Raw genomic sequence first — 72,089 nt, 5'->3', positions numbered from 1 at the left:
TCCAACTTTGCATCCATGAGTATCTTCCCTCGGCCAACGTTTGCCTCAAAGTTTGAGGTCAAACGTTGGCTCCAACGTTGGCCTCCAGGGTCTCTTTTTGAGCCTCTTGCACCCTTCTTCCAAGCCTTGTTTCACCTATCATCAATCAATCAAAATCATCAAAGCTATGCTTCAAATCATGAGAATATTTCCATTCTAAAATGTATGACAATTATAACACAATATCTCATGAAAAGGCATCATTTTATACATGATTGATTGAGTCAAAGATAACTTGAATTTCAACCCTATTGGTTTACTTATGGCTTAAGAAAGTGCATAAAACTAATAAAAAACAAAGAAAAAGACTAGTAAAACTAGGCTAAGATGACTTGTCATCACCATCCGCTTTCCTATTAAATCGAACATCCAGTTTATAGTACTTTTAACGAATCACACACTACACCTAAACTATTCAAAATAACCATCTGGGTAACAATAGAAATAAACATCCGCTATCCTATTAAATCGAATATCCAATTTAACATAATTGTAACTAATTATACACACCACACCAAAGCTATTATAAAATAACCATCTGGGTACCAAATAACTATCCGCTACGTGATGAGCGGATGATTTGTATACTTTTTGGCATTGTTTTTAGTATGTTTTTGATATGATCTAGTTAGTTTTTAGCATATTTTTATTAGTTTTTAGTTAAAATTCACTTTTCTGGACTTTACTATGAGTTTGTGTGTTTTTCTGTGATTTCAGGTATTTTCTGGCTGAAATTGAGGGACCTGAGCAAAAATCTGATCCAGAGACTCAAAAGGACTGCAGATGCTGTTGGATTCTGACCTCCCTGCACTCGAAGCGGATTTTCTGGAGCTACAGAAGCCCAATTGGCGCGCTCTCAACGGCGTTGGAAAGTAGACATCCTGGGCTTTCCAGCAATATATAATAGTCCATACTTTGCCCAAGATTTGATGGCCCAAACCGGCGTTCAAAGTCACCTCAAGGAATCCCAGCGTTAAACGCTGGAACTGGCACCCAAATGGGAGTTAAACGCCCAAACTGGCACTAAAACTGGCGTTTAACTCCAAGAAGAGTCTCTACACGAAATTTCTTCATTGCTCAGCCCAAACACACACCAAGTGGGCCCGGAAGTGGATTTTTATGTCATTTACTCATCTATGTACTAAGTTTTCTATAAGTAGGACCTTTTACTATTGTATTTTCATCTTTTGATCTTTGGAGCTTTTGGACATCTAGTTCTTAGACCTTTGAGAGGCTGGCCATTCGGCCATGCCTAGACCTTGTTCTTATGTATTTTCAACGGTGGAGTTTCTACACACCATAGATTAAGGTGTGGAGCTCTGCTGTACCTCGAGTATTAATGCAATTACTATTGTTCTTCCATTCAATTCCACTTGTTCTTTTACCAAGATATCACTTGTTCTTCAATATGATGAAGGTGATGATTGACGCCCATCACCATTCTCACTCATGAACAAGGTGACTGACAACCATTCTTGTTCTACAAGCATCTGAGGCTTAGTGAATATCTCTTGGATTTCTGATTGCACGATGCATGGTTGATCGCCTGACAACCGAGTGCTCGCCTGACAAACGAGCCAGCCATTCCGTGAGATCAGAGTCTTCGTGGTATAGGCAAGAACTGATGGCGGCATTCAAGAGGATCCGGAAGGTCTAACCTTGTCTGTGGTATTCTGAGTAGGATTCAATGATTGAATGACTGTGACGTGCTTCAAACCTGCAACCTACTGGGCGTTAGTGACAGACGCAAAAGAGTTATTCTATTCCGGTAGGGGAGGGAACCAAACCGGTGACTGGCAGCACTGTGACAGAGTGTGTGCATTAGCTTTTACTGCGCGGATGGGAGGTAGCTGCTGACAACAGTGAGACCCTACACAAGTTTGCCATGGAAAGGAGTAAGAAAGGATTGGATGAAGGCTGTAGGAAAGCAGAGAGACGGAAGGGAAGGCATCTTCATACACTTGTCTGAAGCTCCTACACCAATGATATACATAAGTATCACTATCTCTATCTTCTATATTATTTTCGTTCATCATCATATACATTTGAGTTTGCCTGACTAAGATTTACAAGATGACCATAGCTTGCTTCAATACTAACAATCTCCGTGGGATCGACCCTTACTCACGTAAGGTATTACTTGGACGACCCAGTGCACTTGCTGGTTAGTTGTGCGAAGTTGTGTAATGCCATGGTATTGAGCGCACCAAGTTCTTGGAGCCATTACCAGGGATTATGAGAGTTGTGAAAAAGTATAGTTCACAATTTCGCCCACCAAGTTTTTGGCGCCGTTGCCGGGGATTGTTCAAGTTTTGAGCAAGCTTTTGGTAACAATGCCTGGGATTGTTCTAGTTTGGACAACTGACGGTTCATCTTGTTGCTTAGATTAGGTATTTATTTTTTTTCGAAATTCTTGAAGATGAATTCTAGAGTTTCATGATGATTTGTTGAAATCTGGCTGGCTGAGAAACCATGTCTAATCTGATTGGACCGAAGTTTCAACTTATCACCACAAGAGCTTGTTGATTTTCATCAATTTTGCTTTTGGAGCAGTGATCCGCTAAGGCTTGGCTGACCTTTGGTCATGTCTAGTGTTTTGGACCGAAGCTTTCTTTGAAAGCTTGGCTGGCTGTGAAGCCATGTCTAATTCCTGGACCGGAGTCTTAGACTAGCATTGCACTGATTCCTGGAATTCTCATTAAGAATTTTGATGCCTTTTCTCATTTAATTTTCGAAAAACACAAAAAAAAAAATTTTACAAAATCATAAAAAGACCAAAAATATTTGATGTTTCTTGCTTAAGTCTAGTGTCTCATCTTAAGTTTGGTGTCTTATGCATGTTTTTGTTATATTTTTCGAATCCATGCATATATTTCTTTGTTTTGATCTTTGAATTCTATTGACTTGAAGTATTTTGTGTGTCTCATATGCATTCTCATATTATTAGTGTCAGTAGTATACAAACTGCTAAGTTTGGTGTCTTGCATGCATTGTTAATTGATTCTTTTTGCATTTTGATTATTAAAAATCCAAAAATATTTTTAATTTGTGTCTTTTCAAGTCAATGATACAAAGAATTGAAGATTCAGAACATACAGCAGAGGAATTATACAGAAAAAGCTGAGCATTCAAAAATGCCCAGTGAAGAAGGCAGACTGGCGTTTAAACGCCAGCCAGGGTACCTGGTTGGGCGTTTAACGCCCAAAAAGGGTGCATTTTGGGCGTTAAACGCCAGAATGTATACCATTCTGGGCGTTTAACGCCAGGATGGTGCTAGGGGGAAGATTTTGTTTTCAAATCAATTTTTTTTTTCAAGTTTTCAAAGTTTTTCAAAATCAAATCTTTTTCAAATCATATCTTTTCAATCAAATGTTTTCAAAATCAATTTCTTTCCTTTTTAAAAGATACTTACTAACAATTAATGATTTGATTGAACATCACAAGATTGTTACCTTTTCTGTTGAGAAAGGTTTAAATGTTTCAATCATATCTTTTCTTGTTAGGCAAGTCATTAATTTTTAAGATCATATCTTTTCAAAGTGTTTTCAAATCATATCTTTTAAAATTGTTTTCAAATCATATCTTCTCAATCACATCTTTTTAAAACCATAACTTCTCAAGTAAATCTTTTTAACCACATCTTTTTAAAAATAGTTTTCAATCAAATCTTTTTAATTTCTAATTTCAAAATCTTTTTCAAAAATCACTTGATTTCCTTTTTCACTTTGAATTCTCGAAAATTATCAATCAAATTTTCAAAATGTTTTCAAAATCTTTTAATTGAATTTTCGAAAATTCTCTTCCCTCCTTCCCACATCCTTCTATTTATGGAGTACCACTCCTTCTAAATGCACAATTCGAACCTTATCTAACTAAAGTTCGAATTCTTCTTCTCCTTCTTCTTTCTATTTCTCTTTTCCTCTGACATTTCAAGGAATCTCTATACTGTGACATAGAGGATTCCACACTTTCTTTTTCTCTTCTCTTTCATATGAGCAGGAGCAGAGACAAAGGCATTCTTGTTGAAGCTGACCCTGAACCTGAGAGGACCTTGAAGAGAAAGCTAAGAGAAGCCAAAGCACAACTCTCTTTAGAGGACCTGACCGAATTCTTCAAAGAAGAAGAACCCATGGCAGCCGAAAACAACAACATTGCCAACAATGCAAGGAAGGTGCTGGGTGACTTTACTGCACCTACTCCCGACTTCTATGGGAGAAGCATCTCTATCCCTGCCATTGGAGCAAACAACTTTGAGCTTAAGCCTCAATTAGTTTCTCTAATGCAACAGAATTGCAAGTTCCATGGACTTTCAATGGAAGATCCTCATCAGTTTTTAGCTGAATTCTTGCAAATCTGTGACACAGTCAAGACTAATGGGGTTGACCCTGAGGTCTACAGACTGATGCTATTCCCTTTTGCTGTAAGAGACAGAGCTAGAATATGGTTGGATTCTCAACCTAAAGAAAGCCTGGACTCTTGGGAAAAGCTAGTCAATGCCTTCTTGGCAAAGTTCTTTCCACCACAAAGATGGAGTAAGCTTAGAGTGGAAGTCCAAACCTTCAGATAGAAGGATGGAGAATCCCTCTATGAAGCTTGGGAAAGATACAAACAATTAATCAGAAGATGTCCTTCAGACATGCTTTCTGAATGGAGCATCATAGGTATTTTCTATGATGGTCTCTCTGAACTATCTAAGATGTCCTTGGATAGCTCTGCTGGAGGATCTCTTCATCTGAAGAAGACGCCCGCAGAAGCTCAAGAATTAATTGAAATGGTTGCAAATAACCAATTCATGTACACTTCTGAAAGGAATCCTGTGAACAATGGGACTAGTCAGAAGAAAGGAGTTCTTGAGATTGACACTCTGAACGCCATTTTGGCTCAGAACAAGATATTGACTCAACAAGTCAATTTGATTTCTCAAAGTCTGTCTGGAATGCAAAATGCACCAAACAGTACTAAGGATGCTTCATCTGAGGAAGAAGCTTATGATCCTGAGAACCCTTCCATGGAAGAGGTGAATTACCTAGGAGAACCCTATGAAAATACCTATAATTCTTCATGGAGTAATCACCCAAATCTCTCATGGAAGAATCAAGAGAGACCTCAACAAGGTTTCAATAACAATAATGGTGGAAGAAACAGGTTTAGCAATGGCAAGCCTTTTCCATCATCTTCTCAGCAACAGACAGAGAGTTCTAAGCAGAATACTTCTGACTTAGCAACAATGGTCTCTGATCTAATAAAGACCACTCAAAGTTTCATGAATGAAACAAGGTCCTCCATCAGAAATTTGGAAGGACAAGTGGGTCAGCTGAGCAAGAAAGTTACTGAACTCCCTCCTAGTACTCTCCCAAGTAACACTGAAGAAAATCCAAAAGGAGAGTGCAAGGCCATAGACATGGCCGAATATGGGGAGGAAAGAGAGGAGGAGGACGCCACTGAGGAAGACCTCAGTAGGCGTGTACCAATCTCCTCTGAGTTTCTCAATGAGGAACAATGGGAATCTGAGGCTCAGAATGAGACCATAGAGATTCCATTGGACTTACTTTTGCCATTCATGAGCTCTGATGAGTATTCTTCCTCTGAAGAGGATGAGTATGTCACTGAAGAGCAAGTTGCTAAATACCTTGGAGCAATCATGAAGCTAAATAACAAGTTATTTGGAAATGAGACTTGGGAGGATGAACCTCCCTTGCTCACCAAAGAACTGTATGACTTGTCTAGGCAGAAACTGCCTCAAAAGAGGCAGGATCCTGGGAAGTTTTCTATACCTTGTACCATAGGCACCATGACCTTCAAGAAGGCCTTGTGTGACTTAGGGTCAAGTGTAAACCTCATGCCCCTCTCTGTAATGGAGAAATTAGGGATCTTTGAGGTGCAAGCTGCAAGAATCTCATTAGAGATGGCAGACAATTCAAGAAAACAAGCTCATGGACTTGTAGAGAATGTTTTGGTGAAGATTGAAGACCATTACATCCCTACTGATTTCATAGTCCTAGAGACTGGGAAGTGCATGGATGAATCCATCATCCTTGGCAGACCCTTCCTAGCCACAGCAAAGGCTGTGATTGATGTTGATAGAGGAGAGTTGATCATTCAAGTGAATGATGAATCCTTGGTGTTTAAGGCCCAAGGATATCCCTCTGTCATCGTGGAGAAGAAGCATGAAAAGCTTCTCTCAAAACAGAGCCAAGCAGAGCCCCCACAGTCAAACTCTAAGTTTGGAGTTGGGAGGCCACAACCAAACTCTAAGTTTGGTGTTGAACCCCCACATTCAAACTCTAAGTTTGGTGTTGGGAGGTTCCAACACGGTTCTGAGCATTTCTGAGGCTCCATGAGAGTCCTCTGTCAAGCTAATGACATTAAAGAAGCGCTTGTTGGGAGGCAACCCAATGTTTTATAATTAATTATTTCCTTTTGTTATTTTATCTTTTTTGTAGGTTGATGATCATAAGAAGTCACAAAAACAATGAAAAAAGCAAAAACAGAATGAAAAACAGGAAGAAAAACAGCACACCCTGGAGGAAGATGCTGCTGGCGTTTAAACGCCAGTCAGCCTAGCAGTTGGGCGTTTAACGCCCAGTCTGGCACCTTTCTGGGCGTTTAACGCCAGAAAGGGGCACCAGACTGGCGTTAAACGCCAGTAAAGGGTAAAAACCTGGCGTTAAACGCCAGGAATGGGCACCAGCCCGGCGTTTAACGCCAGAAAAGGCTCAAAACGTGGATTTTGATGCCATTTGGTGCAAGGATGCCTTTTCCTTGACACTACAGGATCTGTGGACCCCACAGGACCCTACCATCACTCTCTCTCTTCTTCCCCCATTCACCAATCACCTCAAACACCTCTTCCCCAAAAAACCCCTCACCTATCAAAAATCCATCTTTCTCTTCACCACTCACATCCATCCTTCATAAATCCCCACCAACCTCACCCTTCAAATTCAAACCACTTTCCCTCCCAAACCCCCCCCCCAAAGGCCGAACCATCATCCCCCTTTCCTATATAAACCCCTCTTTACCCCTTCATTTTCACACAACCTAAACACCCTTTCTTACCCTTCTTGGCCGAACACACTACCATCTCCCTCTTCCTCCATTTCTTCTTCTTCTACTCTCTTCTTTCTTCTTTTGCTCGAGGACGAGCAAACATTTTAAGTTTGGTGTGGTAAAAGCGTTGCTTTTTCATAACCATTTATGGCATCCAAGGCCGGAGAAACCTCTAAAAAGAGGAAAGGGAAGGCAAAGGCTTCCACCTCCGAGTCATGGGAGATGGATAGATTCCTCTCAAGGGTGCATCAAGACCACTTCTATGAAGTTGTGGCCTTAAAGAAGGTGATCCCCGAAGTCCCCTTTTCACTCAAAAAGGGTGAATATCCGGAGATCCGCCATGAGATCCGAAGAAGAGGTTGGGAAGTACTTACCAACCCCATTCAACAAGTCGGAATCTTGATGGTTCAAGAGTTCTATGCCAATGCATGGATCACCAAGAACCATGACCGAAGTGTGAACCCGGATCCAAAGAATTATCTTACTATGGTTCGGGGGAAATACTTGGATTTTAGTCCGGAAAGTGTGAGGGTGGCGTTCAACTTGCCTATGATGCAAGGAGATGAACATCCTTACACTAGAAGGGTCAACTTTGATCAAAGGTTGGACCAAGTCCTCACAACCATATGTGAAGAGGGCGCACAATGGAAGCAAGATTCAAGAGGAAAGCCGGTCCAATTGAGAAGGCATGACCTCAAACCCGTGGCTAGAGGATGGTTAGAGTTCATACAACGCTCAATCATTCCCACTAGCAACCGGTCCGAAGTTACCATAGACCGGGCCATCATGATCCATAGCATCATGATTGGAGAAGAAATAGAAGTTCATGAGGTTATAGCCCAAGAACTCTACAAGGTGGCGGACAAGACCTCCACTTTGGCAAGGTTAGCCTTTCCTCATCTCATTTGTCACCTCTGTTATTCAGTGGGAGTTGACATAGAGGGAGACATCACCATTGATGAGGACAAGCCCATCACTAAGAAAAGGATGGAGTACACAAGAGACCCCTCTCATCATGAGATCCCTGAGATACCTCAAGGGATGCACTTTCCTCCACAAAACTATTGGGAGCAAGTAAACACCTCCCTAGGAGAGTTGAGTTCCAATATGGGACAACTAAGGGTGGAGCACCAAGAACACTCCATTCTCCTCCATGAAATTAGAGAAGAACAAAGAATCATGAGAGAGGAGCAACAAAGGCAAGGAAGAGACATTGAGGAGCTCAAGCACTCCATAGGATCTTCAAGAGCAAGAAAGAGCCGCCATCACTAAGGTGGACCCGTTCCTTGATTTTCTTGTTCTTTATTCTTCTGTTTTTCGATTTTTAGTGCTTTATGTTATCCATGCTTGTGTCTTATGATCATTAGTGTCTTAGTGTCTATGCCTTAAAGTTATGAATGTCCTATGAATCCATCACCTGTCTTGAATAAAAATGTGCTTAATTGAAAAAGGAAGAATTGCATGAATTTTGAATTTTATAATAGTTTAATTATTTTGATGTGGTGGCAATATTTTTGTTCTCTGAATGTATGCTTAAACAGTGCATATGTATCTTGAATTTGTGGTTCATGAATGTTGGCTCTTGAAAGAATGATGAAAAAGGAGACATGTTATTGAGGATCTGAAAAATCAATAAAATGATTCTTGAAGCAAGAAAAAGCAGTGAATACAAAAAAAAAAAAAAAACGAAAAAAAGGAAAGAAAAAGGAAAGAAAAAAAGGAAGAAAAAGAAAGAAATAAAGTTGTGATCCAAGGCAATAAGAGTGTGCTTAAGAACCCTGGACACCTCTAATTGGGGACTTTAGCAAAGCTAAGTCACAATCTGAAAAGGTTCACCCAATTATGTGTCTGTGGCATGTATGTATCCGGTGGTAATACTGGAAAGACAGAGTGCTTTGGGCCACAGCCAAGACTCAATAAAGTAGCTGTGTTCAAGAATCATCATACTTAACTAGGAGAATCAATAACACTATCTGGACTCTGAGTTCCTAAAGAAGCCAACCATTCTGAATTTCAAAGGATAGATTGAGATGCCAAAACTGTTCGGAGGCAAAAAGTTAAAAGCCCCGCTCATCTAATTAATACTGATCTTCACAGATGTTTTTGGAATTCATTGCATATTCTCTTCTTTTTATCTTACTTGATTTTCAAGTTGCTTGGGGACAAGCAACAATTTAAGTTTGGTGTTGTGATGAGCGGATGATTTGTATACTTTTTGGCATTGTTTTTAGTATGTTTTTGATATGATCTAGTTAGTTTTTAGCATATTTTTATTAGTTTTTAGTTAAAATTCACTTTTCTGGACTTTACTATGAGTTTGTGTGTTTTTCTGTGATTTCAGGTATTTTCTGACTGAAATTGAGGGACCTGAGCAAAAATCTGATCCAGAGACTCAAAAGGACTGCAGATGCTGTTGGATTCTGACCTCCCTGCACTCGAAGCGGATTTTCTGGAGCTACAAAAGCCCAATTGGCGCGCTCTCAACGGCGTTGGAAAGTAGACATCCTGGGCTTTCCAGCAATATATAATAGTCCATACTTTGCCCAAGATTTGATGGCCCAAACCGGCGTTCAAAGTCACCTCAAGGAATCCCAGCGTTAAACGCTGGAACTGGCACCCAAATGGGAGTTAAACGCCCAAACTGGCACTAAAACTGGCGTTTAACTCCAAGAAGAGTCTCTACACGAAATTTCTTTATTGCTCAGCCCAAACACACACCAAGTGGGCCCGGAAGTGGATTTTTATGTCATTTACTCATCTATGTACTAAGTTTTCTATAAGTAGGACATTTTACTATTGTATTTTCATCTTTTGATCTTTGGAGCTTTTGGACATCTAGTTCTTAGACCTTTGAGAGGCTGGCCATTCGGCCATGCCTAGACCTTGTTCTTATGTATTTTCAACGGTGGAGTTTCTACACACCATAGATTAAGGTGTGGAGCTCTGCTGTACCTCGAGTATTAATGCAATTACTATTGTTCTTCCATTCAATTCCACTTGTTCTTTTACCAAGATATCACTTGTTCTTCAATATGATGAAGGTGATGATTGACGCCCATCACCATTCTCACCCATGAACAAGGTGACTGACAACCATTCTTGTTCTACAAGCATCTGAGGCTTAGTGAATATCTCTTGGATTTCTGATTGCACGATGCATGGTTGATCGCCTGACAACCGAGTGCTCGCCTGACAAACGAGCCAGCCATTCCGTGAGATCAGAGTCTTCGTGGTATAGGCAAGAACTGATGGCGGCATTCAAGAGGATCCGGAAGGTCTAACCTTGTCTGTGGTATTCTGAGTAGGATTCAATGATTGAATGACTGTGACGTGCTTCAAACCTGCAACCTACTGGGCGTTAGTGACAGACGCAAAAGAGTTATTCTATTCCGGTAGGGGAGGGAACCAAACCGGTGACTGGCAGCACTGTGACAGAGTGTGTGCATTAGCTTTCACTGCGCGGATGGGAGGTAGCTGCTGACAACAGTGAGACCCTACACAAGTTTGCCATGGAAAGGAGTAAGAAAGGATTGGATGAAGGCTGTAGGAAAGCAGAGAGACGGAAGGGAAGGCATCTTCATACACTTGTCTGAAGCTCCTACACCAATGATATACATAAGTATCACTATCTCTATCTTCTATATTATTTTCGTTCATCATCATATACATTTGAGTTTGCCTGACTAAGATTTACAAGATGACCATAGCTTGCTTCAATACTAACAATCTCCGTGGGATCGACCCTTACTCACGTAAGGTATTACTTGGACGACCCAGTGCACTTGCTGGTTAGTTGTGCGAAGTTGTGTAATGCCATGGTATTGAGCGCACCAAGTTCTTGGAGCCATTACCAGGGATTATGAGAGTTGTGAAAAAGTATAGTTCACAATTTCGCCCACCACTACGCTATTGAATCGAAACCGAATTTCTTTGTATATGTTGCATAAAAATCCTAAGCCAGCTTCAAATGCTCAAACCACATCCCAACTCTTGGTATCTCATCTTCGGCAAGGCAACTATGATCCGGTAACTGCGAATCAGTTCAAAACATACATCATTCGATGAACATGAGGATTAATGGTCAATTCAAATATGCAGTTCACGAAAAAACATCAATATACTAGAGACCAAATCTCATCAACAAGATCCGTGTCATCACTTCCAGTAATGTCCGTACATTCTATGACCTACAATCAAACATACACAAACTAATTAGATACTGTACTATTAAACAAGTTTCAACTAAAAATATTTTATTAATACTTTTTCAAAAATATCATTAAAAATTTATTACTATACATAACTACAAAAAATAATAACAATAAAAAGTGTACTCATAAAAAATTTCACCTAATTAGTTAGGCTTATATTAAGTATTTATAAAGAGCATGCATGGATTGCTACATCTAAATCACACCTACACAATCTAAAATCAAGTCCATTTTTATTCTTTGAAAAGTCAAAAAAATAATTATTTTTTCTTGGATGTGAGTGATACATTCCCATTCTCCATTTTGTTTCTTCAATTCCTTCCTTGTCAATTCTCTCTTATTTCTTATTCTCCTTATTTGTTTATTTATTAATTTATTTTTTTATAGTAGTAATCAGTGTTGTATGTATTATGGACTTGCTAATTAGAATTTTTGGACCTTTGAGTACTATATTGTATCTTATGCATAACTGTACATATATTTTCTAGCAATATTATATAGCGTAAAAAAATAAAAAAGAATATAAAAACAAAAAAAAAACACATTTAGTGAGCATCCAAAATAAACAGCATCTCCACTTAGAGCATATATTTCCATCTGTAAAGTGAGTTGTGATCAAATTTTTTTGTGCACGCATAGCATGGAAGCATAAGGATGAGAATTTAAAATAATCTAATGGCAATCATGTGGAATGTTTAAAACATACCTGAATTGGTAGTTTCATTCAATTCACTTAACTAAACATGATATGCATTTCTTAAATTACACTAATCAAATGACTAAATTTAAAATTTTAAACCAATTTGGTGTTTAAACAAAACTAATAATCAAGTGCCATGTCAAAATTCAATCTAAACATCATTAAAAATAGCATAACATTACACAATTTTGAATTATAATGCTTAAAGATAACAAAATTTAAGATAAATACTGGCCAAACATAAGAATTATACAAAAAGTTTCACTCAGGCATTTCATCAAGCATATGGTGTGCACAATATGTAAACAAGAATTTTAAACTCAATTTAAGCAGCAATCAATCCAGAAAAATCAGCCATCAAACATTTTGGAATACAAAAAGTATCAATCCATTAATCTAAGCCTAATCTAAACACTAAAAGCAGAATTAAAAATTAGTTAAAATAAATAAACGAAATAAGACGAGCAGGAGGACGCATGGAACCTGCGTTGGTGAAAAGGAAAGAATGGAAAGAGAGGGGTAGCAGAGGCGGTGTTGCAGCGGCAAAGAGCTCAGCTGCTGCTGGGTTACACTGAAATTTCTCACCGGGGGTTGGACTTTGCACAGAGACCAGGGGTAGCATACAGGGGATTGAGGAGAAATGGAGAAAGAAGGAAGAAAAAGAGAAGAGAGGGAAGAGAGAGGAGGTAGGCGACGGTGGTCGCCGGTGGTAATGGCGGTGGTGCCAAATAGAGGGTTGGGGCTGGGTTGAGAGTGCAGAAGAGAAAAAAGTTCACCGAGAGAGGGAAGAGATAAGGTGTGAAAGGATAAGAAACGTGTAACTGTTTCCTACTAAAAAATCTGATATTTTAAATTTTGAAAAATGGTTGTTATTATTATAATTAAATTAATTACATCATTAATTAAATTTATGAGTAATTTACATTTGTAACCCTATTGTTCATATTGTTCACTAAGATTATTGTTCACCTATACTTTTTCATAATTATATCAGTATTGTAGAAGTATACAATAATACATAGATTTCAATTTTTACAACTCTTTTTTCAATTCAATTTTATTCTCTTTCTCTCTATCTTTCTTTAAGACTTCAGCTACTGAAGATAGCTTCCTTTCATACCCCTCCCTCACCTTTAATGTTGTCTCCATCTCCTATGACCGCCAAAGCCAATTCCCCCATGAAACTTCAACTTCTTCTATGCCCAACGATACTCCTTCCTTCTCTTATGATTCCTCTTCCCTATTGTCAAACTCATCACAATCTTCATCACCATCAAAACTCACCCCCCACCATTAGTCAAAGAAAACCCACTAGCCCCACCTCTGATTTTTCTCTCTCCCGCACAAATTCCTTTTTTTCCAAGCGTCATTATCCTTTATCTTTTATCGTGTCTTTTTCTTCTCTTTCACATTCATATAACCAATATATTATGACTCTACATTCTGAGGTTGAGCCTAGATACTTTAAGGAACCTGATCTCCATTCTAATTGGCGTAGTGTCATGAGAGATGAACTGACCGCTCTTAAGTTGAACAAGACTTGGTGTCTGGTTGATATGTTAAGCCAATTGGTTGTAGGTGAGTGTATTATATCAAAAGAAAACCAGATGATTCAATTGATCGATACAAAGTACGTCCTATGACAAAGGAGTTTACTCAAACTGAAGGAATTGATTTCTTAAAAACTTTTACTCTGGTGGTCAAGCCTGCCACACTATCAAACTGTTTTTTGCTTTGGCATCAATCAAATATTAGCATATCCATCAATTGGATATAAACAATGCATTCTTACATTGGGACCTTTGAAAAAATATTTACATGACTTTATCTCCTGAAATTAGACTTACTCGACAGAATCAGTGTTGCAAGTTATTGAAGTTATTATATGGTTTACGACAATCCAATCATATGCGCTATGAAAAACTCTATAAACTCTTACTTTCTCATGGATACCATTAGACCATATCTGATTATAGTCTATTTGTTAAGTGCATAGGTGCTGAAATTTTTATTCTTCTAGTTTATGTTAATGATATAATTCTCACTGAGAATTCTATTTCTAAGCTTGTTGTCATTAAATATATTTTGCATCAACATTTCAAAATTAAGGACTTAGGATCTTTAAAGTATTTTTTGGGTATTAAGATTGCTCAATCAACCAGAGAAATTTATTTATCCTAACGGAAGTATTTTATTGATCTTTTAGAGGATTCTCGTTAATTAGGTGTTAAACTCACTTTTGTTCCCATGAATAGTGCCACAAGACTTTATTAGGAGAGCAGTTCCCTTCTCTCTGACTGGTGGACGAAATTGTGATCCTCAAAGTTGGTCTCTTTGTACTTGTATGAAGTTTAAACATTGACTCTATCAAAAATACCCCAAAGAGATCATGGTATGATGAATTGGGATCTTAATAATCCCTGGTAATGGCACCAACAGCTTAGTGTTGTTGTTGGACCAAAAGAGTTACAGGCACTGTTAGAGAATCTCACAGTCATCCAAGTAATACCTTACGTGAGTAAGGGTCGATCCCACAGAGATTGTTGGCATGAAGCAAGCTATGGTCATCTTGTAAATCTCAGTCAGGCGGATTATAATTGATTATGGAAAGTTCGAAAATAAATAATAAACAGGAAATAAAATAGTAAATAGTTACTCATATAATTCCATGGTGGGAATTTCAGATAGGCATATGGAGATGCTGTGCTCCTCTCGAATCTCTACTTTCTTATTACATTCATCCAATCCTTCTTACTCCTTTCCATGGCAAGCTGTATGTAGGGCATCACCGTTGTCAATGGCTACATCCCATCCTCTCAGTGAAAATGGTCCTATACTCTGTCACAGCACGGCTAATCATCTGTCAGTTCTCAATCAGGTTGGAATAGAATCCCTTGATTCTTTTGCGTCTGTCACTAACGCCCAGCCTTCAGGAGTTTGAAGCTCGTCACAGTCATTCAATCCCAGAATCCTACTCGGAATACCACAGACAAGGTTAGACTTTCCGGATTCCCGGAATCCTACTCGGAATACCACAGACAAGGTTAGACTTTCCGGATTCTCATGAATGCCGCCATCTATCTAGCTTATACCACGAAGATTCTGTTGGGAATCTAAGAGATATGCGCCCGGCCTAAAGTAGAACGGAAGTGGTTGTCAGTCACGCGCGTTCATAGGTGAGAATGATGATGAGTGTCACGAATCATCACATTCATCAAGTTAAAGTGCAACGAATATCTTAGAACAGGAATAAAGAGAATTGAATAGGAAATAATAGTAATTGCATTGAAACTTGAGGTACAGCAGAGCTCCACACCCTTAATCTATGGTGTGTAGAAACTCCACCGTTAAAAATACATAAGTGAAAGGTTCAGGCATGGCCGAATGGCCAGCCCCCATGAAGGTCTAAGGACTAGGCGTCCAGAGATGTCTAATACACTAGTAAAAAGTCCTATTTATAATAAACTAGCTACTAGGGTTTACAGGAGTAAGTAATTGATGCATAAATCCACTTCTAGGGCCCACTTGGTGTATGTTTGGGCTGAGCTTGATCTATCCATGAGCTGAGGCTTTTATTGGAGTTGAACGCCGAGTTATAGCGTGTTTCTGGCGTTCAACTCCGGGTCGTGACGTGTTTCTCGCGTTTGACTCCAGACAGCAGCATGTACTTGGCGTTGAGCGCCACTTTACGTCATCAATTCCCGAATAAAGTATGGACTATTATATATTTCTGGAAAGCCCTGGATGTCTAATTTCCAACGCCGTTGAGAGCACGCCATTTGGAGTTCTGTAGCTCCAGAAAATTCATTTTGAGTGCAGGGAGGTCAGAATCCAACAGCATCAGCAGTCCTTTTGTCAACCTTTTTCAGAGTTTTGCTCAAGTCCCTCAATTTCAGCCAGAAAATACCTGAAATTACGGAAAAACACACAAACTCATAGTAAAGTCCAGAAATGTGAATTTAGCATAAAAACTAATGAAAACATCCCTAAAAGTAGCTTGAACTTACTAAAAACTACCTAAAAACAATGCCAAAAAGCGTATAAATTATCCGCTCATCACAACACCAAACTTAAATTGTTGCTTGTCCCGAAGCAACTGAAAATCAAATAGGATAAAAAAAGAGAATATACTATAAATTCGGAATATCAATGAATATTAGTTCTAATTAGATGAGCGGGACTTGTAGCTTTTTGCCTCTGAACAGTTTTGGCATCTCACTTTTTCCTTTGAAGCTTAGAATGATTGGCTTCTCTAGGAACTTAGAAGTTTAGATAGTGTTATTGATTCTCTTAGTTAAGCATGTTGATTCTTGAACACAGCTACTTTTATGAGTCTTGGCCGTGGCCCTAAGCATTTTGTTTTCCAGTATTACCACCGGATACATAAATGCCACAGACACATAATTGGGTGAACCTTTTCAGATTGTGACTCAGCTTTGCTAGAGTCCCCAGTTAGTGGTGTCCAGAGCTCTTAAGCACACTCTTTTTGCTTTGGATCACGACTTTAACCACTCAGTCTTAAGCTTTTCACTTGGACCTGCATGCCACAAGCACATGGTTAGGGACAGCTTGATGTAGCCGCTTAGGTTTGGATTTTATTTCCTTGGGCCCTCCTATCCATTGATGCTCAAAGCCTTGGATCCTTTTTACCCTTGCCTTTTGGTTTTAAGGGCTATTGGCTTTTTCTGCTTGCTTTTTCTTTTTCTTTCTATTTTTTTTCGCCACTTTTTTTTTCGCAAGCTTTTGCTATTCACTGCTTTTTCTTGCTTCAAGAATCAATTTCATGATTTTTCAGATTGTCAATAACATTTCTCCTTGTTCATCATTCTTTCAAGAGCCAACAATTTTAACATTCATAAACAACAAGATCAAAAGACATATGCACTGTTCAAGCATTCATTCAGAAAACAAAAGTATTGTCACCACATCAATATAATTAAACTAAATTCAAGGATAAATTCGAAATTCATGTACTTCTTATTCTTTTGAATTAAAACATTTTTCTTTTAAGAGAGGTGAAGGATTAATGGAATTTATTCATAGCTTTAAGACATAGTTACTACATACTAATGATCATGAAGTAGAGACACAAAACATAAATAAACATATAACATAAAAAACCAAAAAACAGAGAAATAAGAACAAGGAATGAGTCCACCTTAGTGGCATCTTCTTCTTGAAAGACCAATGATGTTCTTAAGCTCTTCTATGTCCCTTCCTTGCCTTTGTTGCTCCTCCCTCATTGCTTTTTGATCTTCTCTTATTTCATGGAGAATGATGGAGTGCTTTTGTCCTTATTCCTGCTCATATGAAAGAGAAGAAAACAAGAAAAGAAAGAGGAATCCTCTATGTCACAGTATAGAGATTCCTTTATGTTAGTAGAAGAAGAAAGGGGAGGAGAGTGAAGAAGAATGGGTTCGGATATTTAGATGAAGAGAGGTGAAGAGAAGTGTTAGTAAATAATTAAATAAATAGAAGAGGAGAAGGGATAGTGAATTTCGAAAATAATTTTTTTTTTTAAAAAAAAAGGAGTTAGTAATTTCGAAAATTGGATAAGAAATAAGATTAAATTTAAATTAAAAATAATTAAATTAATTAAAAAGAATTTTGAAAAAGGATGAGATATTTTCGAAATTGGAGAGGGAGAAGTAGTTAGTTGGTTTTGAAAAAGATAAGAAGCAAACAAAAAGTTAGTTAGTTGATTGAAAAAGATTTGAAATTTTAATTTTAAAAAGATAAGAAGATAAGAAGATAGATAAGATATTTTTGGAATCAAATTTTTGAAAAAGATAAAATTTTGAAAAAGATAAGATAAAAAGATAAGATTTTTAAGAAAAAGATATTTTGAAAAAGATTTAATTTTTAAAATGACTTAACTAACAAGAAACTACAAGATAAGATTCTCGAATTTAAAGATTGAACCTTTCTTATCAAGAAAGTAACAAACTTCAAATTTTTGAACCAATCACATTAATTATTAGCTAATTTTCGAAAATTAGATATAAAAGATAAGAAAAAGATTTTTGAAAAATAATTTTTAAAATTTTCGAAAATAAATAAAAAAATAAAAAAAATATGATTTTTGAAAAGATAAGATTTTTTAAAAATTGAGAATTTGACTTGACTTGTAAGAAACAACTAATTTTTTAAAAATTTTTGACTAAGTCAACTCAAATTTTCGAAAATTTGGAGAGAAATAAGGAAAAGATATTTTTTTATTTTTGAATTTTTAAAGATGAGAGAGAAAAACACAAAAGTGACCCAAAACATGAAATTTTTGGATCAAAACACAAGATGCATGCAAGAATACTATGAATGTCAAGATGAACACCAAGAACACTTTGAAGATCATGATGAACATCAAGAACATATTTTTGAAAAATTTTTAATGCAAAGAAAACATGCAAGACACAAAACTTAGAAATCTTTAATGCATGGACTCTAACAAACGAAAAATGCATATGAAAAATAACAAACAACACAAAGCAAGAAAACATCAAGATCAAACAAGAAGACTTGTCAAGAACAACTTGAAGATCATGAAGAACACCATGAATGCATGAATTTTCGAAAAATGCAAGAAAAATTTTTAAAGCATGCAATTGACACCAAACTTAAAAGCTGACTCAAGACTCAAACAAGAAACACAAAATATTTTTTATTTTTATGATTTTATGAATTTTTTTGTATTTTTATTATTTTTTCGAAAAACATTATTAGAAAAACGAAAAATAAAAAAAATTTTTGAAAAATTTTTTTGAAAACTTTTTGAAAAGAAAATTACCTAATCTGAGCAACAAGATGAACCGTCAGTTGTCCATACTCGAACAATCCCCGGCAACGGCGCCAAAAACTTGGTGGACGAAATTGTGATCCTCAAAGTTGGTCTCTTTGTACTTGTATGAAGTTTAAACATTGGCTCTATCAAAAATACCCCAAAGAGATCATGGTATGATGAATTGGGATCTTAATAATCCCTGGTAATGGCACCAACAGCTTAGTATTGTTGTTGGACCAAAAGAGTTACAGGCACTGTTAGAGAATCTCACAACTCCGTTCAACTAACCAGCAAGTGCACTGGGTCATCCAAGTAATACCTTACGTGAGTAAGGGTCGATCCCACAGAGATTGTTGGTATGAAGCAAGCTATGGTTATCTTGTAAATCTCAGTCAGGCGGATTATAATTGATTATGGAAAGTTCGAAAATAAATAATAAACAGGAAATAAAATAGTAAATAGCTACTCATATAATTCCATGGTGGGAATTTCAGATAGGCATATGGAGATGCTGTGCTCCTCTCGAATCTCTACTTTCTTATTACATTCATCCAATCCTTCTTACTCCTTTCCATGGCAAGCTGTATGTAGGGCATCACCGTTGTCAATGGCTACATCCCATCCTCTCAGTGAAAATGGTCCTATACTCTGTCACAGCACGGCTAATCATCTGTCGGTTCTCAATCAGGTTGGAATAGAATCCCTTGATTCTTTTGCGTCTGTCACTAACGCCCAGCCTTTAGGAGTTTGAAACTCGTCACAGTCATTCAATCCCAGAATCCTACTCGGAATACCACAGACAAGGTTAGACTTTCCGGATTCCCGGAATCCTACTCGGAATACCACAGACAAGGTTAGACTTTCCGGATTCCCATGAATGCCGCCATCTATCTAGCTTATACCACGAAGATTCTGTTGGGGAATCTAAGAGATATGCGCCCGGCCTAAAGTAGAATGGAAGTGGTTGTCAGTCACGCGCGTTCATAGGTGAGAATGATGATGAGTGTCACGGATCATCACATTCATCAAGTTGAAGTGCAACGAATATCTTAGAACAGGAATAAAGAGAATTGAATAGGAAATAATAGTAATTGCATTGAAACTTGAGGTACAGCAGAGCTCCACACCCTTAATCTATGGTGTGTAGAAACTCCACCGTTGAAAATACATAAGTGAAAGGTTCAGGCTGGCCACCCCATGAAGGTCTAAGGACTAGGCGTCCAGAGATGTCTAATACACTAGTAAAAAGTCCTATTTATAATAAACTAGCTACTAGGGTTTACAGGAGTAAGTAATTGATGCATAAATCCACTTCTAGGGCCCACTTGGTGTATGTTTGGGCTGAGCTTGATCTATTTACGAGCTGAGGCTTTTATTGGAGTTGAACGCCGAGTTATAGCGTGTTTCTGGCGTTTGACTCCAGACAGCAGCATGTACTTGGCGTTGAGCGCCACTTTACGTCGTCAATTCCCGAATAAAGTATAGACTATTATATATTGCTGGAAAGCCCTAGATGTCTAATTTCCAACGCTGTTGAGAGCGCGCCATTTGGAGTTCTGTAGCTCCAGAAAATCCATTTTGAGTGCAGGGAGGTCAGAATCCAACAGCATCAGCAGTCCTTTTGTCAGCCTTTTTCAGAGTTTTGCTCAAGTCCCTCAATTTCAGCCAGAAAATACCTGAAATTACAGAAAAACACACAAACTCATAGTAAAGTCCAGAAATGTGAATTTAGCATAAAAACTAATGAAAACATCCCTAAAAGTAGCTTGAACTTACTAAAAACTACCTAAAAACAATGCCAAAAAGCGTATAAATTATCCGCTCATCACTGACCCCTTTATTTATCAGCATTTGGTTGGTAAGCTCATTTTTCTTACCACTATCCGACCGAATATCATCTATGTTATTCAGTAGCTAAGTCAATTTATAAGATCTCACACTTAAGCTCACCTCCAAGCTGCCAAGAGTGTTTTAAGATACTTGAAGGGTAGTCCTGGCAAGGCCATTTTCTTTCTAAGAAATTCTGAAATTTAACTTCTAGGATTCAGTGACTCTGATTGGGTAGGATGCCCCAATACTCGCTGTTCCTTAACTAGTTATTGCTTCTTTTAGGTAGTTCTCTCATTTCTTAGAAGACTGAGAAATAAACTACTTTGTTCGTTTTTCTGCTAAAGTCGAGTATCGAGCCCTTGTTAATACTACATCTGAGCTTCAATAGTTACTCAACATGTTACAATTTCTTCGTATCACTATTGATCGCCAACCAGTTTTATATTATAATAATCAGAGTGCTCTACGCATCACTGCCAATCTTGTTTTTTATGAACGAACCAAACACTTGGAAGTCGATTATCATTTAGTCTGCCAAAAAATTCAATTTGGAGTGATAAAATTTCTTCCTATTTTTTTCTCTGGTCACTAAGCCTCTTTCTCTTCATCCTTTCCATCTCAATCTTTCCAAGTTTGGTGTTTTGGGTATTTTTCATCTTTTAGCTTGTGGAAGTGTATTAAACAAACATTCTATACTTGATTGAATCAACACCAATAAAGTATCACACAAGTCCACACAGACAAATTCAGTCCAGAAAATTAAATAATTTGTTTCATCATTCGTTCACATTTTAATAACTTTCTTCTAGAAATAAATTTGTTATGATGACTCATCATTTTATCTAGTTATGGTGACCTACCATTTTTACAGCTATCAAATTCTTCTCATCATTTTGTATTTTTGGTTATTTTATTTTTATAGATGTTGCTGTATATATATGTAGAACTATTCCTCTGTAAATTTAAGTGAAGCATATATACAAAAATACAGTCTTCCTTTTCTGTCTTTTGCTTTCTTTTAAAGCTGTATTAGGATTCTTCCTTTTAAGTTAATTGTTTTTGGTACTTTGAGGAACTTCAGTGCCTAACTGCCTACCTGTAATAGATATGTGGGACTCGCTCGATGGGTGTAATATTTTTTTTTTTAAGTTTTTAGTGATAAATGATTATTGAGTAGATAATAGTAGTTTATTATTGTTATGATTTTTTTTGTGGTATTGAAATGGGGCTTAAAACGCCTAAAAGAAATTAAATACAAACTAAACCGGATAAAGAAGTTCCTTGTTTATCAACAACTAGCAAACTAAGAACTTCTCTAGAAGAGGTATCTTAAAAGTGAAATCAAGGGAATCAACACATGTATTATTTTTCCTATAGATAAAGGATCCAATTGTTTTCTCAGTTACTAATGCTTGTGATTAAAGCATTTGGGTGTTTCCTTACCTATATCTTTCATCTGTGTTCAATGTTATCCATTTAATGCCTTGTTGATTTCGATGTGTGCATGTGGCGGTGCTTATGTATCTCCTTGTTTCGCCAAGCCCAAGCCTTGCAAATTGCTTTCGAAGAAGATATGAGTCTTCTCAGGTTTCATTAATCTCACCCAAACACTGCAAATCTTTGGGCAATTTCTCATTGTCATTATACGAGCTTTCCTTTGGCCTTTTGTGGCCCTTTTCAGCTCCATAACATAGACCACAATATTTGGTTTTTTTCATTGCTTTGTAGGTGTATCTCCAACCTTCATTGTCTTCTTCCAAATCAGCTGAAGGCATTGGAGAGGCTTATTTTGTTGTTGCCCCATTCTCCTTGGTCTGTAATGGTTTGTGTTGCTCTACTGAGAAGTGAGAAGATTCTCTTTGCCTTCCATATAAGGGTCCAGCCAAAAATTGGTAGTTACTCCATTTCCAATGTGGCGGGTTGTGTTTTCTATTCTTTGAACATGGGCCACAACTTGACAAGCTCATTTCATCTACTGGTTAACTGGAAGGTGTTGTTATTGTAAAAATCTTATTAGGCTAACTAGAGAACAAATAAGCCTATTCGTTGGTGGATTTGGGCCTCCATCCAAAATATTTACGTTGGCCAAAATAACACCAGCCTTTGGGCTTACTCTGACAAAGGCCTGCTAAAAGACTGCTCAACTTTTTGTTCGTACGACCAAAAATATGTTGATATATTAATACCACCAAATGAACTATGTGCCAACCAAGAACCAAAATCTAGAAAAATAAAAAACGGGGGGGGGGGGGGGGGGGGGGTAATATAACATATAACGGTATAACCACTTAATTATGTCAAAAAAAAAAAACCACTTTATTAAAATAATATCCAATAAAAAAAAATAAATATATTTTTTAGGAAAAGTATAGGTAAGGAACAAACTAAAGAAACTTAATTTAATTTAAATGAAATGGGTCTTGGTTGAATTTTAACTAAGGTTGGGAACTTAATTTCTAAAATGCTCTCTTGAAGAGGGACCGCAGAATTCAACACTCTAGGTTAAATGACCAAGCTTATCTATTCACAATTCATCAATTCATGTTGTCAATATGAATATTTATCCGTCCTTATTATTGTGTTCAGTTATTTGTATTGTTTCTATTTTTTGGCAGGTTAAAAATATCTAATATTTTATGTCTTACGGAAAAAAAGACAACAAACATTGAAAATTAATGAAAACATTCATTAGAAATGAATTTATCTTTCATAAAGATAGTTTTTCTTTCCTCTAAATATATAATGATTTTTTTTATTTCTATAGTATTTTAAAATGGACAAACTAAAGACTAATTCGGTGCGATATTTAACTCTATTTAAAAATTTGTCACTAATCAATAATTACTATATGTACAAAGTAGAATTTAAACTCTTAACACTTATTTAAGCAATCTAGTGAACCACGGTAACAACTCAATTTGATTTCTAAATATATAATGATAATGATATATATATACATGGAAGAATTACCCTTCACAAGCCCATTCAACGGTTTGATAATATATTGAAATTTGCCCCATAATAGGGACTTCTTAATTAATTAATAACCATTATTAGTTGGGAATCATCGTTCACTATTATCCACTTGGAGCAATAAGATGGCTTCAAAGAGGGTTAGCACACACGAGTACGAAATTTAAGCCTGGTCAAACCTTTTGAATGGAAAATCTGATTGGTTAATCATTACTAGTCCAAAAGTGATAACAATTTTAAACATGTACATATATTAGTAAACGAAAAGTATATAATAAGATAATGCATATATGTCCTTTTATTTTAATTAACTTTCCAACACGGAACTTTTGACCCCCTAAGTTGGTTAAGTCCAAACTCCTTTGGCGAAAGAAATGTTCTAAATTTGAATCTTTATTATCTCTTGTGGTTTTGGTTGTTTTTACAACTTTATAGTATTGAATTATTATCTGTCTGGCCCTACCTCTTTTACCAACTCCTTTTTCCTCTTTGAATACCGCAGGCACTAACAGTTCATGCCGTGAAAACTGACGTACAACTAAAACGACATCTAAACGTAACTAAGTGCATATAAATTTAAGCCTTTTTCCTCCTTAATCTTTAATTTCTAGCTTTCAAGATTCACAAGCCAACCAAATCTCTTATCTTTTATATTTGATATTATGAAATATGGAAAGATTAAGCATTGTATTTAAAAAAAAATTAATTTACTTTTTGTGAGCCGTTTGAGTAAGATTAAATTTAGAAATTTAAAGTGCGAATATAATTTAGTTTAAGGGGTATAAATTCACAAATATAATTAGAATGGAGTTTAAATGTTACTCTACTTTACTTATCATTGTCTTTAAAATTGTGTTTAGTTATAAAAACACGATAAAATAAAAATACTAAAAACAAAACATAAATAAGAAAAATTAAAATAAATTATAAAAGTCTAATTTATTTATTTTTTATTCAAAATATTTAAAAAAATTATAATAATAAAAAATATAATTATAAAAAATTAATAAAAATAATAAAAAATAAAAAATAAATTATATTTTTATTAGTGTTTATGTGTTTTTTTATTATAATAAACATAAAATATATTAATTCAATATTTTTAAACATAATATTTTTATATATGTTTCATTTATTAAATATGATTTTATGTCTTTGTATTTTTTTATTGTTCTATGTAATGCAGACTAACTGATTTGATCAACTTACATTAGCAATAGCCACCAACTAGAGTCACAAAGTTCTTACTACTTTTGATCATTTCTTTATTCTTTCGGTCAAAAATGTTAATTGTCTTTTACGTTCGTAGTTGGGAGCAGCAAACAGTCGTTATTACAGCTTGAAATATAAGTATATAACCAACTAAAAAATATGCTACATTGCCATATCTCAAGCATGCACTTTGATGTAATTTTTATGGTTTATTCAAAAGACATAATGCAATACGAATAATGTTATTGCATTCTAACACTAAATTGTCGCAAGATTTATCAGGGAGAAAAGCCAAGTTTAGCTAATAATTGTTGAAATTTTTTAACCTTCAGATAATCTATATTAAATCATTAAAAAAATACTTAAATACATAAACGTACTTAAATTTATAAATATAATTAAAAAAGTTAATTTTTTATCTTTTTTAATTAAAATTTTTTGTATCTTTTAATAGGGTTAAATCACAACTCTTTTAATGAAAAAAAATTACAAAAGTAATTTTGATGTATTAAGGATCAAAATTCTGAATCACTATTTATATTTGAGTGTGACACTCATTAAATCCTAAAACTTAAATAAAATCGAAAAAACTCCTAAACGGCCTAATAATTACCTCAAAAGATAACGAGGCCACCCAACCCAGCTCCTAAGATTTATTTTTATAGGATTGATTAGCTTCTGTGACAATTTTTTTTGTTTTTTTTTTCACAGGAGCTAATCAGTCCCATAAAAGTAAAGTTCAAGAACCGGATTGAGTATTTTTTTTTTGGTTGGGACCTCGTAGTCTTTTCGAAGTAATTGTCAAGGGTCGAGTTGAGTATTCACTCAATAAAATGGTATCTTTAGTTTCATTCTCATTTAATTCCAAATCAAAAGTAATACTGACTAATTCAATTCAGCATTTATGACAATAAATGAGATCACCGTAATATAAGTCGTTTAATATGAAATAAATTAATTTGTAATTATAATTGATATATGTATTCCCATAATTAGATTAGAAAATTAAATAATTTCTTAATAATCTTCCACTTGGATTGTACATATATATTTTTTTGACATAATCACATCTTATAAACTTTATGTGCGAATTTAAATACTATTTTTCTGATTACTTTAACAATCTAGTCTGTCTCATATATTAGTTATGGAATTACCGCAATTTTTATCATATTATTGTTCATGATGATCACCATACTAATTTATTCAATAACATAAATCAAATTTAGATGAGAAAATTTAAAAATTACATGCTAAAATGATCTCATACATGTCTATTTTAATTGGTCCAACTTTAATAAACTTTATGAAATTGTGAGTCAGATTGAAAACAAAACTAAATACTTTACTATATGTTTTTAGTTTTATTCCTATTTAATTATAAATTAAAGATAATAATGACTTATTCAATTCAAAATTTATTGTAATATAAATTATTTAATTAAAAAAATTTAATTTATAATTATAATTAATATATATTCTCTATAATTAAATTAAAAATTAAATAATTTCCTAATAATGATAACCAATTTGAAGTAAAACACTTATTCAAGAATTGATTAAGGAACTAAAATATTTGTCATATTATGAATAAAAAATTATATATTAGTATTTTCGAATGATCACTTCATTCGCCTCATTAATTAAGTGCGGAGTATGAATTCAAATAAATATTTGAAAAAATATTTTTAAATAATGAAGATAATCCCATGCATTCCACCCGAAGTTAAGACCACATTGAAACGCTTAAACAGGATTCAAATAACATCACTAAAAAATTAAAATTAAAATAACAAGATTGATTTTTTTGGGGGATGGGGCATAACGTAGTCAAGCAAAAGGACAAGAGAAAAAGGGTCATTGGAATATTAGTGCGCATTTATGAAAATTTAAGATATACTGTAGCTTTTTTGAATTTTTTCCAATTGCATTTTCTATTTGGGCCATTCATAATATGGTATTAGTCCCCATGTACAAGCTTGTGACTTGTAACTTCATGTCGGCAACAAGACCTTTTGTCGTTGACACTTCACCATTAATAACATTATTCATGCATCCAGACTCAAAAAATAATAGTAATGCATTATTTTCCGTAATCTAACAGCTATTCTGATTTTCGTATTCCAATATCTATTCTGCTCCAATTAGATAGAGGAAAATGAATAACTTTGAAATAGGATTTCTTTGATATCCATCTCCTCATTTCAATTGCATATATTAAGAAGTTAAAAAACATTAAAATACACATCAAGCTAAGGTATATATATAAAAAAAAAAAAAACTACTACTTAGTTGTTAGAAAGAATTAATGGTCTAATTGCTCATTATCATCAAGAATAGTGTTTATTAATTTGTTGCATCATTAAGCATATATAGGTCATCCAATAACATTGAACCAACTAACTTTGACCAAATTCAACGTAACCCAAAAATTCGGTTAATAGAAGTGATAAATCATTAATCAAATTATTTCAAAAAGTACTTTAGCTATGTCCTCAATCAATATTTGTTTTCATTTTTTAAATAAATCACATGAATATTTTAAAATTAAAATTGAAAGTGAATCGAACTCACTTGTAAGCGAATTTGAGCTAAACTCGTTAATAACTCGATAAATTATTAATAAATTGAACTCATGAATTTATGAATCGAATATGAACATAAATTTGAGTTTATATATTAAATAAGCTGAGTTTAAATTTGGACAAATCGTTAATAATTCAATTTTAAAATTAGATTTAATTTTTTGTTGTTCATGGTATTTTTTAGTCCAACAGGATAAGAATTAATCTGTTACGAATCTAAATTTTATTTAAGGATTTGTCACTAGCTAGCCAATGAATTACTATATACACAAAGCGGAATTTAAATTCTAGACACTTATTTAAATAAACGAATAAACTGACTATTCGACCAATCAAAATGAGTTAAAACTAGGCTTGATTTAACTTAGCTTATCTCACTTCTATACCTAGTTAGGAGGGTATAGAAGCTAATTATATAAGAAAAAAATTTAGGGAATTAACTACAATATAAACTAATTAAGTCAATTCATTCTATTTTTTATTTTAAAATTTGAAAAATTATAGTAGTAGAAGGTTATGTTTTTTTTAGTTATTCCAATAAAAGTTTTATGATTGTTATTATGTGAAGATATTTTATTTTGATCATTAGATGATAAAAAAATTGATTTTTATATGTTATAAAAATATTATATTTATTTAAAATATGGCTAAATAAATAAATTATATTTTTTAAATAAAGATTATCATAAAAAAATATTTTTAATATTTTCATTATAATAGTTACCTATTTTTTTTTTTATGACGAAATTATTTTTCAATTAATTGATTAAAATTAGCTTCACTCCTGATTGGTTTATTAACAGAACCGATTATGTAACGTGTAAAGTTGTTCATTCATTATTTGTGGTTTGTGTCCAAAACAATTGCATCTCCGATCTCTATTAGAACCTTGTAGTTCAATAATCATAGAATTGTAACTGCTATAGAGTTTGAAAAACAAAACTATATATAGGAATTGAAGGGTTACGTTACGAAATTCGGTTCTGCACCACACGAAGAAGGAACAAAATAGATAGAAGCAGAATATTCTAAAACAAGAAAACTGATGACAATGTTAACATAATTTACACACTCAACTAAACTTGATCGTAAAGAGGAGAACTCCATATTAGATTGATAAAGTAGGATGGCAAAAGATTCAATTTAAAAGGTTTCGACCTGGTTCATAACAAAACATATTTTTTAAGTTTTTTAATAACAACTAAATTATACTTATTTAATTTTAATTATAAATTAATCTTTTATATATTACTTAATTATAAAATCTATTTTTTATTTTATAAATTATTTTTTTATTATTCATCTATTATATTTATTAATAATAAAAAATTAAAACAATAACAAATTAAAACTTCTATTAATCGTAATAATAATTTGCAATCTTAATCGATCATAATTTTATCATTGATCGTTACATACGTATTGGATTGGAAAAATCGTGTTTGTTAGAAATTCAATCGATTGGATGCACAAATCAATCGATTGAAATTCAGGTTTTCCAAACTTCAATCGATTGAATTTTACAAGGCATGTGGAATTGCTTCTACTCAATCGATTGGTCATATTACCCAATTGATTTAAGTTTTCAAAGCAATATAAATTTTCACAATTCAATCGATTAGTTGTGTTACCCAATCAATTGAATTGTGCAATGTATTATATGTTATGCTTCTCTAAATTTTTCTGCATGTGATTATAAATTATTATTTTATTATTCATTTATCTTATCTTTAAAATTCTATCTTCAATTTTTAAGTTTTTATTTTGATTTAGATACTCTAATCTTATCTTTTCTTTAATATTAAGATTATAAATTGGTGAATAATCTATCAACAATTACTCAATCCTACGATTAGAATCGTTTATCAATTGATTATCAATTTTTTCATTGTTTTTGTTCATTGTTTATCCATCTACTTAATATCAAAATTTTCTTCATTGTTTATCCATCTCTTTAATATCTAATATTTGTTCATCATTAATTGATAATCACAGCTAGCGATAGAGATCCAATCAATTTTTTAGTGTTTAGAAAATAATTCATTGTTTTGATTACAAAATCGATATTAGTGAATATAATCTCTAATTTTGCAATTCTTTGTTTCGATTCTTTATTCATAAAATTGATTGAGTAATGAAAAAAATATATTTTTTTATCTTTTAGTAATAGACTTTTTTCTGAAATAAAATAAAAAAATTATTATTTTCCAAAACCCAAATTTTCAACTTTAATTTCTCATATACGAATTTTTTTATGCAGACCAAGGCTAATTTCACTTCAAATTGTAAAAAAATGACTAACTCAAATTAGTAAGTTTCACAGTATACAATCATCGTTTTCAGAGTATATATGAGTATAATAATGGATTTTTTAATTTATAATGAAAAAAATCTTGTTAAATATGGTTTATTCCTGTGTATTTATGTATTTCTCAAATTGCTGTGATGATTTCAATCGATTGAATAAAAAAATCCCACATGAGGTGCAAAATTCGATCGATTGTGAATCAATTCCAATCGATTAAAGTTTAGAAAGCCTGAATTTCAATCGACTGGTTTGTGCATGCAATCGATTGAATTTCTAACAAACACGATTTTTCCAATCCAATATGTATGTAAAACGGATCAATGATAAAATTATAATCGAATAAGATTGCAAAATATTTATTACGATTAATGGAAGATCTAATTTGTTATCGTTTTACTTTTTTATTATTAATATTTAATAAACATGATAGATGAATGATAAAATAATAATTTATAAAATAAAAAATAGATTTTATAATTAAGTAATATATAAAGGATTAATTTGCAATTAAAATTAAATAAGGACTATTTAACTGTTATTAAAAATTTTAAAAACATATTTTGTTGTGAAACCATTTAATGGTCTAAACGTTTTAGGACCATCGAATCTGGTGCCAAGTAGGATAATAATTTAAATTAAAAGTTATAAATTAAATAAAATGATGTGCTAATAACCGTGTGAAATATAATAATTGTTCTTTTCTTTAGTTGTTCACAATATTCGAAATTCGAACTCTCGACATTTGCTTAACTGGACTTGCTTAACTAGACGAATGAACTCACAACTCGACTAATTCAAATTGTTCTAATCGTCCTTAATATTAGATGTGAATTGTGACGAAAGAAATAGAACTTTAGAAGCATATAAATGTGCAGGTATAGGGATAGTATGTAGGGTTACTATTTTTTGTGTCCTGTACTGTAACATGTGGGTTTGATACTTCTTTGTATTATGATTATGCTAACACCACATGTGCTGTTTGCACAATATAGTTATGATGTTCCAATGCTGAGCTGGTTTAGATCAAAAGTATGTAGTGGTCCTCTCTATTTCCCATAAGAGTAATAACCAATCACCAAGGACGCAAAGTTCATTAGATATGAGTACATACTACTATTTAGATATCTTTCTAGACTAGAGACAGTAATGATGGACACCCTTCCAATGCCTTTGCATCTATGGAAAAATGAGGATTTTATATGTACGTGTGTGAATTTAATGAAATAGTTATACTTTTCATATATTATCAATTATGCTGTCAAATGTGTTCCTACAGATCCAAAATTATCATATTAACAAAGGACATGGTAGGGAAGCCGAAGATTGTCTCTGTCATGAGTTTCATGGCCAATACTGCTTGAAAATAAAACTCATCTCAGGAGATCAACACTCTAAAAAGAATTTTATATAATCTTAAACTTTTTATGGTGGTAAATTTTTCAAAATCTCATCATTCTTACATTGGTGTTTTCAATGAAAATCGACCAATTAAAAAAGATTATTAATAGAAAATTCTAAACAACAGAAGATCAAGTAAAATATCTAGAATAAAATAACTGCAATTCCGTCTCTTAAAAAAGATTGCTATGTTATACAAATAATATCTTAGCTAATAAATTAATTACATTTATGAATTTTCTATCATATATACTCTTCAGTTAATTAATTTTTAAATAAAATGATATAATATGATATTTAACTGTTATTTACCCTTGAGATTCCAAAACGACATTCATTAGCAGACGGTAGCAGACTTTATTTTTGTATTTTGCATTTGCCTTTATCATGACTGAGTAGTAGAATGGATGAAATATTGTTGTCTTAGAGGGGAAAAAAGTTTACTGATTGTTGAAAAAATTTTTTCTAGCCGATTATTATTTTTCATAAAAAATGTGATGTAACTAATATTTTTTTTATATTTGACTTACATGTAATTAACATCATACTAATTAACTTCTTATTTTTTACAATAAAATTACTGGTCCTTAACATCATTTTTTCTACGTTTTTATATTTGAAGTCTCAATTTTGGATATTAATTGATCAATAATTTGAATTTCTGAAATCAGATGAAAATGGAACTTTGCCTATTTTCCTATGATGAGCCATTCTATACTACCAGGTTGGACTCACTCTATATGCGGACCCCTCCAAATTAAAATCATGCTAAGTTTTGCAAATTTTGCAGAAAATGAGGACCAACAGATATAAAGCTTCACAATTCTTGATTTCTTTTCTTCTTCTTCCTACCAAAGCAGCAAGCACATCACGTGTTACATCATATAATATAACCCATCTAAACTCCATCAGTCCATCCGTATAATCTACATAATAACTTGATAGAAATTAACGGCAAATGAAAGAGAATAGCCCCTTGTTATTAATCAATCACTCTCTCACTTTTTTTTTTTTTTAAATTGAAGCAGCAGAGACACTATGATTGTGTAACATAGCTTATAACATATATTTTGGGATCAGCATAAACATAAAAAGTCGAAAATTTGAAATTTTTTTTACATGAAAATTTATATCACGGCCAGCAGCAAGCAGAAGAAACTGTGAAGTTTTTTTAATTATTTTTTATTATTTTAATTTTGGCCCCATAGAAATTAACAAAGAAGGGGGAAAAAGCTTAAAAGTAACAAAAGAAACAAGAAACACACTGAGGAATCGCAATCCTCTGTATGCAAAAATTGAGCTAAAGCCTATTCCCAAACACCGAAAAAAAAAAAGAGGAAACATCATACACCGTTAGATCTTGATCCTCGCCTAATTATGAACCATTAGAATATTTTCTCTCATTTCTTCTATATTATTTTTTTTCTTCCTATCTACACGGGAACGAACGAAGGCACCCCTGGAGCGGGCTCGTAGAAGAAGGGAGCCGCCGGGTGCTGCCACTTCATGAAAGCCGCCGCCGCGGTCTTCTTCTCAGCGGGGGAGTCGTGGTGGCGCTGCGGCGGATCCTGCGGCTTCGGATGATCTGGTTGCTGCGTGGTCGGCGACGAAGTGAGCGGTGAGAGGAGAGGGATGGCGACGTTCCAGTCGACGGCGCGGTTTATCTGGAGTGACGACGGAGCGCGCCTCTGCAAGCGGCTGGGCTGGTGGTGCGCGGAGGCGTGGTTTTGCGTTGGATCTGACATGGCAGAGAATATTCCGATGAACAGAGAGAAAGAGAGAGAAAGAGGGAGGTTAGTTTGGTCTTTTCGGTGATTGTGCTCTGTTTTGTGTTGGAAAGGAATAAAGGATAGTTGAACGTGGTGAGTTTGTTATTTATATAGTAGAGAGTGGGTAGAGAGGAACAACAATTTTTTGGTTTGGGTCAAAGGTGGGTTGTTTTTTTGGATTAGATAGATGGCTTCTCTAGCTATCTGGCTCATTTTGTATTGGAATAAATTAGTTTTTAATAAAAATAATTAAATTATTAAGTTTTATATATTTAGGAGATCACTTCTATAAAGACATTAAAAATATTTTTTAAAGATATGTCATGATATTATTAGATATTTTTATTAAACCGGTTAATAATTTATTTTTTAATAAATCATAACAAAATCGGTTTATTGTAGCAATAATAATAAATCTAATTGTCCTTATTATAATTATTAGACTCAATTTGATCCGATCAATTTACACAATTTAAACCGAATCATGTTTACATTTTTTTGATAAAAAGACAAATATATCTTTAATTTTTTTTAAAAAAACAAAAAATAAAACCATAATCCAATAGATTATGTAAATTAGTCGGTTCGACCGAATCTGATAACAATTGAGTTTATTGTTATTGTTATAAAAAATTAGTTTTATTCTAGTTTAGTAAGAAATTCAAAAATAACCAATTCATTAATACATCTAATAATAATGCAACACATCAATATATCTTTAAAAAAAAAACGTTTTACATCTTAAGAGCTTCCTCCATTTATTTAATATACATTAATTTTATTTATTTATTTGGAGAAAGCAGTTGAAGGAGGGCAAAGCCAAGCCGAACGGTTGCTTGCAGCTGTATTGAATTATTGGTATTTGTAACTGAAGGAGAGTCAAAGATAATGGTCAGCAACAATGACCAATAATAGTATCATAAGATTGTAATCTTTGTATACGACAGATCCTGGTGTTACATCCATTGCGCCCCTTCCCCCTTTTCAAGGGTATCCTTCAAGTTGTTTACACTTTACAAAATAGAAATTACATTCATTTTTTTCTTACTTCTACGAGTAATGAATACAACCAGTAAAATACCCCTGCGTTACATGGGGTATTGCCATTATTCTTCGTTTATGTATATTTTTATGTTAATTTTATTAATTATAATCGGTTAACAGTTTTATTAGAAAACATAGTATTAAGAAGAATAAAAAGAAAAAATATTAAGTAATTTAGTGAGTACTATATATTTATATAAATGGTAAAGAATAAATGATAAAAAAAAATTAATTTTGATTTATTGATAATACAAAGAATATTATATAATTATTTAATTAAATTTATATTTTAAATGTTTTTTAAATAGTAAATATAAAAATTAATTAATTAACAAAAAAAATATTCTTTTTATTAATTAACAATACATAATTGATTATTTATATAAAATTATTTTATATTAATAATCTAGGATAAATTTTATAGATAAATGAATTGAGAGAAAAAATTATAAAGATGTCCTAAAATAAAATTAATTATATAGTTGTCTCATTTGCATATTTTTGTAAGTTGAACCAATTGAATTTGAATTAATAGGAGCGGTACAAAATCAAAATAAGTAGATTCGATTTAGTAGAAAAATGCGTCTGAACTCATGTAACCCATGGTAAATTCAAGTAAAAAGATTCGATTTATGGGATAAGCTAGACAATAATAAATTGATATAATATGTTTTAATTTATTATAGACAGTGTTCTAAATAAATTAAATCTATTTAATTTAAATTACTATAGTAAAAAAGTGCTCATTTCTTTTTGGAATTACTATTTAGACAGTGCTCTAAATAAATTATACTGTGGAATACAAAATCAATAAATTGGATAAAATGCATGCATAAATCAAACACATACTAATATTACACAAAAGTCTCAAAATAAATAACGTTACATATATGTCTTTATTCATATTATATAAATTGAATTAATTAAATTTGAATTAGGTCTTCTAGTACTAAATCGAATTAAACAAATTCAAATTAATAGTGTTTCATATATCTACATAAATCAAATTCATTGAATTCGAATTAGTCATAATAGTACTAAATCGAATATAATTGATTCGATTTACTACTCCACAGCACATATATAATAAATCGAATCAGCTTGATTTGATTTACTACTTGTGCAGAATATTGAGATTATATTTTCCACTTGAATTCAGATAAAATATAAAAAATTAAATGAATAAGAATAAAAATTCAACTTTTGTGTTTTAGTTCAAATTTTAAAAAATCTACATTTTTATAAAATTATGAATTTAAAACAGAACAATAAACAATTTCTAAAAATTTATTAAAAATTATCCTTTGATTCATTAGCATCTAATGAATCATTACCGGGATTTTTGATATTGAAAAAGTTAAAATAAAGTATAACCTTTCAAGGTAGCATACGAATTAAAACTTGAATTTTTTCAGAGTAAAAAATAACAGATAGTTATACATTATAAAATAACCAACTATATTTATACAATATATAATTTGAGAAATACTTAAAATATGAGTAAATAGCCAAATTGGTCCCCGAAAGATAGCCCGATCTCCAAACCAGTCCCCAGAAGAAAAAGAAAATAAAATTTGTCCCCGAAAAATTTAAAATTGGTAACGTTAGTCCTTCGGTCAACGTTCTGTGAATTCCATCATTGACGCCGTTAACTGTTGCTTATGTGGCTGTCAGTGTGGCATATCAGCATGCCAGCTTGGCGCAGAGGTGCTGGTGACAAGATATGTTTCCATATGTATGTCAAATTAGTCCTAGGTCTGTAAACCCTAATCCCTTCTTCGTCTTAAATGCCATTGTTGGTGCAGTTTGAGATTGATTCTGCAAAGGCCGAAAATTCTTGACCAATTGCACAATGGGTAGCGTAGGTGGGGGTCGCAGTCGACAAGTGTTGCAATCACACGGAAGCTATGGTTCGAGCTCTTCGTTGTGGCGGAGGAAGAACTCCGACCAAGTTTGCTTTTGTGGGCTGAAGACAGTGATCAAGAAGTCTGGGACAAGAGAAAATCCTGATAGATTGTTCCATGCTTGTCTAAGATACCGGGTGAGTTATGAATGTAGTCTTCTTGAAACTTCAAATTATTTGAGTTGGATTTTGACATTTTGGTATCCTGATGTTGTGCAGAAGGGCAACCACTGCAATTACTTTAGATGGGCTGAGGACAATGAGTATGAAGGATTAGAGCACTTAGGAGAAGTTAAAACTGATGCAGAAATGGAGAGTGATGCTGCTTTCTTTAACCATAACATATCATGGAGAATGATGAGTTTAGAAGCTGAAGTAAAAGCACTTAGGATGCAACTGTATTTTAGATTAATAGTTGTGATTGTGATTTTTATGATTATGTGTATGTTCTTTAGTGGGAAGTGAAGCAATTACTGTGAAAAGGATGATGTTGTAAACCTTGATAGTTTTCTGTTGTTGTGAAAACCTTGTATGTTCATGTTTCTTTACTAGTAAAAAGGTTATTTACATGTAACATTGTTGTTGATCATAACATAATGTAAGCAAATCAGAATAAGCAGATTTAAAATTAAGTGAAGTAGGAATAGCATAACATCACCAATGGTGTACTAGTTTTCATTGTCTTAGATTCAAATAACAACATTGTTTTAACATGATAATAACACAAAAGGTAGTAGCTGACAGTTGAAAGCAATATACCATAAAGGGCTATACAAAAAATAAGACTATTGAAGATACCACAACTATCACATTGTTTATAAATAGCAAAATTTGGCCCTGACAAAATAACAGATACTAATTGCCCTATATTTCATGTCTTCAAGTCTTGAAGTCATTCCATGTCTTTTTTTCTGGGAGGTTTGAAACCCAGAGTTGGAACAAATGTCATGAAGCTAGCAAGTTTCTTGGCTGTTGCGGAGCTGCTACCCTTGATCATTTCAGCAGAAACAGCAACTGGTCCTGGAGAGGCATTTTCCTTTGCCCTAGCCCTGGTGACATGGAGTTTTGGAGGCCTTCCTCTACCTCTAGTCTGCATCAAACAGTTATCATCATTATCTCAAATAAAAACAGCTACAAGTAACTAATACTCAATTTAAAACTGAATAGAGGATAACCTGAGTAACATTGGTTGAGGTCTGTGATTGTTGTGTCAGTGGAAGCTGAGCATACTGAATAACAGAAATTTCAGTCTGTTCATCTGTAGCAGCTGCTGCAATTGCAGGTAGTGTCTGTATGGGCTGAGTGTGATTTTCCTTTTCTGCTTCTGGACCAGGTGCAGGTTGTGGTGGTTGAACAGCTGCAAGCTGCAACTGCATTATCCTTGCTTTCTCTTGAGCATTGTCTTGCTTTTTCTTGCTGCAAGTTCTCTTGTTGTGGCCCACCTCTCCACAGTACATGCACCGAATTGGAGCATACTTCCTTTTCATTTTTCTTTTCGTGCCAGTGGGTCCTTCATAATTGTCCTTCCTTCTATTTGTTGTTGGTCTGCCTGGTTTAGGTTTGATAGGAGGTGGAACAGGTGCAGGAGAACCAGTTTTCTCCCATAGATCTTGTCCCTTGACAGGATTAACATTGAATTGGTATGTTCTTCTGTACGCCTCCATGGTCAACCATTCGTGGCAATACTAATCAGGCCTCTTATCATTTTTTTTCTTGAATGGCTGATATTGCGTGCTTACAAGGCATAGAATGTATTGCTTTCGTGTATTTAATTATCGTTTCACAAATTAAATGATAAATTAATTGATATAATATTTTAATTATTTCTCAAAAATTACATATTATTTTAAATATAGTTGGTCATTTTATAATGTATAACTATCTGTTACTTCTGACATTGAAAAAATTCAAGTTTTAACTCATATGCCACCTTGGAGGGCTATACTTTATATTAAATTTTTTAATATCAATGATTCTTTAGATGCTAATGAGTAAAAGGATGATTTTTAATAAATATCTAGAATTCGTTTATTATTCCGTTTTAATTTCATAAGTTTATAAAAATGTAGATTTTCTGGAATTTGAACTAAAATGCAAAAGTTGAATTTCTATTCCTATTCGTTTTGATTTTTTTGATATTTTATTTAAATTCAAATAGAGATATTTCTTTATTGACATTTATGTTTTAAAATTATTAGTAATAAATATAAATAATCTGTACAAATATGATTTATTTGGAGCACTGTCTAAATAGTAAATCCAAAAAAAAAATGAACACTTTCTTACTATAGTAATTTGAATCAAATAGATTTGTTTTTCATGGAACACTATCTATAGTAAATCGATACATATTGTATCGATTTACTACGGCCTAGTTTATTCCATAAATCGAATCCTTTTGCTTCAATTTATCATGGATTGTGTGAGTTCAGTTGCATTTTTCTACTAAATCGAATCTATTTATTTCAATTTAGTACTGCTCTTGTTAATTCAAATCCGATTGATTCGATTTACATAATATGTAAATGAGACACCATGTAATCAGTTTCATGTTAGGACATTTACGTAATTTTTTCTCTCAATTTATTTATCAATAAAATTTACCCAATAATCTATAATGCAAGGACGCGACACACACACACACACAAATATATATATATATATATATATATATATATATATATATATATATATATATCATGCACCACTGATCTAACCAATTTTCAATCAACGCACGAATATATAATTGCCTTTTTCGAAAGGATTTTGTTTCCTTTTTTGAATTTTGTCAATATTTTCGATCTTCCATCTCTGCATTCTCTGCATTATTCTTCCTTCGTTCTCTGTGTTTTCTTTCTTCCTTTTTTATGATTTTTTTCGCTTTCCACGTTTTTGAAATCAAGTTTTAAAATCAGTTTTGAAATCGTAATTTCTCGTTGTTGAAGATAATGAATTATTCAAGTTCAGATTGTAAATTCTACCAGAGCGAAGTGGATTATTATTTTGAATCCAATGAAATGGCTGAGGTGTGGATCGATTCTAGTTAATGTTTTCGTTAGTAGTTTATAATTTTGTAGGTGAATAATGTTATTTTTGTTTGTGAAAATTATTGTTCATCGTTGATGGTTTGAGTTGAATGAAATATAGGAGTTCTAATAAATCTATTACATTTCTCATTTTGGTATATATCAAAACTATTTTAGTTTATTGTAGAAACTTTTCAGTGTATGTTAAAACTATTTATAAGTTCAGACTTTTCGAATGAACAAGGGTGAATTGTATTCTTGTTTAGATTCGAATCAAGTAGTGATGTGTGATTTGAATCTAGATAATGTAGTTTGTTAGTAGCTTATGATTTTATAGTTGAACCATTTAGTTTCTGTTTGATGATGAGTTTTGAATCTGATTTTTATTATTTTTGATGATGAGCTTCGATGTATGCTAGCTTTTAATATGGTGTATTGTGAGCTATTTTTGGCGTATTTTGTAGTTTTTGTGCAATGTTGATGAGCAGCTTGTTCCAAAGGTTGGGATGACTTTTAACACGCTTGAAGATGCTGCAAAATTTTATAAAGATTATTTGAAAGTTGCAAGTTTTTCTATAAGAATTCGGAGCACAAAAAAGAAGAGAAATGAAATTAAGAACCAATTGATTACATGTAGTAAAGAAAGAATTTGGAAATCGAACATATCTCCAACTGAAAAGACAAATCCCTCAGCTGAATTAAATTATCCTACAAGACTTTATATACACATATTGAATGACGTTGGTGTTTAGATCATTTCAAAGGTTGTGTTATATCATTTATACTCCTGCTGTGCAAATCAGGCAAAGATGCTTAAACAACATAGGGAATTAAGTATGTATGTCCGACGTACAATAGAAAATAACGAGAAAGCCAGAATCATATCAAACAAAATATACCAATCATTTGTTGCAGCAGCAGGAGGTTATCATGAGTTAAGTTTTATTGAAAAAGATGTGAGAAATTACATCACAAGAGAAGTGTGGAATATTTCGGAACTAGAAGATGCAAAAGAATTTGGAAAATATTTATTTAGAATGAAAGAGAAGAATCAGAATTTCTTTTTCAAGCTTGAACTTAAGGTTGATCAGTCGATTAAGATTGCTTTTTGGACCAACGCAAGAAGCATGGCTGTCTTTGAGTATTTTAGAGATGTTATTTCATTCGATACCACTTACAATACAAATAGGCAATATGCTATTCTAATTTATCTGTATTTGGTACCATTTTCGGTGTACAGAGATGTTATTTCTGTGTATTAATTATTTTGTTTTTGTTGTATTCAGGTATAATCTAGTTTTTATTCTTTTGTTGGTGTGAATCACCATGGTTAGTCAATACTTCTGGGATGTGTTTTGATGAAAAACAGGGATACTCAATCATTCAAATGGTTATTTGAATGTTGGCTTCGTTGCATGAGAGAAAATGCTCTAAAAGGCATTCTTACCGATCAATGTGTATCGATGCAAAAGGCTATTAAGGCTTGTATGCCCACAACAATTTACAGGTGGTGTATTTGGCACATCATGAAGAAGATTCCAAGTAAATTAAAAAGTTACAAGTGACATGAAGAAATCGAATACAAGATGAGTCATGTTGTTTGGAACTCTCTTACAAAAGAATCATTTGATATGAATCGGAATGATTTTATGATGAAGTATAGTCTTGGGGACAACAACTGGCTTTTAGGTAATGTTGTTTTTTATTAGGATTAAGTGATGTTGTTAATTTCAGTATGTGTTTTGCTTTTGCAGTAAAGGTATCAAATTGCATGTTTTTCGGTGTATTTTAGTTCTGATTTAGGTGTTTTTTCAAAGCTTTTCAAAGATCGTCATTTATGGATTCTAGTTTATCTCGATCACCACTTCTGGGCCGGGATGAGAAGCACGCAAAGGAGCGAAAGCATGCATGACTTTTTTAACAAGTTCATTACGCACAACAGCTCTTTTATCTAATTCGTCAAATAGTACGATAATTATCTAGGAAGTAGAGAGAGAGAGAGAGAGAGAGAGAGAGAGAGAGAGAATCGGATGCTGTAGATTTTCATACCGTCATACATATGCAACAAAATCCTCAATAGAAGCTATACTCACAAGAATTTTTGAAAAGTCCAAGCACAATTCAGAGAAAAAGTGAATTGCATCACAAGATCAACGCACTCCGCTCTAGGCTATATGGTATATGAAGTTATAAAATAGGTTTCTAACTCAACATTCAACAAGTTTGCGGTTACATACAACAGGGTATCAGCTAAAGTTAAATGTCAGTACTTATTATTTGAGTCAAGAGGGATATTGTGCTATCATTCTCTTCGCGCGTTAAGCTTTGAGCGAGTAAATAAAGTGTCACCGAGATATATATTGGAATGATTGAGTAAGAACGTAAAGAAGAGGCACACACATATCAAGAGTAGTCACGACGAGCCTCTATTGGAGCCAAGAAGCAAGAGATTTGACGATTTGGAGTTTTGGTTACAAAAATATCTGTGAATTTGCATCAGAATTTGAGGAGTTGACTGTGATTCTGCACCACGCTTACGATAATGCTATGGTTGAGATGCAAGAATACAAAGGCAAAAGCAAGGAAAAATATTTGTTATCTCACGAAGATGCTTCCTTGGAAGATATTAACGAGCTTCAAATCCCTTCACGCGTGAGAACAAGAAGACGTCCCAAAAATAGACTAGGATCAAAGACATAAAACAGATTGCAAATGCTTCAAAGAAAAAGAAAACGAAAGCTCTAAGCGAGATAAAAGTGATGTTCTTTAAACAGGGAAGAATTGAGTTTATTTTTGTTAATAGTTTTGCTAATTTGTGATTTATTTTTTGCAATTGAACCTTTTTTATAGTAGTTCAGTGGTGCATTTAAATTTCAGCCAATATCATGGCCTTGTTATAAATTATCAGTTCAAAGGTTCAGTTGCATAGGATAGTTTTTTCGATGTAGCGCTGAAAGAGCAAAACCGTCAGTTAAGAATTTCTTCTCGGTTAGAGGAAATAACTTCGTTGCAAGTATAGTTCCCAACCAACGAGCAATGCTCAATCAAAGTTTTAATTTGGTTTTGTCACAAGTACAAACTCGAATGAAAATTAACCGAAGTATTTAAACCTCAGGTCGTCTCACAAGGAATTGCAATGAAGTGCTCAATCATTGGCTATGAGGAACAAGGGGTTTGGTTTATAAAAGGGCAAGAAATTAAATGACAAGAAAGGTAAATCAAGTAACTAAAGAAAGCAAGTAATAAAGAGAGACATTCATGGCAAGGATTGAGAATATAGGCTTTCTATCCTAGTCACTAATCATAACAATGATTAACAAGAATTTATCTTATTTCGTCATCTCTAACAATGGAAGAAAGTACAATGTTATCTTCACCCGAGAGAAAGTCAAATAAGACTAGTTAATTTCAATCCAAAAGTCCTAATCAACTCACTAATTAAATTAGCAAGAGATTAGAGTCAATAGAAATAATATTAACTAACAACTCTAGATCACCAACATGAGTTAGGTCTTAATGACTCAAGATTACCTAATTACTCTTTCCAAGCCAAGAATGCTCAAAGATTTACTCTAACATCCAACCAAACATTTTGTCAAACACTTGGAAGGTATAAAAGGAAAACTTGGTAAATGACAAGAAATAGTAAAATCTACAACTACCCAATGCAAGAAAAGTAAAATGAACAACTCAATTCAACAATAGAAGGAACATGGAACATCAATTGCATTAAAAGAGATCCAAATCCAACATAAGCATTCATAAATATAAAAGGAGGCATAAAAGGAAAATTAACACTACAAACTAAGAGAATGAAGGAGTAGAAGCAAGAAATTATAAAGAAAACAAGATGAAAACTACAATTGAACCCTAGATCTATGATGCAAAGTAACCTAAGAACCCTAATTCTAGAGAGAAGAGGGAGCTTCTCTCTCTAGAAAACTAACCTACATGATGTTATCCTACAACTAAGTGCTCCCCGTTTGCCCAAGCATGAATTCTGCATGAAATAGCCTCAAAAATGGGTTGGTTGGATTTGGGCCTGGGCAGCTCAGAAATCGCCCCAACGTTTTCACTTTAATGAGGTCACGTGCGAGCTGTGATGCGTACGCATGAGTCACGCATACACGTCGCTTTGCATTTTACTTCCCACGCGTACGCGTCATGTCACGCGTACGCGTCGCCATGCGACTTCATCTCCACGTGTGCTCTCTGTCACGCGTGCGCGTCGATGTATGCACTCCAAATCCTTATTTTTCCATGAGTTCTCCACTTTGCATGTTTTTCTCTTCACTCCTTTGATCCATTCCTAGTCTTTTCAACCTGAATTCACTAACAAATATATCAAGGCATCTAGTGGAATCAAAGGTGAATTAAAATTACCAATTTAAGGGCCTAAAAAGCATGTTTTTACAGTTAAGCATAAATTAAGGGAGAATTACAAAGCCATGCTATTTCATTGAATAAATGTGAGAAAAGGTGATAAAATTCTCCAAAATAAGCACAAGATAAACCACAAAATTGGTGTATATTTTTCAGTGTATTCTGCATGCTCTTCTTTTTAATATTTTCTTGTTTTTTTTTTAAATTTTGACATGTTGTTGTTTGTTTGGAAATTAGTGTTTTGAACTATCTGAAGGGATTTGTTTGTTTTAAATATCCAATAGATAGACAATTCAATACTTAAGGAGGGTAACAATTCAAATTGTTGAATTTTCATATCTCCTAGTTAAATTTTACACAAAAATATGTATGCATGCATTTCCGGTGTATTTCGACTAATTTTCGGTGTATTATTAATGGAATTCAGCGTATTAATCAATTTAATCTTGTTTCCCTAGATTTTATTGAACTTGTATTCATTCAGATTAATAGCATTTGAATACAAGACAGACAGCTTCATAGAAGTTTATTTTTGCAAAGAAAATTTATAAAAGGTTTGGATTAAATATTCATAAACTATACAATTTATAGAAAGTATGTGTTCAACTAGACAATTTAGTACACAATTTTTAATAGTCTACGACATTCAAACTATTCACTGGCCGATATCTTCTGAATGCAATTAACAATAAGGACTCAATAATGCTGTAGATGGATTTGACAATTTGATGGCTTCACTTTCTTGGATGGCTTTATTTTTGAGTCGATTGATTTCATCAAATAGAATCAATGAAGCATATTCAACTTTGAAATGATCCACTTTTTCCTACATTTTAAACAATTTTTTTTATTAAATTTCATTAATTTAGTAATATAGAGTTATCTATTTTTAAAGATAGTTACCTATGTCCAATTCTTCCATTCATATTTGCCCTTTTTATGTTTTGCGGTTCAATTATCTCAAGCCACTTCATCACATAAATGGCATAATCGAAGCTAAAAACAAAAATAAATTAACAAAATAAAATAGGACAGAAAGAGAAAACATAATTTCTCAGACAGAAAGATTTATACCTGGTATGTTGCCCGTCGATATTAACATATGGTGCTTCAGTTTCATCATCCTTGTTCGTCAGAAGTTATCCTCTGGCAAATACTCTCATTCTTGAAATCATGTATCCTAAAAAAAATAAAACAAAGCAAAATATAAGCGTCTTGTCAATTTTTAGCAAATCAATGGTGGTTCGATTCTAATGGTTTGGGAGCAAAACCTACTCCTCTTTTTTGCAAGTACCAGTTTTCTAGAAGTGCATCAAAGTTCCTCAAATAAGACAGGAATTAAAGGAAAATACTAAAAGAATGAAAGATAAAGATTTTGAAAGAAAATTTTGACTGAAATCGAAATAATTTGCATTGAATTTAAATAAAGCAGTAAATTGTCTTCAATTGACTCGAAGGACTTTTGACATGGAAATTAAAGATGCTGAAATATAAATTTGGCAAGGAAATTAAATGGTGTTCGAAAGATAAATTTGCAAGAAAAATAAAATTTATAGAAAATATAAATGGAAAGTAAAAACAAGTGGAAGGAACCCTACAGAAAATTAACTCGAAGCAGACTCAGAAAGTCTTTGGGATGTGGGTGTGCGTGAGCAATTTCTGAAACAAAGTTCCAACCCTTGTGACTTCGAGCCTTCTAGTATTTATAGCCATTTCCTTAATTGATCAGTTTGAAATGAAAATTCCATGTGTGTGAAAACGCAAGTAATCGTTCCCGCTCTTTTGCCTGATCATGTAACGGCTGTAGAATAACCTTCGATTTCAAAGTCTCCGATCCTCTTGCTCGAATAACTCCTCGACTTGCTAAGTTAATTGAGTTATCACTTAACATCCCTAAATATGTTTCCTTCGACACCAACTTCTCTTCTGTAAGCTTAGTCAACAATTCGAATAACCTTTTCCTTTGACCTTTTATTTTTTGACTAACAATAAGAAAGACTACATTTAAGACTGAATTATACCGAAATGAACCAATAGTACACCCTATTTCAAACAGAACTACTCCGAATTTTTATATTGCTAACAACAGACAAAAACCGAGAAATTTATAGGGAAAACAGAAGCAACTTACAATAAATTTATTAAGTGTCATTCTCTTTTTTGAATGAGACTTTTTGTGAAATGGGTCAAGGACATGAAATTTCTTGTTTTTAACGTCCGTCATCCATATCCACTAATATTTCGCGTAGCAAATTGGGACAAATATCTGAAGTTTGGCTAGAGAGAATAATTTTTTAGTTTAATTAGCACCTAATGATAGAATTGTTAAGAAGCTTTATAAACAAAAACTTACAAATAGATGTGATGCCAACTTTTTCTTGTCCAGATATGAGATGAAGTCCTTATAGTCTTGAATATCGAAGGGCTTGTTAGTTTTTGGCTATTTGAACTTGCCTTCATGATTTTCCAAAGGCAAATTCTGCAGAATTTGTATAATACTGAAAACACAGTTATAACACACAATATATTATAAAAATATACCGAAATTTGAATTTACTACACCTTACCACAATATCAGGGGGGAGACAGTATATTTGTTCTTCAAAACTTGTAATTCTTTTTTTCTTCAGAAGAAGACACATTGCAGAGATAACCTAGAAAAACAAAAAATCCAAAGTTATTACATATATGGCACAATAACTCATAATAAAATCATTAATGTTATTCTAAGATTACTAGATTTTCAACATATGTATTGGCTTTTAAAGATGCATAGTGCCCTCTTGTTATTTTCAGCGGATAGTGATGGTTGAGGATGAATATTGTGTCCCACTTATTACTACTTGTATCGTCATAGATCTTGAGAGTTATGGCCTAGAGCTAGCATTTTTTCTTAAGGTCGCCCGTTATTTTGCTCTACCTCGCAGGAGTTTTGAACTTGTCATCAAAGCTCACAGGCTACAGTTTTTGGCGTGGGGAACTTTTATTTTTAACAAAATTTAATGCTGCTGCAACCCCAGTATTTACAACCCGTTCCATCAGCTTTTCTAATTCTTCAATCAATATCGGACCCTCTTTAGTTTTTCCCTTTTCAACTTCTGGTTGACCCTCATGATGAGTAAGTGTATCTTCCTGAATCGATTCAGAAAAGACAAGGCTGAAGGATGGTGTAGAAAAGTTATGCTTTACAAATGATGTTGCCTGGCAACCATCATTAGTGCAGCAGTGGCTTGAGGGGGTAGATGACTGCATGGTGACATATAAAATAATATAAGAATAAATAGAAAATATTAAAAGAGAGTTATATTGTGTAGAACTTACACTTTAGAAGGAGCTTATGGCTTTGTTGGTGTGTTTTCAGCAGGTTTATGGGGTTATGGAGTGCTACAGGATTACAGAAAAAGAATTAAATTAAAAAAAGTAATTGCACCTCAATTCACAAGAAGTACACTGGTGGACGAAATTGTGATCCTCAAAGTTGGTCTCTTTGTACTTGTATGAAATTTAAATATTGGCTCTATCAAAAATACCCCAAAGAGATCATATTATGATGAATTGGGATCTTAATAATCCCTGGTAATGGCACGTGTGATCACAACTCCGTTCAACTTAACCAGCAAGTGTACTGGGTCATCCAAGTAATACCTTACGTGAGTAAGGGTCGATCCCACAGAGATTGTTGGTATGAAGCAAGCTATGGTCACCTTGTAAATCTCAGTTAGGCAGATTAAATGGTTTATGATAAGTTCGAAAATAAATAATAAACAGAAAATAAAATAGTAAATAGTTACTCATATAATTCCATGGTGGGAATTTCAGATAGGCATATGGAGATGCTGTGCTCCTCTCGAATCTCTACTTTCTTATTACATTCATTCAATCCTTCTTACTCCTTTCCATGGCAAGCTGTATGTAGGGAATCACTGTTGTCAATGGCTACATCCCATCCTCTCAGTGAAAATGGTCCTATGCTCTGTCACAGCACAGCTAATCATCTGTCGGTTCTCAATCAGGTTGGAATAGAATCCCTTGATTCTTTTGCGTCTGTCACTAACGCCCAGCCTTCAGGAGTTTGAAGCTCGTCACAGTCATTCAATCCCAGAATCCTACTCGGAATACCACAGACAAGGTTAGACTTTCTGGATTCCCGGAATCCTACTCGGAATACCATAGACAAGGTTAGACTTTTCGGATTCCCATGAATGCCGCTATCTATCTAGCTTATACCACGAAGATTCTGTTGGAGAATCTAAGAGATATGCGCCCGGCCTAAGGTAGAACGGAAGTGGTTGTTAGTCACGCGCGTTCATAGGTGAGAATGATGATGAGTGTCACGGATCATCACATTCATCAAGTTGAAGTGTAACGTATATCTTGGAATAAGAATAAGGAGAATTGAATAGAAAATAATAGTAATTGTATTGAAACTTGAGGTACAGCAGAGCTCCACACCCTTAATCTATGGTGTGTAGAAACTCCACCGTTGAAAATACATAAGTGAAAGGTTCAGGCATGGCCGAATGACCAGCCCCCAAAACGTGATCAATGGCCCCCTAAGATGAAGAATAAAACAAAACTGAGACCAAAGATGAAACGTGGTCAAAAGACACCGAATACAATAGTAAAATGTTCTATTTTTACTAGACTAGCTACTAGTTTACAGGAGTAAGTAATTGATGCATAAATCCACTTCCGGGGCCCACTTGGTGTATGTTTGGGCTGAGCTTCATCTATCCACGAGCTGAGGCTTCCTTTGGAGTTGAACGCCGAGTTATAGCGTGTTTCTGGCGTTCAACTCCGGGTCATGACGTGTTTCTGGCGTTTGACTCCAGACAGCAGCATGTACTTGGCGTTGAGCGCCACTTTACGTCGTCAATTCCCGAATAAAGTATGGACTATTATATATTGCTGGAAAGCTCTGGATGTCTACTTTTCAAAGCCGTTGAGAGCGCGCCATTTGGAGTTCTGTAGCTCCAGAAAATTCATTTTGAGTGCAGGGAGGTTAGATTCCAACAGCATCAGCAGTTCTTTTGTCAGCCTTTTTCAGAGTTTTGTTCAAGTCCCTCAATTTCAGCCAGAAATTATCTGAAATTACAGAAAAATACACAAACTCATAGTAAAGTCTAGAAATGTGAATTTAACATAAAAACTAATGAAAACATCCCTAAAAGTAGCTTGAACTTACTAAAAACTACCTAAAAACAATGCCAAAAAGCGTATAAATTATCCGCTCATCATAACACCAAACTTAAATTGTTGCTTGTTCCAAAGCAACTGAAAATCAATTAGGATAAAAAGAAGAGAATATACTATGAATTCCAAAATATCAATGAATATTAATTATAATTTGATGAGCGGGACTTGTAGCTTTTTGCTTCTGAACAGTTTTGGCATCTCACTTTTTCCTTTGAAGTTCAGAATGATTGGCTTCTCTAGGAACTTAGAATTTTGGATAGTGTTATTGACTTTCCTAGTTAAGCATGTTGATTCTTGAACACAGCTACTTATGAGTCTTGGCCGTGGCCCTAAGCACTTTGTTTTCCAGTATTACCACCGGATACATAAATGCCACAGACACATAACTGGGTGAACCTTTTCAGATTATGACTCAGCTTTGCTAGAGTCCCCAGTTAGTGGTGTCCAGAGCTCTTAAGCACACTCTTTTGCTTTGGATCACGACTTTAACCACTCAGTCTCAAGCTTTTCACTTGGACCTGCATGACACAAGCACATGGTTAGGGACAGCTTGGTTTAGAAGCTTAGGCCTGGATTTTATTTCCTTGGGCCCTCCTATCCATTGATGCTCAAAGCCTTGGATCCTTTTTACCCTTGCCTTTTGGTTTTAAGGGCTATTGGCTTTTTCTGCTTGCTTTTTTTTTCTAATTTTTTTTTCGCAAGCTTTTTACTTTTCACTGCTTTTTCTTGCTTCAAGAATCAATTTCATGATTTTTTCAGATCATCAATAACATTTCTCTTTGTTCATCATTCTTTCAAGAGCCAACAGTTTTAACATTCATAAACAACAAGATCAAAAATATGCACTGTTTAAGCATTTATTCAGGAAACAAAAAGTATTGTCACCACATCAATATAATTAAACTAAATTCAAGGATAATTTCGAAGTTCATGTACTTCTTGTTCTTTTGAATTAAAAATATTTTTCATTTAAGAGAGGTGAAGGATTAATGGAATTATTCATAACTTTAAGACATAGTTACTAAACACTAATGATCATGAAGTAGAGACACAAAACATAAATGAACACAACTTAAAAACCGAAAAGCAGAAAGAAATAAGAACAAGGAATGAATCCACCTTAGTGGCGTCTTCTTCTTGAAGGACCAACAATGTCCTTAAGCTCTTCTATGTCCCTTCCTTGCCTTTTTTGCTCCTCCCTCATTGCTCTTTGATCTTCTCTTATTTCATGAAGAATGATGGAATGCTCATGATGTTCCACCCTTAATTGTTCCACATTGTAGCTCAAATCTTCTAAGAAAGTGTTGAGTTGTTCCCAATAGTTGTTGGGAGGAAAGTGCATCCCTTGAGGCATCTCAGGGATTTCTTGATGATGAGCTTCCTCATGCATCTCTTGAGATCCGTGGAGGGTCTCTCTTGCTTGTTCCATCATCTTCTTGGTGATGGACTTATCCTCTTCAATGGGGATGTCTCCTTCTATGATAACTCCAGCTGAGTAACATAAATGGCAAATAAGGTGAGGAAAAGCTAGCCTTGCCATGGTGGAGGGCTTTTCGGCTATTTTGTAGATTTCATTGGAGATGACTTCATGAACTTCTACTTCCTCTCCAATCATGATGCTATGAATCATGATGGCCCGATCCACAGTAACTTCAGATCGGTTGCTAGTGGGAATGATGGAGCGTTGAATGAACTCCAACCATCCTCTAGCCACAGGCTTGAGGTCCAGTCTTCTTAGTTAAACTGGCTTGCCTTTGGAGTCTCTTTTCCATTGAGCTCCTTCCACACATATGTCCATTAGGACTTGGTCCAACCTTTGATTAAAGTTGACCCTTCTAGTGTAGGGGCATACATCTCCTTGCATCATGGGCAAGTGGAACGCCAACCTCACATTTTTCGGACTAAAATCTAAGTATTTCCCCCGAACCATTGTGAGATAATTCTTTGGACTCGGGTTCATACTTTGATCATGGTTCCTAGTGATCCATGCATTGGCATAGAACTCTTAAACCATAAAGATTTTGACTTGTTGCATGGGGTTGGTTAGGACTTCCCAACCTCTCCTTCGGATCTCATGTCGGATCTCCAGATACTCATTTTTCTTGAGCTTGAAAGGGACCTCCGGGATCACCTTCTTCTTTTCCACAACATCATAGAAGTGGTTTTGATGGCTTTTGGAGATGAATCTTTCCATCTCCCATGACTCAGAGGTGGAAGCTTTTGTCTTCCCTTTTCCTTTTCTAGAGGATTCTCCGGCCTTAGGTGCCATTGATGGTAATGGAAAAACAAAAAGCTTATGCTTTTACCACACCAAACTTAAAATATTGCTCGTCCTCGAGCAAGAGAAGAAAGAAGAGAAGAAGAAGAAGAAGAAAATATGGAGGAGAGTGGGAGATGGTGTTTCGGCCAAGGTGTAGAAGAGGGGGTTGTGTTGTGTGAAAATGAAGTAGAATGGAAGGGTATATATAGGGGGGGAGAGGGTGTAGTTTCGGTCATTTAGGGTGGGTTTGGGTGGGAAAGTGTTTTTGAATTTTGAAGGTAGGAGGGGTTTATGGGGCAGAGTGGATGGATGTGAGTGGTGAAGAGGGTAATTGGGAAGAGAGATTGAAGTTGTTGGGAAGTGTGATATGGGGAAGAGTGTTATAGGATTAGGAGGTAAGGTGGGAATATGTTAGGTGGGGATCCTGTGGGGTCCACAGATCCTGAGATGATCCTATGGGGTCCACAGATCCTGAGGTGATCCTGTGGGGTCCACAGATCCTAAGGTGTCAAGGAATTACATCCCTGCACCAAATAGGCATGCAAAATACCTTTGCATACCATTCTGGCGTTTAAACGCCGAGGTGATGCACGTTTTGGGCGTTCAACGCCCATGTGTAGCATGTTTCTGGCGTTGAACGCCAGTTCCATGCTTGTTACTGGCGTTCAGCGCCAGCTTTCCTCAAGGCACATTCTTGGCGTTCAAACGCCAGAATGTTGCTTGTTTCTGGCGTTCAGCGCCAGATTCATGCTCTGTTCTGGCGTTGAACGCTAGCCAGATGCTCCTTACTGGTGTTGAACGCCAGTCTGTCCTCCCTCCAGGGTGTGATTTTTCTTCTGCTGTTTTTGATTCTGTTTTTAATTTTTATATTTTTTTCTTGACTCCACATGATCATGTACCTAATAAAACACAAAATAATAATAAAATTAAAATAAAAATTAGATAAATACAAATTGGGTTGCCTCCCAACAAGCGCTTCTTTAATGTCAATAGCTTGACAGTGGGCTCTCATGGAGCCACAAGGTGATCAGGTCAATGTTGTATAGTCCCAACACCAAACTTAGAGTTTGGATATGGGGTCTTAACACCAAACTTAGAGTTTGGTTGTGGCTTCCCAACACCAAACTTAGAGTTTAACTGTGGGGGCTCTTCTTGACTCTGAACTGAGAGAAGCTCTTTGTGCTCACTCTCTTTTGTCATAGAGGGATGGCCATGTGCCTTAAACACCAGGTAGTCCCCATTCAATTGAAGGACTAATTCACCTCTGTTGACATCTATCACAGCTCCTTCTGTGGCTAGGAAAGGTCTTCCAAGGATGATACACTCATCTTCTTCCTTCCCAGTGTCTAAGATTATAAAATCAGCAGGGATGTAAAGGCCTTCAACCTTTACTAACACGTCTTCTACTATTCCATAAGCTTGTCTTAATGACTTGTCTGCCAATTGTAATGAGAACAAGGCAGGTTGTACCTCAATGATCCCCAGCTTCTCCATTACAGAGAGTGGCATAAGATTTATCCCTGACCCCAGATCACATAGAGCTTTTTCAAAGGTCATGGTGCCTATGGTACAAGGTATTAAGAACTTGCCAGGATCTTGTCTCTTTTGAGGTAAAATTTGCTGAATCCAGGTATCTAGTTCATTAATGAGCAAGGGAGGTTCACTTTCCCAAGTCTCATTACCAAACAACTTGGCATTCATCTTCATGATAGCTCCTAAATATTGAGCAACTTGCTCTCCAGTCACATCTTCATCCTCCTCAGAGGAAGAATAGTCTTCAGAACTCATGAATAGCAGAAGAAGATTTAATGGAATCTCTATGGTCTCTATATGAGCCTCAGATTCCTTTGGATCCTTAATAGGAAACTCCCTCTTACTTGAGAGACGTCCCAGGAGATCTTCCTCACTAGGATTTTCGTCCTTCTCCTCCCTTGTGCATTCGGCCATATTGATCACATCAATGGCCTTGCACTCTCCTTTTGGATTTTCTTCTGTATTGCTTGGGAAAATACTGGGAGGAGCTTCAATGACTTTCTTACTCAGCTGGCCCACTTGTGCCTCCAGATTTTTAATGGAGGATCTTGTTTCACTCATGAAACTGAAAGTGGCTTTTGACAGATCAGAAACTAGATTGGCTAAATTAGAAGTGTTTTGTTCAGAATTCTCTGTCTGTTGCTGAGAAGATGATGGAAAAGGCTTGCTATTGCTCAGCCTATTGCGTCCACCATTGTTAAAGCCTTGTTGAGGCTTTTGTTGATCCTTCCATGAGAAATTTGGATGATTTATCCATGATGAATTATAGGTGTTTCCATAAGGTTCACCCATGTAATTAACTTCTGCCATTGCAGGGTTCTCAAGATCATAAGCTTCTTCAGAAGCTTCCTCTTTAGTACTGTTGGATGCATTTTGCCATCCATTCAGACTTTGAGAGATCATGTTGACTTGCTGAGTCAACACTTTGTTCTGAGCCAATATGGTATTCTGAGCATCAATTTCAAAAACTCCCTTCCTCTGAGGTGTCCCATTATTCACGGAATTCCTCTCAGAAGTGTACATGAATTGGTTATTTGCAACCATGTCAATGAGTTCTTGAGCCTCTTCAGGCGTTTTCTTTAGGTGAATAGATCCACCTGCAGAATGGTCCAATGACATTTTCGAAAACTCAGATAGACCATAATAGAATATATCTAATATGGTCCATTCTAAAAACATGTCAGATGGACACCTTTTGGTCAACTGCTTGTATCTTTCCCAAGCTTCATAGAGGGATTCACCATCTTTTTGTTTGAAGGTCTGAACATCCATTCTAAGCTTGCTCAGCTTTTGAAGAGGAAAGAATTTATCCAAGAAAGTCGTGACCAGCTTATCCCAAGAGTCCAGGCTATCCTTAGGTTGTGAATCCAACCATATTCTAGCTCTGTCTCTTACAGCAAAAGTGAAAAGCATGAGTCTGTAGACTTCAGGATCAACTTCATTCGTCTTAACAGTCTCACAAATTTGTAAGAACTCAGTTAAAAACTGGTAAGGATCTTCAGATGGAAGTCCATAAAACTTGCAGTTCTATTGCATTAAAGCAACTAGTTGAGGCTTAACCTCAAAATTATTGGCTCCAATGGCAGGAATGGAGATGCTTCTTCCATCAAATTTGGATGTTGGTTTTGTGAAGTCACCAAGCATTCTCCTTGCATTATTGTTGTTGGGTTCGGCTGCCATCTCCTTCTCTTGTTCTAATATTTCTGAAAGGTTACCTTTAGATTATTGTAATTTAGCTTCTCTTAGTTTCCTCTTCAGAGTCCTTTCAGGTTCGGGATCAATTTCAACAAGAGTGCCTTTTTCCTTGTTCCTGCTCATATGAAAGAGAAGAAAACAAGAAAAGAAGAGGAATCCTCTATGTCACAGTATAGAGATTTCTTTATGTTAGTAGAAGAAGAAAGGGGGGAAGAGTGAAGAAGAATGGGTTCGGATTTTTAGATGAAGAGAGGTGAAGAGAAGTGTTAGTAAATAAATAATTAAATAGAATAAGAAAAGAGAGGGAGAATTTCGAAAATAATTTTGAAAAAGAGGTTAGTATTTTTGAAAATTAAAGATAAGATAAGATTAAAATTAAAATTTAAAACAAAGAGAGTTTTTGAAAAAGAGATGAGATATTTTTGAAAATTAGAGAGGAAAAAGTAGTTAGGTGGTTTTGAAAAAGATAAGAAACAAACACAAAGTCAAAGAGTTAGTTGAAAAAGATATTAAAATCAAATTTGAAAAGATAAGAAGATAAGAAGTTAGATAAGATATTTTAAAATCAAATTTTTGAAAAAGATAAAATTTTGAAAAAGATATGATAAAAAGATAAGATAAGAAGATGTGACAAAAAGATATGTTTGAAAAAGATTTAATTTTTAAAATTAAAATTAATTACTTAACTAACAAGTAACTACAAGATATGATTCTAGAATTTAAAGATTGAACCTTTCTTAACAAGAAAGTAACAAACTTCAAATTTTTGAATCAATCACATTAATTGTTAGCTAATTTTCGAAAATTTGATATAAAGATAAGAAAAAAAGATTTTGAAATTATTTTGAAAAAGATTTTTAAAATTTTCGAAAAATAGAAAAAAATGAAAAAGATATGATTTTTGAAAAAGATTTTGAAAAGATAAGATTTTTAAAATTGAAAATTTGACTTGACTTGTAAGAAACAACTAATTTTGAAAATTTTTGACTAAGTCAACTCAAATTTTCGAAATTTTGAGAGAAAAAAGGAGAAAATATTTTTTGATTTTTGAAATTTTTTATTATGAGGGAGAAAAACACAATTATGACCCAAAACTTTAAAAATTTTGGATCAAAACACATGATGCATGCAAGAACACTATGAATGTCAAGATGAAAACCAAGAACACTTTGAAGATCATGATGAACATCAAGAACATATTTTTGAAAAATTTTTGATGCAAAGAAAACATGCAAGATACCAAACTTAGAAATCTTTAATGCATGGACTCTAACAAACAAAAAATGCATATGAAAAACAACAGACAACACAAAACAAGAAAACATCAAGATCAAACAAGAGGACTTACCAAGAACAACTTGAAGATCATGAAGAACACTATGAATGCATAAATTTTTCGAAAAATGCAAGAAAAATTTTTAAAGCATGCAATTGACACCAAACTTAAAGATTGACTCAAGACTCAAACAAGAAACACAAAATATTTTTTATTTTTATGATTTTATTAATTTTTTTGGATTTTTATTAATTTTTTCGAAAATAAAGTTTGGAAAAACGAAAAATAAAAGAAAAATTTTGAAAAAGATTTTTGAAAAATTTTTGAAAAGAAAATTACCTAATCTGAGCAACAAGATGAACCGTCAGTTGTCAATACTCGAACAATCCCCGGCAACGGGGCCAAAAACTTGGTGGACGAAATTGTGATCCTCAAAGTTGGTCTCTTTGTACTTGTATGAAATTTAAATATTGGCTCTATCAAAAATACCCCAAAGAGATCATAGTATGATGAATTGGGATCTTAATAATCCCTGGTAATGGCACGTGTGATCAAAACTCCGTTCAACTTAACCAGCAAGTGTATTGGGTCATCCAAGTAATACCTTACGTGAGTAAGGGTCGATCCCACAGAGATTGTTGGTATGAAGCAAGCTATGGTCACCTTGTAAATCTCAGTTAGGCAGATTAAATGGTTTATGATAAGTTCGAAAATAAATAATAAACAGAAAATAAAATAGTAAATAGTTACTCATATAATTCCATGGTGGGAATTTCAGATAGGCATATGGAGATGCTGTGCTCCTCTCGAATCTCTACTTTCTTATTACATTCATTCAATCCTTCTTACTCCTTTCCATGGCAAGCTGTATGTAGGGCATCACCGTTGTCAATGGCTACATCCCATCCTCTCAGTGAAAATGGTCCTATGCTCTGTCACGGCACGGCTAATCATCTGTCGGTTCTCAATAAGGTTGGAATAGAATCCCTTGATTCTTTTGCGTCTGTCACTAACGCCCAGCCTTCAGAAGTTTGAAGCTCGTCACAGTCATTCAATCCCAAAATCCTACTCGGAATACCACAGACAAGGTTAGACTTTCCGGATTTTCGGAATCCTACTCGGAATACCACAGATAAGGTAGAACGGAAGTGGTTGTCAATCACGCGCGTTCATAGGTGAGAATGATGATGAGTGTCACGGATCATCACATTCATCAAGTTGAAGTGTAACGTATATCTTGGAATAAGAATAAGGAGAATTGAATAGAAAATAATAGTAATTGTATTGAAACTTGAGGTACAACAGAGCTCCACACCCTTAATCTATGGTGTGTAGAAACTCCACCGTTGAAAATACATAAGTGAAAGGTTCAGGCATGGCCGAATGGCCAGCCCCCAAAACGTGATCAATGGCCCCCTAAGATGAAGAATAAAACAAAACTGAGACCAAAGATGAAACGTGGTCAAAAGACACCGAATACAATAGTAAAATGTTCTATTTATACTAGACTAGCTACTAGGGTTTACAGGAGTAAGTAATTGATGCATAAATCCACTTTCGGGGCCCACTTGGTGTATGTTTAGGCTGAGCTTGATCTATCCACGAGCTGAGGCTTCCTTTGGAGTTGAACGCCGAGTTATAGCGTGTTTCTGGCGTTCAACTCCGGGTCGTGACGTGTTTCTGGCGTTTGACTCCAGACAGCAGCATGTACTTGGCGTTGAGCGCCACTTTACGTCGTCAATTCCCGAATAAAGTATGGACTATTATATATTGCTGGAAAGCTCTGGATGTCTACTTTTCAAAGCCGTTGAGAGTGCGCCATTTGGAGTTCTGTAGCTCCAGAAAATTCATTTTGAGTGCAGGGAGGTTAGATTCCAACAGCATCAGCAGTTCTTTTGTCAGCCTTTTTCAGAGTTTTGTTCAAGTCCCTCAATTTCAGCCAGAAATTACCTGAAATTACAGAAAAATACACAAACTCATAGTAAAGTCCAGAAATGTGAATTTAACATAAAAACTAATGAAAACATCCCTAAAAGTAGCTTGAACTTACTAAAAACTACCTAAAAACAATGCCAAAAAGCGTATAAATTATCCGCTCATCATACACCAAAGCTGATGGATTGTTTGAGTTTGGACAACTGACGGTTCATCTTGTTGCTTAGATTAGGTATTTTTCTTCAGAATTTTTAGGAATGAATTCTAGAGTTTCAAGGTGATGTTTTCATCATCACCAAAGCTGATTGATTCTCATCAATTTAGCTCTTGAATGCAATGTCCTGCTGAAGCTTGGCTAGCCATGTCTAATTTCTTTAGACTAAAGCTTTAGACTAACATTGCATGATTCCTGGAATTCTTATTAAAAATTTTGAATCTCTTTATTTTCTTTTCCATATAATTTTCGAAAAATCCAAAAAAATTATAAAATCTTAAAACCAAAAAATAATTTTATGTTTCTTGTTTGAGTCTAGTGTCTAATTTTAAGTTTGGTGTCAATCGCATGTTTCTGTTCTTCTTGCATTTTTCGAATTCATTCATGTGTCTTCATTAATCTTCAAGTTGTTCTTGATGATTTTCTTGCTCTGATCTTTACATTCTCTTGTATTGAGTGTTTTGTTGTTTCTCATATGCATTCTCAATTTGTTAGTGTCAGTAGTATACAAACTTCTAAGTTTGGTGTCTTGCATGCATTGTTTATTTGATCGTAGTTTCATTTTGATTATTCCTCATTATTAAAAATCCAATTTTTTTTAATTTGTGTCTTTTCAAGTCGATAATACAGAGAATTGAAGATTCAGAACATACAACAAAGGAATTACATAGAAAAAGCTGGGCGTTCAAAACGCCCAGTGAGGAAGGAAAACTGGCGTTTAAACGCCAGCCATGGTACCTAGCTGGGCGTTTAACGCCCAAAAGGGTAGCATTTTGGGCGTTAAACGCCAGAATGTATACCATTCTGGGCGTTTAACGCCAGGATGGCACAAGAAGGAAGATTTTGTTTTTAATTCAAATTTTTTTTAAGTTTTCATAATTTTTCAAAATCAAATCTTTTTCAAATCATATCTTTTCAATCATATATTTCAAAATTAATTTCTTTCCATTTTCAAAAATACTTGCTAACAATTAATGATTTGATTCAACGTTTCAATTATGTTGCCTTTTCTGTTGAGAAAGGTTTAAAGTCTGAATCATATCTTTTAAATTTCTTGTTAGCCAAGTCATTAATTTTCAAAATCAAATCTTTTTAAATTGTTTTTCAATCATATCTTTTTAAAAACCATACCTTTTCAATCATATCTTATTAATCACATCTTTTTCAAAATAGTTTTCAATCATATCTTTTTGATTTCTAATTTCAAAGTCTTTTTCAAAAATCACTTTATTTCTTTCCCAATCATATTTTTCGAAAATCATTCTTTAATTTTTTAAAATATTTTTAAAATCTTTTTAATTTATTTTCGAAAATTTCTTCCCCTCTTCTCACATGCTTCTATTTATGGACTAACACTCCTCCTCAATGCACAATTCGAATTCTATCTTTCTAGATAAGTTCGAATTCTTCTTCTACCCTCTCCTTCTTCTTTTCCTCTGACACCTCAAGGAATCTCTATACTGTGACATAGAGGATTCCATACTTTCTTGTTCTCTTCTCTTTTATATGAGCAGGAGCAAAGACAAAAGTATTCTTGTTGAGGCTGACCCTGAACCTGAAAGGACCTTGAGCGAAAGCTAAGAGAAGCTAAAGCACAACTCTCTGTAGAGGACCTAACAGAAATCTTCAAAGAAGAAGACATGGCAGACGAAAACAACAATAATGCCAACAATGCAAGGAAGGTGTTGGGTGACTTTACTGCACCTACTCCCGACTTCTATGGGAGAAGCATCTCTATCCCTGCCATTGGAGCAAACAACTTTGATTTTAAGCCTCAATTAGTTTCTCTAATGCAACAGAATTACAAGTTCCATGGACTTCCATTGGAAGATCCTCATCAGTTTTTAGCTGAGTTCTTGCAAATCTGTGACACTGTCAAGACTAATGGGGTTGACCCTGAGGTCTACAGACTTATGCTATTCCCTTTTGCTGTAAGAGACAGAGCTAGAATATGGTTAGACTCACAACCTAAAGAAAGCCTGAACTCTTGGGAAAAGCTAGTCAATGCCTTCTTGGCAAAGTTCTTTCCACCTCAAAAATTAAGTAAGCTTAGAGTGGAAGTCCAAACCTTCAGACAGAAGGAAGGTGAATCCCTCTATGAAGCTTGGAAAAGATACAAACAATTGATCAGAAAGTGTCCCTCTGATATGCTTTCTGAATGGAGCATCATAGGTATCTTCTATGATGGTCTATCTGAACTGTCCAAGATGTCATTGGACAGCTCTGCTGGAGGATCTCTTCATCTGAAGAAGACGCCTGCAGAAGCTCAAGAACTCATTGAAATGGTTACAAATAACCAATTCATGTACACTTCTAAAAGGAATCCTGTGAACAATGGGACGAATCAGAAGAGAGGAGTTCTTGAGATTGATACTCTGAATGCCATATTGGCTCAGAACAAAATATTGACTCAGCAAGTCAATATGATTTCTCAAAGTCTGTCTGGAATGCAAGCTGCACCAGGCAGTACTAAGGATGCTTCATCTGAAGAAGAAGCTTATGATCCTGAGAACCCTTCAATGGAAGAGGTGAATTACATGGGAGAACCTTATGGAAACACCTATAATCCTTCATGGAGAAATCATCCAAATCTCTCATGGAAGGATCAATAGAGACCTCAACAAGGTTTCAACAACAATAATAGTGGAAGAAACAAGTTTAGCAATGGCAAGCCTTTTCCATCATCTTCTCAACAACAGACAGAGAATTCTAAGCAGAGCCACTCTGACTTAGCAACCATGGTCTCTGATCTAATCAAAACCACTCAAAGTTTCATGACTGAAACAAGGTCCTCCATTAGAAACTTGGAGGCACAAGTGGGTCAGCTGAGTAAGAAAGTTACTAAACTCCCTCCTAGTACTCTTCCAAGCAATGTAGAAGAGAATCCAAAAGGAGAGTGCAAGGCCATCAACATGGCCGAATTTGGAAAGGAGGAAAAGGCAGTGATCGCCAATGAGGAAGACCTCAATGGACGTCCACTGGCTTCCAATGAGTTCCCTAATGAGGAACCATGGGAATCTGAGGCTCACACTGAGACCATAGAGATTCCATTGGATTTACTTCTGCCATTCATGAGCTCTGATGAGTATTTTTCCTCTGAAGAGGATGAAGATGTCACTGAAGAGCAAGTTGCTAAGTACCTTGGAGCAATCATGAAGCTAAATGACAAGTTATTTGGTAATGAGACTTGGGAGGATGAACCCCCTTTGCTCACCAAAGAACTGGATGACTTGACTAGGCAGAGATTACCTCAAAAGAGACAGGACCCTGGGAAGTTCTCAATACCTTGTACCATAGGCACCATGACCTTTGAGAAGGCTTTGTGTGACCTAAGGTCAAGCATAAACCTCATGCCTCTCTCTGTAATGGAGAAGCTAGGGATCTTTGAGGTACAAGCTGCAAGAATCTCACTAAAGATGGCAGACAATTCAAGAAAACAAGCTTATGGACTTGTAGAGGATGTTCTGGTAAAGGTTGAAGACCATTACATCCCTGCTGATTTCATAGTCCTAGAGACTGGGAAGTGCATGGATGAATCCATCATCCTTGGCAGACCCTTCCTAGCCACAGCAAAGGTTGTGATTGATGTTGACAGAGGAGAATTGATCATTCAAGTGAATGAAGAATCCTTTGTGTTTAAGGCTCAAGGATATCCCTCTGTTACCATGGAGAGGAAGCATGAAAAGCTTCTCTCAAAACAGAGTCAAACAGAGCCCCCACAATCAAACTCTAAATTTAGTATTGGGAGGCCACAACCAACTTCTAAGTTTGGTGTTGAACCCCCACATTCAAACTCTAAGTTTGGTGTTGGGAGGTTCCAACATTGCTCTGAGTATCTGTGAGGCTCCATGAGAGCCCACTGTCAAGCTACTGACATTAAAGAAGCGCTTGTTGGGTGGCAACCCAATGTTATATTTATCTATTTTCCTTTGCTATTTTATGTTTTCTATAGGTTGATGATCATGGAAAGTCACAAAATCAATTGAAAAAGCAAAAACAGAATGAAAAACAGCACACCCTGGAGGAAAACTTGCTGGCGTTTAAACGCCAATAAGGGCAGCAAATGGGCGTTTAACGCCCAGTCTGGCACCATTCTGGGCGTTTAACGCCAGAAAGGGGCACCAGCCCAGCGTTTAACGCCAGGATTGGCAGACGGAGCATTTTTGCTCGCCACTTGGTGCAGGGATGAATTATCCTTGACACCTCAGGATCTGTGGACCCCACAGGATCCCCACCTACCCCACCACTCTCTCTCTTTTTCACCCATTCACCAATCACCTCAACACCTCTTCCCCAAAAACCCCTCACCTATCAATTCCTACCATTCTTTTCACCACTCACATCCATCCTTCATAAAACCCCACCTACCTCACCATTCAAATTCAAATCACTTTCCCTCCCAAACCCACCCATAATGGCCGAACCTTACCCCTCTCTCCACCCCTATATAAACCAATCTTCACTCCTTCATTTTCACACAACCTACACACTACTTCTCCCCCTTGGCCGAAAAATAAAGCCACCTCCATCTCCTCTATTTCTTCTTCTTCTACTCTTTTCTTTCTTCTTTTGCTCGAGGACGAGCAAACCTTCTAAGTTTGGTGTGGTAAAAGCATTGATTTTTGTTTTTCCATAACCATTTATGGCATCTAAGGCCGGAGAAACCTCTAGAAAGAGGAAAGGGAAGGCAAAAGCTTCCACCTCCGAGTCATGGGAGATGGAGAGATTCATCTCAAGGGTGCATCAAGACCACTTCCATGAAGTTGTGGCCATGAAGAAGGTGATCCCCGAGGTCCCTTTCAAATTCAAAAAGAGTGAATATCCAGAGATCCGACATGAGATCCAAAGAAGAGGTTGGGAAGTTCTTACCAACCCCATTCAACAAGTTGGAATCTTAATGGTTCAAGAGTTCTATGCCAATGCATGGATCACCAAGAACCATGATCAAAGTGTGAATCCGGACCCAAAGAACTGGCTTACAATGGTTCGGGAGAAATGCTTAGATTTTAATCCGGAAAATATAAGGTTGGCATTCAACTTGCCCATGATGCAAGGAGATGAACACCCCTACACTAGAAGGGTCAACTTTGATCAAAGGTTGGACCAAGTCCTCATAGACATTTGTGAAGAGGGCGCTCAATGGAAGAGAGATTCAAGAGGGAAGCCGGTTCAACTGAGAAGGCATGACCTCAAGCCCGTGGCTAGGGGGTGGTTGGAGTTTATCCAACGCTCAATCATTCCCACTAGCAACCGTCTGAAGTTACTATAGACTGGGCTATCATGATTCATAGCATCATGATTGGAGAGGAAGTAGAAGTTCATGAGGTTATATCCCAAGAACTTTATAAGGTGGTGGACAAGTCCTCTACCTTGGCAAGGTTAGCCTTCCCTCATCTCATTTGTCACCTCTGTAATTCAGTTGGAATTAACATAGAGGGAGACGTCCTCATTGATGAGGACAAGCCCATCACTAAGAAGAGGATGGAGCAAACAAGAGATCCCACTCATGGACATGAGGAAATTCCTCATCATGAAATCCCTGAGATGCCTCAAGGGATGTACTTTCCTCCACAAAACTATTGGGAGCAAATCAACACCTCCCTAGGAGAATTGAGTTCCAACATGGGACAACTAAGGGTGGAGCACCAAGAACATTCCATTCTCCATGAAATTAGAGAAGATCAAAGAATCATGAGAGAGGAGCAACAAAGGCAAGGAAGAGACATTGAGGAGCTCAAGCACTCCATAAAATCTTCAAGAGGAAGAACAAGCCGCCATCACTAAGGTGGACCCGTTCTTTAATCTCCTTGTTCTTTATTTTTCTATTTTTCGAAAAATTATGCTTTATGTTTTATTTATGTTTGTGTCTTATGATCATTAGTGTCTTAGTGTCTATGCCATAAAGTTATGAATGTCCTATGAATTCATCACCTTTCTTAAATGAAAAATGTTCTTAATTGAAAAAGAGAAGAATTGCATGAATTTTAAATTTTATAACAGATTAATTATTTTGATGTGGTGGCAAAACTTTGACTTCTGAATGTATGCTTGAACAGTGCATATGTCTTTTGAATTTGTTGTTCATGAATGTTGGCTCTTGAAAGAATGATGAAAAAAGGAGACATGTTACTGAGGATCTGAAAAATCATAAAAAAAAAATGATTTTTGAAGCAAGAAAAAGCAGTGAATACAAAAAAAGAGAGATTATGTGCGAAAAAATAAACGAGAGAAAGCAAGCAGAAAAAGCCAACAGCCCTTTAAACCAAAAGGCAAGGGTAAAAATAAAGTTGTGATCCAAGGCAAAAAGAGTGTGCTTAAGAACCTTGGACACTCTAATTGGGGACTCTAGCAAAGTTGAGTCACAATCTGAAAAGGTTCACCCAGTTATGTGTCTGTGGCATGTATGTATCCGGTGGTAATACTGGAAGACAGAGTGCTTTGGGCCACGGCCAAGACTCATAAAGTAGCTGTGTTCAAGAATCATCATACTTAACTAGGAGAATCAATAACACTATCTGGATTCTGAGTTCCTATAGAAGCCAATCATTCTGAATTTCAAAGGATAGAGTGAGATGCCAAAACTGTTCAGAGGCAGAAAGCTAAAAGCCCCGCTCATCTAATTAATACTGATCTTCATAGATGTTTTTGGAATTCATTGCATATTCTCTTCTTTTTATCTTATTTGATTTTCAGCTGCTTGGGGACAAGCAACAATTTAAGTTTGGTGTTGTGATGAGCGGATAATTTATACGCTTTTTGGCATTGTTTTTAGTATGTTTTTAGTATGTTTTAGTTAGTTTTTATTATATTTTTATTAGTTTTTAGTTAAAATTCACTTTTCTGGACTTTACTATGAGTTTGTGTGTTTTTCTGTGATTTCAGGTATTTTCTGGCTGAAAAGGACTGCAGATGCTGTTGGATTCTGACCTCCCTACACTCGAAGTGGATTTTCTGGAACTACAGAAGCCCAATTGGTGCGCTCTCAATTGATTTAGAAAGTAGATATCCTGGGCTTTCCAACAATGTATAATAGTCCATACTTTGCCCGAGATTTGATGGCCCAAACAGGCATTCCAAGTCAGCTCAAGAATTCTGGCGTAAAACGCCGGAACTGGCACAGAAGTGGGAGTTAAACGCCCAAACTGGCACAAAAGCTGGCGTTTAACTCCAAGAAAAGTCTCTACACATGGAAGCTTCAATGCTCAGCCCAAGCACACACCAAGTGGGCCCGAAAGAGGATTTTTATGTCATTTACTCATCTTTGTAAACCCTAAGCTACTAGTTCTCTACAAATAGGATCTTTTGCTATTGTATTAGAAATCTTTTGATCACTTTAGATCTTAGGATCATCTTTGGACGTCTATTTCTTAGATCATCGGGGGCTGGCCTCTCGGCCATGTCTAGACCTTGTTCTCATGTATTTTCAACGGTGGAGTTTCTACACACCACAGATTAAGGTGTGGAGCTCTGCTATACCTCGAGTATTAATGCAATTACTACTGTTCTTCTATTCAATTCAGCTTATTCTTATTCCAAGATATTCATTCGTGCCCAAGAACATGATGAATGTGATGATTATGTGACGCTCATCATCATTCTCACTTATGAACGCGTGCCTAACAACCACTTCCGTTCTACAAGCAAACAAGGCTTGAATGTTTATCTCTTGGATTCCTTAATCAGAATCTTCGTGGTATAAGCTAGAATTGATGGCGGCATTCAAGAGAATCCGGAAGGTCTAAACCTTGTCTGTGGTATTCTGAGTAGGATTCAAGGATTGAGTGACTGTGACGAGCTTCAAACTCCTGAAGGCTGGGCATTAGTGACAGACGCAAAAGAATCACTGGATTCTATTCCGACATGATCGAGAACCGACAGCTGATTAGCCGTGCTGTGACAGAGCGCGTTGAACATTTTCACTGAGAGGACGGGACTGTAGCCATTGACAACAGTGATGCCCAACATACAGCTTGCCATGGAAAGGAGTAAGAAGGATTGGATGAAGACAGTAGGAAAGCAGAGAGACGGAAGGGACAAAGCATCTCCATACGCTTATCTGAAATTCTCACCAATGAATTACATGAGTATCTCTATCTTTATTTTATGTTTTATTTATCTTTTAATCATTATTCCTCCATAACCATTTGAATCCACCTGACTGAGATTTACAAGATGACCATAGCTTGCTCCATACCAACAATCTCCGTGGGATCGACCCTTACTCGCGTAAGGTTTATTACTTGGACGACCCAGTGCACTTGCTGGTTAGTTGTGCGAAGTTGTGATAAAGAGTTGAGATTGCAATTGAGCGTACCATGTTGATGGCGCCATTGATGATCACAATTTCGTGCACCAGCCGGCTAGCCATATACAGACCGTGTATGAAACCAGACAGTAAAAACAGCTTATACAAGTTTTGTTCTCTCAATCCAAGCCTCTAGGCCAAAGTAAAATACAAAAGTGAGAGACATATATATATATATATATATATATATATATATATATATATATAAATTGAAAGACTCCAAAAGATAGTCCAGATCCTCCACTCCTATCACCAATCAGACAACTCACTGAGGTGGTTGCGACCTGCATCTGAAAAACACAACAAAATGGTATGAGAACCAGAGGTTTTCAGTATGGTAACAGTTCCCAATGATGTAGGATATAAGATCCCGTGACGCCAAAGGCAATCCTAGACTCCATATCCATCACAAGAATTCAAGCTTAAGCAATTCTAAACCAATAGCATAATATGTAATTCCTTAACACAACTTAAGCCGTAGTACCATAAAAGGGTAATCTATTTTAGGGGATTTCTACTCTAATCAAACACCGTTGTTCCACAGCCTTCACTAACCGATCCGCCATGCGATCCCATCGCCATCGCCTTCCGAACCTCCTCAGCTCCAGCAAAGCACAAGTATATAAAATACAAGTAAAACACAAGTAGGAGCATATATAGCAATTAATACAATTAGCAATTAGACATGTTATACAGATAGGGAATCCAATATCAAGTCGGTAAAGCATACAAACAGGTAGAAAATGCATATGATGAATGCCTCCCCTACTGGCTGTGATATCACATTGTCGGTTCAACTGCCAACCCGACACATCTCCATGGAGACGTTTCCCTTCGGATTCATGGTGTGGGAACCCCCGAGATATAGTGCTCGGATAATAATCCAGGGTTTTGCGTCTGTACGCTCTAATGATCTGAAAGGATACGAGCGGGATCTATTGCCACCGACCTCACATCTAAGCGCAAGAGAGACGAACCACTGCCCCTATGCCGCCGCCGCTACCTCGACAGGCGGGATCCAACCTCGGCCCCTGCCGGGCGCACAACGTCTCATAATATTAGTGAAAAGTGATACAATGGTTTTCAAAAATATTTTTTGTACAAGATGGATCCATCACTTCAGTCAGAGTCCTCGACTCCTCTCAACCACTGTTCATGCACATTTCAGTTCCTTAGTTTCACATCTCATCCATCAACCATTCATCACACATCATCAAACCTTCCCCAGTACAACAGAAACCTAGTACCCCATTTGCTAACTATTTCCCAAATAATAGCATCTAAACCCTTAAACCATTTCCCATGTTTGAACGCCAAAAAATTTGCCCAAAAGTCTTAAAAAGGTGTTATAGAAGCTTACAACCTTGTCGGGAAAATAAAATAGTTGAAAACAAAGCAAAATTTGAGAAACAGAATGTGTGCGTCCGCATAGGGGTGTGCGTACGCACGCCCAGGAAATTTTTAAACGTGTGCATATGCATAGTGGTGTGCGTACGCACAGTGGTGTGCGTACGCACAGGTGTCAAAACATAAAAGGGTCTGTCCACTCGCACAACCTGTGCGAGCACCCCCAACAGATTGGCCTCCCCAACGTGTGCGTGCGCATAGGTCTGTGCGTATGCACAGGTTGCAATTTTTCATTTGGAGTGCGTGCGCACAAGATCTGCCAGCGTTGCAGGCAGATTGCCTACCTCTGCGTGTGCAGACGCACAGGTCTGTGCGTGCGAACAAGTCTCAATTTTCGCAGAGTATGCATGCGCACAATGCTGTGCGTGCGCACAAACCAGAAAACTTAGAATTCTGTAACTTTGCAAAATTTTCAAATTTTCAACACTAACTTTGAATGATCATCACTTTCTCCACAAAATTCCAAATTTTTCAAACTTTATATCAATTTAAAGGGTTTTCAAAGATCTTTAATTCTAATTAAATTTTAGCCTATTTTGAAAACCGAGGCAAAAGTTATGATCAGACCAATTTTTCTAAAATTTCACTTTTACCCAAAATCACAACTTTCACATTTGCTTTGCAAAGCATAACCAAAACCAACCCAAACCTTTCCCAAACTCCATCTTTCATCAAAATCAACCCTCTATGTCATACCACACCAAAATTACCACATTTCTCTTTACTTTTTCTCATCCATAACACCTATATCAATATATCTCATATATCAAACTTCATTAACAATTTCCAACTACATTACCAATCAATCAACACCAATATCACATTTATCAATATAATTCACTCCTCAACTTCACAATTCATTTATTCTCACCATATCACTATTAATCATCATTTCATCAAACATCATCATACAATCACATGCACCCAACAATTCAACAACCATTTAAATCCAATCCTATCCTATAGGTCACTAGCCTAAGTGTCCATGAATATTATATACTACATAGAAAAAACTAAAACCATACCTTGGCTGATTTCCAATATGAACCAAATAAGCTTTCAACCAAAATCCAACCACCAATATAGCTCCAACAAGCTCCAAACTCACAATAATCAAGCTATATACATATAAATCACCACAAAATCAACCTAGGACTCAATATAAATCAAAATTTCACAAGATTTCAAAGCCTCTTACCTCTCCCAACAGATTTGGATAGCCAAACCCAAAGCCAAGCAAGGATTAGAGTGAACCTAATCATCAAGAATCACAAAAACTCACTTAGCCATAAATCCTAGGTACCCAAAATTTTGGAGAGAAGAACTGGAGAGATTTCGAGCTTACCTATAGAGTTTCTTGGATGAGTTTTGTAGAGCTCTTCACAAGAAATACGTAGCCGTTGACGGCACGCAAATCGGAGCTCTAGAACTCAAGATATGAGCTTGGGAAGATTGAGGTGATTAGGGTTCAACCTCTTCTTCTCTCCCTCTTTCAAATCTGAAGTGTGTGTGTTTATGAGGCTAGGGTTCATTAAATAAACCTTTATATATGTTGGACTTGGGTCCAACTTGAGCCCGGTCCAACTCATTAGCGTTTTTAGCCCGTTTGGCCCAACTTTGGACCAGACCTTTAAAATTAACGCTCGATTTTCCATTTCTACTGTTTTTCTAAGGTTTTTGATTGTTTCTACTTTTTCTCGAGCAGTACCAGGCAGACTTGAACCGGTTCAACCGGTTCAATTGCTGGTTCGTGATTTTTCACAGTTTTTTTTTGCAGAAAATACATTTTCTGACTCGAAAAAACCTACTAAGTCCAAAAATGATGTTTAAAACTTCAAATTCTCACTCTAATTTTTTGGAATCAACTTTGGGCAATATAACCACTTAATTAACCGGTTCGATTAATTGCGGTTCTTACATTAACCCGGGACAAGTGTTCAAATCTATTATAATATAAGATATAGGCGCTCAACGGACCTTTTTGAATCCTCTAAAACTCATTCTGGACTTTGAATTTCAATTCAATAATTTTTTTGTGCAACCTAGGCTAGGGGATTCAGATTTGAATTTGAAATTCAAAGATGGAATTTATTTCATTTTATGTCTTATTAAATAATTTAATAGAAGAGATTATTATGCACTCTATTTCCAATTACGTGAGCAGTCATCAGCATTGCTAGAGGCCATACTGCTATTTCTTTTTAGTTTTTTTGAGTTCTTTTTTTTTTAGTTTCACTTTTAATTTGAATAACAGAAAAAAAGCAAATTTTCTACTGTATCCACATACTATATATCTTTACAAAATACGAGACGAAAAAGAATAATTTTTTTAGAAGGGATATAATGAAATTTTTGGATTGACTATTACTATAGCCTAATATATTTTCATAATAACCTATTTATTGTAAATCATCGAGATTGAAAGATAAAATTTGAAAGATGAAATTTTTTAGTAATTAAAAAATATTAAAGAAACAAAAGAATTGTATTCTAATTATTTCTTTTTTTTCCTTTGTTTTTTTATAAAAATTATTAAAAATTAAATTATTTATTCACTTGAATATATATTTATATTCATATATTCAAATGAACAAAAAAAATTCGTATATATATAAAGAGCTTAACAAAAGATACAAACATTTCGATAATAATTATTATTTCATTTTTTTAAGTTTTTGTTTTATTTTAATATTTAACAACAATGGAAATGATTTTTCGTAGTTTATTCTCTTTTTAAAAAATAAGCACTATTCGACCTAGATAGTTCGCACTTCAATTCGGAAATGGAACAAAAAATTTGTAGTTTTCATTTATTATCAAACCTACTTATTGACCCAATGACTACCGTCGTATGAAAGTAACACTCTAACCATTGAGTTAAGTATAACATAGTGCCAAAGAGTGTGAACTGTGCAATTATTTTCAATTTTTTTCAATAACTTTTTGGTATTATTTTTGTTGTATTTTATTTTGTTCATTCAATATATAACATAAATATTTTTTTACATTATAATATAGATCTAATTTGAATATTATTTTATTAGAGTCTATTACTGTTATAAATGTAAATATTAAGAACTTTAACTTTGAACTTTGTAGGATATTTCCGTTTACGACATGTGATTAAAATGGATATTACATAAACTAGAACATATTTATATTTCATTCATATTCAATTCAACAATAAATAAAAATTCTATTTAGGTCACTCAAATTTCAATATTTCATTGCAAAGATTCAGTTCTTTGGTCGAACGAATTTGTTTTTATTGAATGATCCTATATTAAAAGCGATTTCAGATATAATTGAAGGTGAAGAGGAAAGATTTCACGAAACCCTGCTTAAAAAAAGGGTTGATTATTCAGGGCATTCTGTTATTGTAGTAGGACCATTACTTTCATTACATCGATGTGGATTACCTCGTGAATTAGCAATAGAACTTTTTCAGACATTTATAATTCGTGATCTAATTCGAAAGCATTTTGCTTCGAACACCATGAATAGCGCATAGTAGTGCATCGCCTAATACACCAACAACTCCCATCATATGAAATGGATTTAATGTTCAATTATGAAACCCTTGAAAAATAGGATGAATCGAAATATAGTTGCTACACTAAAATTGGGTGCAAAGAACCAACCAGACTGACCCAGTGGATAAATCAGAAATACGGAAACAAAAACAACAATTGGACCAGAGAAAGCAATTGTATTATAAGGGTGCAATTGAACAGATCAAGCAAGTTTAAATTGACGTAACATGAAACCTATTAATGTGAAAGCGCCATGGAGAGCAACAAAAAGTCCACAGACCACCTAATTGACACCAATGGGTAAAATCTTCTTATGCTTCAGGATCCCATAGTAACAACAAAGAGTATACTAAACTATTAGCAGGAGTAAAGACTGCAGCAGTTAAGAAGTTACAGCCTTCCAAATAGGAACTTTCCAATACATGAGTATATGATAAAGTTACAAAGGTTGTACCTGTGAACCAACCTCCCGAAGCGAAATAGGCGCATGGAAAGAGCAACAGACTATACCAATAATGTCCTTCCTCTTTTTGGATACCATCCTGGACAGTAAACAATCATGAGGCAATAAACTCAATAAAAATGACAAAATACACAGAAAAATAATACTTACTTTTTTTTCTTGTTGGTTGTTTTCTTGTTTTTGGTGGCGCCTTTGAGTCTCGTGCAGAATTAGACTCAGAGTCAGTACCACTATCACTTTCTGAAGAAATGTCCTTCTTCTTTTGTGTCTTTTTCTTTTTCTCCTTCTCTTCTTCCTCTTTCATTCTTGTCAATTTCTCTTTCAGCTGTGCCCTCTTGACGATGCCCTAAAACAGGTAAAATATTAGTTTACATCATATATATAAAATAAATACACCAAAATTAAAGAAAGAATTCTATTGAGTTACGATATGACCCTTAATTTTAGCTTCTATTCTCTCAAGCAGCAACTCCTTAGTCCAGTGCTACAACCACGGTGATATAGGAATTGTATTCACCGGCTTATTTTTGTGTAGAATCGTAAAAGTATACAATCATGAGAGCATAGAGGCAACCATCAATAGATTTTTTCTTTTTCAATATGTGCTTACTTATGCCCTTGATGAGGAAGTTGAAGATATGGCCACCCCAATTTCACTCACGTATGGTGTCCACATGAAAAATCGGTGGTATGTGGATGGGATAAACCTTGTTTATGATTGTCTGCAACAAAAGCGACATTTGAATGTAGATGATCAATGTCCTCTTGAACTTAAGCCGATCTTTGTCACCGTCAACACTGATCTCCATCATGGAGTCTGTGAATTGCTTCAATGTTTTGCCTTGAAAGCTTCTATAAACTTCCTTATCCTCCTCAATAAGCTCTTTAAAATTAACTTTACTTGGAAAGATTGGCCCTACAAAAGTAGCTAAACATCACTAATTACATTCGAATTTACTTGAAATACACCGAAATACCAGGCATATGCACCTCTATTATTTTTTTGATTACATGAGATAATATGAGTTCAAAAGAATAGATTACAAAGAATGCAAGTATAACA

At 35.0% G+C, this 72,089-nt stretch overlaps 2 protein-coding genes, 1 non-coding gene and 1 pseudogene across 3 annotated transcripts; 2 read left to right on the top strand and 2 right to left on the bottom strand.

The window, feature by feature from the left end:
- Positions 1 to 32,239: 32,239 nt before the first annotated feature.
- On the bottom strand, positions 32,240 to 32,942 carry LOC130948089 (uncharacterized protein At4g14450, chloroplastic-like). The gene has a single exon (XM_057876792.1). The coding sequence runs from the start codon at positions 32,827 to 32,829 to the stop codon at positions 32,518 to 32,520; it is 312 nt and encodes a 103-aa protein (XP_057732775.1). The 5' UTR covers positions 32,830 to 32,942; the 3' UTR covers positions 32,240 to 32,517.
- Positions 32,943 to 38,817: 5,875 nt separating this feature from the next.
- On the top strand, positions 38,818 to 40,088 carry LOC130949984 (protein FAR1-RELATED SEQUENCE 5-like). The gene is made up of 3 exons (XM_057878562.1): positions 38,818 to 38,826; positions 39,291 to 39,386; positions 39,630 to 40,088. The coding sequence occupies exons 1-3, from the start codon at positions 38,818 to 38,820 to the stop codon at positions 40,086 to 40,088; spliced, it is 564 nt and encodes a 187-aa protein (XP_057734545.1).
- Positions 40,089 to 53,375: 13,287 nt separating this feature from the next.
- Positions 53,376 to 53,479, top strand: LOC130953921 (small nucleolar RNA R71). The gene has a single exon (XR_009076082.1). It is a non-coding gene; the product is annotated as a small nucleolar RNA R71 (small nucleolar RNA).
- Positions 53,480 to 70,496: 17,017 nt separating this feature from the next.
- On the bottom strand, positions 70,497 to 71,835 carry LOC130949983 (photosystem II D2 protein-like; annotated as a pseudogene).
- Between the last annotated feature and the right edge of the window lie 254 nt (positions 71,836 to 72,089).

This window comes from Arachis stenosperma, chromosome 9, assembly GCF_014773155.1.
Source record: "Arachis stenosperma cultivar V10309 chromosome 9, arast.V10309.gnm1.PFL2, whole genome shotgun sequence".
Lineage (NCBI taxonomy): Eukaryota > Viridiplantae > Streptophyta > Magnoliopsida > Fabales > Fabaceae > Arachis > Arachis stenosperma.
This window is presented reverse-complemented; position numbering and strand designations above follow the sequence as displayed.

Bases quoted from the DNA above. Each gene is read 5' to 3' on its own strand.
- LOC130949984 (XM_057878562.1), top strand. The intron at 39,387-39,629 runs GTTGCAAGTTTT...TGTGCAAATCAG, and splicing joins TTTATAAAGATTATTTGAAA to GCAAAGATGCTTAAACAACA.
- LOC130948089 (XM_057876792.1), bottom strand. From the start codon at position 32,829: ATGTCAGATCCAACGCAAAACCACGCCTCCGCGCACCACCAGCCCAGC.